At 37.9% G+C, this 72,089-nt stretch overlaps 1 protein-coding gene across 2 annotated transcripts; it reads right to left on the reverse strand.

The window, feature by feature from the left end:
* Positions 1-21,885: 21,885 nt before the first annotated feature.
* Znf330 (zinc finger protein 330) lies at positions 21,886-41,240 on the reverse strand. 2 transcript variants are annotated; one of them, XM_027926790.2, is made up of 10 exons: positions 41,079-41,240; positions 39,688-39,819; positions 37,799-37,818; positions 37,622-37,692; positions 29,460-29,539; positions 27,441-27,567; positions 26,926-27,030; positions 25,757-25,803; positions 23,990-24,107; positions 21,886-22,852 (listed from the first exon to the last, which is right to left on the reverse strand). In XM_027926790.2, exons 2-10 carry the CDS (start codon positions 39,805-39,807, stop codon positions 22,578-22,580), a joined length of 963 nt encoding a protein of 320 aa, XP_027782591.1. In that variant the 5' UTR covers positions 39,808-39,819; positions 41,079-41,240; the 3' UTR covers positions 21,886-22,577. The 2 variants fall into 2 exon arrangements, with proteins under 2 accessions (XP_027782591.1, XP_071470756.1); XM_071614655.1 differs by lacking the exon at positions 41,079-41,240 and adding an exon at positions 40,356-40,377.
* Positions 41,241-72,089: the final 30,849 nt, after the last annotated feature.

Consider the following 72,089-nt stretch of genomic DNA (forward strand, 5'->3'; position numbering starts at 1 on the left):
TTCAACAAATATTATGTGCCATGCACCTTGTTAGATAGACCCTAAGGATCATTTGATAAATGAAACAGACCCCTCTCATTGGACTTGTATTGTAAAGATGAGGACCGACAATAAATAAAAGATACATAAAGACTGAGAATTAAGTAAATGATTTGAAGGAGGGATATTATGCTGCTATTTGAAGGAATAATAGATACACTTGAACTAATATTGAAAGCTAAGAAAAACAACCTTAAGAAGACAGAAAAGAAGAGCTAAGAAGAGAGGAAAGAGCATTTCAGGAGGAGTAGACCCCCTTGGCAAGAAGCCCTCAGGGTTCAAAGGAATGTGAACTAAATAAGAAACTAAAAATAAGAATAATAAGAAGCTAAAAGGCAGAAAAAGCCTGGGCAGCATGGTCCGAGATGAGAATGGAGAACAGGTGGGGCTGGACCAAGCATCAGTTTGAGGTTGCATCCCAAGAGGAAAAATGCATGTAAGGAAAGCCAAAAGAATGAGGGATAAAGAAAGGACAGTGATGAATAAAGCCCTGGGTTTGATCCCCAGCACTTCAAAAAGAAGAGGAAGGAGGAGGAGGGAGAGGGAAGAGCAAACGCTTCATGTCTAAGAGTGAAGAGCAGGGGTGCTGCTGAGCAGTTACCTGGTGCGTTGGGCAGCCCTAGTGGTGCTCCCATCAGGGTTAAGCAGTAGGGGAGGTATTGCTTGACTTTCAGCAGTCAGTCAGCAAAGGATTTGACCTTTGTCCTGCACTTTCTTGGAATGCCAACCCAAGGCACCGTGCTCTGAAGCCAAGCAACCACCTGGGAAGACTGCATAGAGTTATTCCAGAAAGAGATCCAACCCAGGTCCCAGCCAATGGCCAGATGCGTGAGGGAGTGTGTCTTTTGAGTGATACCAGCCTAGGACTTACTCTAGTAAATGTGGAGTGGAGCAGAGAAAAACCACATCTATAAATATCCCTGTTATGGTTTAAATATTAGCTCATGTGTGAGACAATGCAAGAATGTTCAGAGGTGAAATGATTAGATTATGAGAGCTTCAGCCCAATCAGTGGATTGAACCTGATGGGATTAACTGGGTGGTAACTGAAGGCAGGTGGGGTGCTGCTGGAGGAGGTGGGCATTGGGGGCGTACCTTGTGTATATATTTTGTATCTGGCAAGTGGAGGCTTTCTTAGCTTTCTGATCATCATGTGAGCTACTTCCCTCCACTGCACCCTTCCATCATGATGTTCTGCCTCACCTCAAGCCCTGAGGAATGGAGCTGGCTGTCTGTGGACGGAGACCTCTGAAACCAGGAGCCCCCAAATAAACTTTTCCTTATTTAAAATTGATCTCAGGTTTTTAGTCACCACAGTGAAAAAAAAAATGAAAAAACTGACTAAAACAGTTCCTTTCCACATTGCAAATATATGTTCACATTATTTTAAACCACTAAAGTTTGGGGGCATTAATTTATCCATAGATAATTAGAACAGTTATAACGTGCACATGGCATAGCTACAAGATAGAAGGGTTCATCTGATCCACATCGGAATGTACATTATTGAAAAAGGGACATTTATTGTCTTGTGCCACGGATATTTACAGAGGGAAGTTTGCATTGACTGTCTTGACTAGTATAGTGGGAACTAAAATCATCAACAGAACTTAGCAATACAGAAGTAAGTCACCGGTCATCTTAGGGAGAGTGATTTTAGACATGAAATCACTGAGGAAACTAGACGTGAGAGCTGAGCATGAGGGAGTGAGAGAGAGTTACAATGGCTTCCAGTAATTTTCTTAAGAAGAAGAGGGGGTAAAGCGAGGAGCTGGACAGGGTGAAGAATCTAGTGGGGTTTCAGGGGTTGTTTTATGCATGTAAGTAGGGAAATATTGGGCTATTTAGATAATAGCGTCTAGGAATGCTGGGCTCATTGTCTCCATTCATTGAAGAACAGGACACAGAGAGAGCTATCAAGCAACAGGTTTATTGCAAAAGCAACAGAGACATCATCATCATCTCCAAAGAGAAGGGACCCCAGAGCTGGGAATCCAGTGGGAGAATTTGGGCTTGTTCTTTTAATGGTCTGTGGAATTTCCTCCCTTCCTTGTTCCTCCCCTGCCCACACTCTCCTCACTATTATTGGTTGGTGCCCACCCTGTCCACAAGTCTCTTTTAGTTTTTCCACTGGATCCCCACTTAGGAGTACAAGTACCGAAGAGTCTGTCTGATTGGGCTCCCCCCATGTGCCCACAAGCTCTTTGGCCAATCAGGAAGTTGACCTCATCAGAAGACCCTCTCCGTGCTCCTTTGCTCTGGCCCTGCCCCCAACTCCCTCCCTCACCTCTTGCCCTGGTTACCTATGCTCTTCTCTATCTCCCCTAGCAGTGGGAAGAATCCACTGAGAGGAAGTTGGTAAGTGGAGAAGAGAGAGCCCTGTCAGTCCTAGAAGTAGAGAGCAGCAAATAATCTTAGGAAAAAAAAGAGAGAACACTTTTTATTTCTAAAGGAGAGAAGAAGGGCAGATGGGTACATATGTAAATACCTTTCGTGTTAAAATATGACTTTTTCTCTGAAAAGTCAGGACAAGCTTATCAACTGAGACTGAGATTAAGAAAGTGTTCAAAATTTGAGGACTGGGGACAATGAAAGGAAAGAGTGCAGCTTCCTGCACCCATCATTCTGACAGTTTTCCTCTGTGACACAATTCTAAACCCACCCGAATTCACCTGAACGAGCTCTGAATTATTATTCCTACTGAGAGAAGAAACTTCCCCTTGGTTCACAAACATATTTCAGCTTCCAGTTCAGGAAAGCTATTGTCAAGACCTAAGCTTTCCTAAGGATCCTTTCCCCTCTTCAAAATACCCAGTATGCACATCTTTTTAATTCAAGGCAGGCAGCCTTGCCCAACCGTCAGCCAATAACGTTTGCCTGAAGTCTCTGACAGCAGGGAAACAGCCTTATGTTATTTCTGTGCCGAGCTATATTTTTATTAGATCATGAAGTCCTTGGAGAACAGGCATCAGGTCTTTTTAATTCTGTATCCCCATATTTAGTAGATTCACAAGTTTCTACTTGAAAATGTTCATTAGCTGTCTTTAAGTTATTAGCTACTTAAAATACTAAAATCCATCCCTTCCATAATTCACTGAAACATGAACAACTATTTTTCATTCCCATCGGCAATGCCAAGGAGGTAGAAGAGGTATTGATAACAGATTAACTACAAAGAATCTTCATGTTTTGTTTTCTAGTTCTGTAGTCAACGAAGGAGCAGCTGTGGGGTAGAGCAGAGGAAAACCAGGAGTCAGAAATCAGAGAGCTCCAGGTTGCAATGCTGGATATAAAATCATAACCTGTGTATTTCTTCAAAAAGCCCATTCTCCATTTCTAATTTGTAAAATGGAGAAAATCCTACATACATTCTAGGTTACCTAAGGATAATATAGACAAAAGTTAGATTAAAATATCCAGCACTTAGTAGGTTCTTAATAAATCAGAGATATTAGTATTTTTTCAACAAACATCAAATTGACAATCACTATGATTGAAGACAATGAGCAGTCTATTACTAAGGAAAGAATTCTCATCTAAATATTTAATTATATTTGCCTCAAGGGCACAACAATTGTTTAAGAAATGAGAAGTGAAAGGGAATTAGTTTCTTTAAAAGTTAAATTTATTTAAAAACATAAATAGTGGAATGATTTTGGAAGTAATTGCTAATTCTGTCACTTCTGTTCATATTCACACAGGGATAAATGAAATACTTGTTCTTTTTTGCTTTGTGTAAGTTTGATTCCAATTTATATCAGGATTCCTATTAAGGAATCATTGCTCTGAGGCATCTAGAAAAAAATAGTTTGCTATGAACCCAGCTCTGCAAATTTTGAGATAGATTCTAGGGGTCGGGGGTAGAGCTCAGTGATAGAGCCTGTGCTTAGCATGCCCAAGGCCCTGAGTTTGATCCCTGGTACTAAAAAATCAACAAAAAAGCCAGGCTCTAAGATAACCCTGGGCCATGCTATTCATTACATTCACTCTGATCTTGATAGCCTCTGACCTGCACAGGTTGGTAATGACCATGAAGATGGATGTCCAGGCCATGGTTTTGCTAAATGCACCCATCTTCTAAAACTGGACAAAAAATGAAATGTAATTTTTCTATCAGTTCTCAGTTATCTGTGGGAATTTAGGGAACAGAATAGTTTGTCCCAATTTTTGTAATACTATCTACTTGGGCTAACAATGAGCATTTTTACAAGGCTCTTTTTAAAATGGAGGATATTTTTCCCCTCTTTCTTTTGGTTAGAAACTGAAGCAATAAGCATCCCTAGCACCTAAATTGTGGTTTTTGATGCATTATTTCTAGTACAAGAAGGGATTTTTTTTTTTTTTTTTTTTTTTTTAGAATGAGGTTATTTTAGGTCTAGGGCAAGAAAAGCACTAATTAAGTCTGAAGCATCTTATCATTCCATATGACAAGGAAGTTATCAAGGAAAACTAGGATTGTATTCAAAGGACTCAGGATCCAAATTGAAGAGGTCCTCACTGACCAAGCATGGGTTAATTTGAGCTTCAATGAGAATTAGAAATAAAAGGCATTAAACTGCAACATGCTCAAATCAACAGATTCAAAATGATATTTTTTAAAAAGAAGGAAACTGCTTAGCAGGGAATCTACTGTTTAAAAAAAAACAGAAAATAACAGGAAGGAATCGAGTATTGATCATGCAGTTATTAGATGAACTATAAAAGAGGAAGAATCTCTATGGCGCTGTTCAACTAAATAAAGGAAAGTAATTGCAACTTCCAGTGAATTAATGGACTCAGGCCATATTTATCAATGGCTGCCAAAGGACAAACACCAGAAATGATGTGCTTCCTGGTGAGAGACTCACAACCACCTACAGCCTTCTCAAAGAAACCAACATAAGACCAAATAGGCCTTGGGATTCAGCTTCCAATTTCAGGACCTATACAAAACAAACAACAACAACAACAACAACAACAAAAAACTGATCTTCATGAAGAATGTGGAATCAGAAAAATCCAGACTGTATGAAACTCCATCATGTTACATGGCCTGTTACATGGTTACTCCATCTTTAAACAATGTTACATGGTTACTGCCTCTTTAAACAGATAAATATTCACTAAACAAAACAGGATGAAGGACAGCCTATAAAGGTATGTAAAAGATATATAAAAGTTTTTTTTTTTAAATGGGCAAAGCTAAAATATAGGGATAAAATATAGGGCACAAAGGGATAATAAAATTATTTTTAGAAAAACAAGTCTTACTATTAAGTCATGATAATGGTTATTTTGAGGGTGGGAGCAAGCGGTGAGTCAGGTGGAATACAAGAAACAGCTTCAAAGTGGCTGGGAAAGTTCTGCTTCTTTTTTTGTTTTTAATCTTTCATTTTATTTATTTATTTTTATGTGGTGCTAAGGATCCAACCCAGGGTCTCCCACGTGCTAGGCGAGCGCTCTCCCACTGAGCTATAACCCAAGCTCAAGTTCTGTTTCTTGAATGGATTTTGTGGTTGATTTGTGCACTGTTTTAAATGTATGTTTTATTTAATTTTTTATGTTTTTTTATGTTAAAGAATATTTTTGAATGGGTATGAATGAAAAAGAAGGAAATAGTCTCCCACTCTTGGACCATGTGTTAGATACTCTCAAAAAATATAAGTTCTGTCTCTAAAGGCTGCATATTCAATAATCTCTCAGGTTCAAAAGATATTAAGATCCAGCCTGACCCATACCGGAAGGTGAACTTCTTGAGCTGTCAAGCTATTATCAGAGATAAGGCTTAAACATGAGTTGGTGACCAAACATTCATTCTGAAAAGTGAGCATTATTTACTCACTCATGGACTTATTTATTCATCTACTTGTAAAGTTTTTAGAATGATTAGTTTGTTTTATATACCAGAGATGCAAAGATGAAAATTCAAAGAGATAGACAATTAAGTCATGAATTATAATACAATTATTTGTGTGTGTGTGTGTGTGTGTGTGTGTGTGTGTGTATATATATATATATATATATATATATATATATACACACACACACACACATTCATACATATATATATATACATGCATGAGGGTCTATAGGAGCACAAAGAGGTTATAACTAGTCCCATATAAGTAAAATAAGACATAGAAAACATTTTAGAGCTGATGATGCTTGTGTTAAATTTTTAAAACTGGGTACAAGGTAACCCAGTGACTAAAGAGGGACAGGAATTCCAGACAAGGGGAACCTCTCCTTGTATTCAGGGTAAGACGGACCTCTCCCCACGCCCCCACTCCAAAACCTCATTTTAGTATCCTCCCTTGAATAAAGTATTTTTTAATGTCTTCAACAAGCATCATGAATAATTTTTCTTTAACAAATCAAGAGAAGTGACAATTTTTAAACCCGGAAAGGTTGATGTTATTCTCAGATTTATTTTCAGATGCCTTGGAGTGATGTCTTTAACATGATCTTGAAATTGTAAAAAGGGTGAGAAAAATATTTAAAATGTATGCAGGATCCAATCAGATGACAATTAAATATCCCAGAAGGCAAAGAAAGAAAAAAAATCCATCTCTTGCAGAGAAGAAAATTGGCTGCAAATCTTGTGAGGGGTTAGCAGATTCATCAGACGTGAGAATTAGGTAATCCAGGGAAACAGATTTCAAAACCACCCCATCTGAAGGGCATTAACATCACAACTCAAGAGTCTGGACTGACAGGTGGTGGTAGCATCAAATTAAAAAATTCATCTCATATATTTACAGTATCAAATCTCCCATCCTGCCCAAACTGCTTTTTGATACATACATTCCGCTAGCTGAAAAATTGACCCTATAAATTGCTTGTGATGGTAATCCCCAAACTGTATGGATGATGTAATTATATTCTCAACCTCAAGAAAAATGTAATGAGTATCAAAAAATGAAATATAAAAAACCACGATATTAATATTTTTGCATAAAGAAAAAAACTCTGCTTATCAGTTATTTTCAACTCTAAGAGAGTTTTTCCCCTTTGATTAATTTTGTAATTCTAATAGGAAATGTACTAATTATAGTAGATTTAGACTTGAGGTTTCAAATTGAAATTCTATTAGGTTTATGAACAATACTAGAACATCTCAGAGAATGTAAGACTGACCATACGCATAAAATTAATTCTTTGAATTTGTTAGAATTGATGAGCAGTTGGCAAGGTTCTATTTGTTAGTGAGTTAAATGAAGTATTTGAAAAAGAAATCAAATATAGAAGCAATACAAAAGTATTTATGAAAAAAAATCAAATATAGTAGAGACATAAACGTAACTTTAAATATTTAAAGAAATGTGAGCACCTATTTGAACAAACATGGAAGTGATTAAAATTACTATATTAATAAATATAACAATCAGATTTGTGTACCAAATTAAAAATCACATATTAAAGAAACTAGGGTCTCTGAACAATCTTTTCTGAGCCACTGAGCCAACTATTTGGGCATCATAAATAAATTGCTTTGATAAGTGATGCTGGTCTTTGTCATAAGAGTTATAGGAGAAAGAGCAATTCAATAAGGTTCTCCTGGGGTGTGCAGATGAAGATTATCAATAGATCTTTGGAGAGCAGATTTTTTTGCAATGTTTGTTCTTTTAAAAAACATACGCTGAGTACTTGTTGTTTCCATAAGCCCTGACAATAAAGTAATAAGCAAAATGGACATGATCTGTATATTTCATTGGATAAGAGAAATGAAACCATAAAAATTAGTAAGGATTGATTGATCAAAGTGCAAAGGGCAGAATTAAAATAATGTGAGTGACAGGGGAGTTTGATGTGGTGTGTTAGTTTTTCATTACTGTGACAAACTACCAAAGAAAAGCAACTCAGAGGAGAAAAGATTTATTTGGGCTCATAGTTTCAGATGTTTCAGTTCATGGTCACTTAGTCTCTTTGATTCTGGGTCTGTGGTGAGACCCAAAACCATGGCAGGGAAGATGTAGTGGATAAAAACTGCTCACTTCATGGCAGTTAGGAAGCAGAGAGAAATAAGCTTAAGGAATCAGTATCCACACGTCAGAGAAAACATTTGGCATTTGGTTTTGAGGACTGGCTTACTTCACTTAGCATGATATTCTCCAACTCCATTCATTTACCTGCAAATGCCATGATTTTATTCTCTTTTAGTGCCAAGTAATATTCCATTGTGTGAATATGCCACATTTTCTTTATCCATTCATCTACTGAGGCACATATAGTTTGGCTCCGTAGTTTAGCTATTGTGAATTGTGCTGAAACATTGGTGAAACTAGTAGAACAAGGCAATTTTTGCAGAGAGATCTAATCTTTGGGAAATGATCTTTGGCTAATAAGCCATTCGGAACTGCTTTTGGGATTTGTATATGTTTGCACTTTCTTTTCTGTACTAGAGATTAAAATATTCTGCTTTTTAAAAAAAGCAAAGAAAGAAGCTTAATGAGTTTGAGATAAACAAAAAGGTCTTTGATTAGTGCCTTATGGGTGAGGAAGGAGCTAGAAGATAAGGTCAAAAAATGTAATCCTCCTGCCTCAGCCTTTCAAGTAGCTGGGATTACAGACTTTCACCAGGGCACCCAAATTTAGTTAATGACACTTAAATACAGCATCGAAAATAAAGAAAGCAGACCAAGTCAGCAAAGGAGACAAAGAAGGGTGGCCAATGAGGTAAGAGGAAAACTTGAAGCACATGAAATGATGGAAACCAAAGGATGAATCTTTGTGGCAAATGCTAGTAGCTACCTGTGTAAAACACTGAGGAGAGGGTCAGATAACAGGGAGTTGATCCCTGGAAGTAGGAGCATGGAGATCACTGGTCCCCTCTATGAAAGTAGTCCCCGAGTGGGTGGCCAGGTTGGGTAGTTTAGAAGCCAGATTGGCATGACAAGAATGGAGGCAACGTGACTTCATAAACTCCAAAGCCCTCTTGCTCCTTACACCAAAAGCCACACATGTCTGCTGCTCCACCGGCCATTTCTACCACCAGCTTCAAGATGCAGCCCTCCTGCTGGTCAAGGGATGCCCCTCTTCCTCCTCTCCTGAGTAGAAGGCCCTTCTCATTCTTTGCAATCATATTGACTTCTTTTATTCTTCCCTCTCTGTTAAGAACAATGCTGTCTTTAGTTTCCCTTTAACAAAAAAGAACTATATCTACAATATGGTTTGCTAATAAAGGAAAGGGCTTAATGGGTGATACTTTGTCTATTTCTAGATTTAGCTTATAGCTGAAATATAAATGAAGACCACTGTAGTCTCATACTTAGGTACTAAAAGACCTAAAGAGGATTCAGGAATTGTCTGAAAGCCAGAGAAAATAAGTGCCTTTTTAAAATGAAAATTGAGTAAATGAAAAAAAATCCCAGGATGAGGTGGAGGGGTGGTGGAGGGGGAGATCTGACTTTATCATTTAATGTATTATATGATATGCGAATGCATTTATTTGAACTACACATGATTATGTTACTACTTATTAATGGCCATCTAGCTAACACATTCTTTCTAATAATGAGTTTTCGGTTGGAATGGCTTTCTGCCAAAGCAGAAGATGACGGACCAAGTTGTTTGATCTAAAGTCAGAATATTCTCACTTCAATTTCAACAAAAATTAAGGCAACATCAGAGTCCTCTTACTGAAAATTAACTTCCGAGTCAGAAAAGTCCATTTATAATAAGGACTGGATTATGTATGCTTGTTATTCTATATAGACTCATGTGATGCATTTTAGTAAATTATATTACTTTCCTACATCATTCTCAGTTATGACTCTTTTTCACCCCACTTTTAGTGGAAGAGAGATACTGGGTGAGCATTTCAAGCCAGGAGAATTTAGAAAAGAATTTTTCTTGGGTTTTAGTCTAGATTACCAGTATCATATACTGCATTAAAGCAAAATACCCACCTGGTAAAAAAGTATAACTTTGTCTTTTTCTCTGTGTATTTAATTCATTCAGTGACAAATAGTTATCATAGGGGTACAATATTCTTGGATCCCTTAACCAAATAGCATCATTTGGCATCATATGTTTTTATTCCAATAAAAGCATATTTTTTTTAAAAATTCCTGGATTACTTTTATGTTTAAATATCAACCACATAATTTAATCATACAGGTTATGGTAATGAACACAAACTATTACCAGGAGGAAGATGCTCAATAAACATTCCTTGCATGGGAATAAATGCTGCGTTAACTTTGAAAGGTCTTCATTTTTCAAAGTTTCCAAGTAAAAAAGCTAAATTCAGCACTTCCAATGATCACTTAACCACGATAGGAAGAAAAAGATTTAATGAACAGTATTTTTGGAATGCCAAGTTGGAGGGGTGGAAACTTAGGATTTGTTAAATAAACAAACACAACACCAAAAAGACTCATATCTTACCCCCAAGAGCCTTACATTTCCCAAACACATTGATAAGCACACTGTTATGGTTATGGGCTATCTCCCAATAGCTCATGTGTGAGACAATGCAAGAAAATCCAGAGGTGAAATTATTGAATTATGAGAGTCTTAACCTAATCAGTGCTTTAATCCACTGATGAGGACTAACTGTGTGGTGACTAGGCAGGTAGGCTGTGGCTGGAGGAGGTGGCTCACTGGAGGCATGCATGAGGCATATATTTTTTCTCTGGTGATCATAGCTCTCTGCTTCCTGATTGCCACATCCTGAGAAGTTTTCCTCCATCACAGCTTTGGGCTAAGATGTTCTGCCTCACCTCAGGAACACAGCAATGGAGTCGACCCTCTGTGGACTGACATCTGAAACCATCAGCATCAAATACATTTTTTACTCCTCTAAAATTGTTCTTGTCAGGTCTTTTGGTCACAGTGACGAAAAAGCTGACTAAAACACACACATAAAACAAAAAGTGTATTTCAAAGAAGAAGGATATTCCGTCAAGTTGAAAGACAAAGAAGATCAAACATTTTCTTTAGACTCAAGTTCAAAGCTGGGTTGAGAGGCCTGGGTGGCATTGCAGACTGAAATTCAGAGGTAAAATATTTTCTTTAAACTCTCCTTTTATCCAACCAGGAGAGTATCTAGGCAAACAAAGCTTCAATAACAACTAGTTCTTTTTTTTTTTAATGTGAACTCTGCTTCTCAATTTTTTAATGTCTCTTGGAGGCTAAGAAAAATATGAATCAAGTAAATAGAGGGCCTTTCATGCTAAACTGGCATGATAAGAAGGTCCAGTATGTATGTATATATATACATACAGTGTATATATATATATGTGTGTGTGTGTGTATACACGTATTACTATACTCTCTCTAAACTTCAAACTTTAAAATAGCAATTTATGTATGTGTGTCTTCTCTGCATATTTGTGATTGTGATTCTACTGTACAACAGTTATTTTAAATTTATTTTTGCATTATAATTGCTCAAGCTATTTAAAAAGTGCGCTGCTATTTTTAGTCCAATTTTTTTTTATTCTGTGTTTAGCCCATAGGTTTTGTTCAAAAACACTTTGCCCTACTAACTAGTACTTCCCACAGATTCCCGAGCATCCTCAATTACATTTGCAGGACTTCAAAGTTTCACTATGAAAAAAAAAAAATGATAGGCCATTGCTTTCTTGGTCTTTATATTTTCTTATGTTAACTCAAGTGTGGTTTTCTCAGCATCCAGCTGGCCCTGGGAAGTTGTACTACAACGAAATTTTTCTTCTCCATCACTTAGAATGAGTTTGTTCTAAAGACTCATCCACGACTTGGTCCTCATTGGGTTTGTAGGCAACATTGAATAATGAGAACCAGGGACCAAGTTCAACAGCCACAATGGCTGCCAGGAGCAACCATTTAGCACCTTTTGTTTCAATGGCGGCCTGGCAACAGTATTTCAAAAGTAGAGTTCCACACCTCCTGTGCCAGTTGAAATTTCTTCATTAATGTAAACACTCTCAAAGTGCTAATACTGTAGGAGACAGCAAGTTTGCCTTCTACTCCCTATCTTTGAGGGATTACATGGCTTTAAATTTTTGTGCCTTACCTTATGGTTTAACTAATACATACTTCACAGTAAACTCTGAGAGCACTTAAATTTTGTTTGGAAATGATAATTGTTTTATGTAAAAGCATTTGGTTCTATAAGCACAAAACATGCTAAACTGTTGAAACTTTCATTTTAGAAATAACTCAAAATGTTGATTTTCTCTTGATGCTGTAAAAGAGGCACTTCGTAGCTTAAATCAATATAAATGTATTATCTATACTTCAACACTTCACTAGGCTACACTTGAGGTGTTGGCAGGCTTGTATTCTCTTTTGGGGACTCTAGGGAAAATTTATTTCCTGGGCTTTTCTACCTGTTTCTAGATCAAGGTTCCCTTATTTCACATTCAAAGGAATCCTTCTCAACATGACATTCCTCAGTCATCTCTTCTGCCTTTCTTCCATCTTTAAGAACCTCTGTGATTTTATTAGACCCATCCAGATAAACCCAAGTCAGCCCCACCACTTTCAAGGTTCAACCACCCTACTTTAAGGTCAGCTCGCTAGTAAACTTAATTCCATCTGCTACTTTAATTCCTCTTTACAATGTAACATTGCTCTTTCTCAGTTCCTGGGATTTAGGAGGCTGACATCTCTGGGAAGCCATTCTTCTATCTAAAACTAGAACATAATTTACCTTCAACTTCATTGAGGTATATAACTGACAGATTAAAACCCCCAACTTCATTGAGGTATATAACTGACAGATTAAAACTCCCAAGTTCATTGAGGTATATAACCGACAAATTAAAACTGTATATATTTACAGTGACAAAATATGATGTTTTGCTATGCAAATGCTTTGTAAAATGATTGATCAAGATAGATTGTAACCAGTGTCTCCTGAGCCTGTTTAAATCTTATGTACATATGACATAGCTACTAGAGGTTTTTCTTTACAATAATCTTTATGTCCTGTTGAGTAAAGACACAACTATATGCAGTCCTATTTTTTAAATGCAGTAAACAGTTTGGATAAACTGAATCAGCAATTTACAGATGACTCCTGAATTAGATGGAGAAGTAAACTAGATGACACTCATGGATTTCTTGAACTTTGTGAATGAGCTGAGAATCTACAGAATCCTGCTCTTTCCATTTAGTCCTTCCTCTCAGCTACCCTGGAGTTATAACATGCTTCACTATTTTAGTGTATAGATAGATATTGGTAAAAACAAAATTCTAAAGAGATTCATCAAAACTACAAGACTATCACAAGTTAGCCTGAAGGTTTCTCTGGACATAAAAAAAAAAAAAAGTTCGGGATAGATGGTTACCACAGTTTCTCCTGACCAATGAAAAATATACTTAATATTAAAATGTTAATAAATATAATTTTAAAACATAAATACTAAATAATCTAGAAGTAAGAATTAGTCTTAGTTTAATAATGACTGCTGATAAGATTTTTTTAAAGGCAAGATTACTAATTAGTTTATTGAGTTAAGAAGAGATATACGCTGCACTGCCAATAGATTTTTGCCATGAATTTTGGTGGATTAAAAATACTAAACAATACTAAAACAATATTTATAAATGTAGATACAAAAAAATATGTCAAATGAGAGTCATGGATAAAGGATTGGTTTCTATGTATTAACATATATCTAGACTGCAATATCCACTTCATCCAGAATGGAGTAGCAATAAAGATAACTCTCACCTGAAAAACACAAAAGCAAGTGAAAGTTATGAAATAACAATTTTTAAAACACTAAATATCAGGTAATGAAGGGAACAATGATTCTTAAGAGATGAAAAACAAATGAAGTAAGGTCTTGCAATTACTCCAACTCATCACCTTAAGAGATTTCACAATCCTTAGTTTAGGGAAAGAGGAACCACTTGCACAGAATCCTGTAGAAATCCCCAAGGTATGGAGAAGAATGGAGAGTATGGGTGAATTTGTAGCTAGGTTTTTTTTATTTTACTTTATTTTTTTTGAACTAAACTCCTTTTTTTTTTTTTGGACACAATACCTTTATTTATTTATTTTTATACGGTGCTGAGGATCTAACCCAATCCTCACACATGCAAGGCAAGCACTCTACCACTGAGCTACAACCCCAGCCCCTGTAGCTAGGCTTCTTAATGCATCATGAGGTTATGACATGAAAAAGCCAAAGCAATGATAGCTCAAAAACCTAGAGGGGAGAAAATTGTCAAAGAACATGTAAGGCTCTTATACCATATATGAAATGGTAAAGACAGACTCAAAGATAGGCTATGAGGAGCACAGGATATATAATATGGCATCAGAAAAATTCAACTAATCCAAAAGAACCAGAAAAAGAGAACATAGGGAAACAGATGAGATGGGATAACAGAAAACAATAGCAGGATGACAAATACAAATCTAACTACATGGTGATCGATCTGTATTATCCGTCGTTATTGAAACGCTCCAGTTAACAAATAGAGATTTTTAGATTGGATAAAAATGCAAGATCCAACAAGAAGCTTACTTTAAATATATAGGCACAATGGATTAAAAGTAAGAGAGTGGGGTGGAGTGTAGCTCAGTGGTAGAGCATTTGCCTTGTATGTATAAGGCCCTAAGTTCAATCTCCAGCACTGAAAAAAAAAATAGTAAAAGATTTATTTTTTTTAAAAAAGACCATAATAAAACTAATCAAAAAGTAAATGGGTGTGGCTATAATAATCAGAGAAAAGATAAATTCCAAAACAAAAATATTACTATGGATGAAGGAGATCATTTTATAACAATTAAGTTTTCTATACAACCACAAAAATGGGAAGTTATATTCCATGTATGTATGATATGTCAAAGTGCATTCTACTGTCATGTATAACTAAAAAGAACAAATAACAAAATTTTAAAAATAACTTTTCAATCAATAACATACATGCTTATGTGCCTAATAACATACCATTCGAGTGGCTAAAAGGAAAAAGGTTGCATACCAAGTGTGAGGACAAGGAGGAGTTGTCTAGAAATGTAAAATGGTACAATATTTTGAAAAACAGTTTGTCAGTTTCTTAATATGATCCAACCTTTCTACAGCTAAACAATAAGCCGAGAGAAATGAAAGCAGATGTTTATACAGAGACAGGAACATGAATGTGCATAGAGGTTTTTATTTGTAATTACCAAAGTCTGGAAACAACCCCAAAAGCCCAGGAACAAGCAAATAGATAAATGCATTGTGGATTGTCTATGCATGGCGCTCCTCAATAAAGGGGAATGAACTTCAGGAGTAAATTGCAAAACAATTAAGCTGAGTGAAAGAAGTAAAACACAAAAGACAAAGAAATGAGTGCTCACAGCATGATTCCATTCATATAAAATTCAAGGAAATACAAACTACAGACGCAGATGAATATTTGCCTGGGGTGGGGGAGTGGGTGTATAGGGAGGAGGAGGAGCTGGAGAGAGGACTCACAAAAGTTCCAGGAGTGATGTATGTTGGTTGTGGTGGTGGCTTCGTCGACATAAACTTGTGCTAAAGTTTCTTATATCAGACATTTTAAATATGTGGAGTTGTATGTCGCTTGCACTTCAATATAGCGCTTCTTCTTAAAAGGTCAAGGATTATTGTAGTGGATAGCAAAGGCTACTGTAATTGAGCTGCTGAACAGTCTAAGAATATATGTGGAGAGAGAAAAAAATCTAAAACATTGATTTCTTGGAAATGCACCACAAACAGTGTATTAAGGGCGCAGGTGCTCAGCTCAGGGAGATCAGTTGTGCCACATTAGGCTTAGATCATTACCCACCGGCACACCCTTGCACAGTATCCTGTTAGCTGACTGGCCAAGATCTGGTCTGCCATATTAGAGGTTTAAATCCACTCTTTCATACCTTGTGCCTAGAAGACTCCCAGAGAACGAGGTGCACTTATTTATTTAATTATCAAAATAGCTTTATGTTACTCTTTTTTTACAGGCTTGATAACATAGGAAAAGAAGTGTTTTAACTTTAAGTGATGAACCTGGAATTTGAAACAGTTTGATCCCAAAATTAAAAACGTATCAGAAAATACATGTAAACATAACAGTCATTTCCTCCTGAAAATGTCTGTTGCTCCTTTGAAATCAGTTTGGAACATGACTAATTGATTGTAAAGGTGCTGAGAACAGTTTTGATAATCCTCTTCCATAATTCTGCATAGATATCTTCAGAAGATTAGACATCTTGATTTTTCAGACATTCCTAAATTTAATCTCTGGAGAAGACAAGAATCATTTGAAGCCAGCAGTGCTAAGCTAAGACGGTCATATCAATTTTAAATCAAAATTATGGAAATGCTTAGAAAATTCAAATGGCTTCTAAAAAAATTTGGAAACCTCAAGTATCACTAAAAAAAATGTGTAGTCCCAGAGATTATTTATTTATTGGCTGGCTTACTTAACACATTGTAGATTTTTTTATTTGTGTGGTGTGGTTCTTTGTCCTATTTCACATGGATTTTCCTTAAATATTTCTCCAGTTATCCCAGCTCGTATTTCTTCCTTTCTGTATCCTAATTTTTTGTACTTTTCTTAAGCATACATTTAGCCTGGAATTACTAACTTCTATTTGCTTTAGACCAGTCTCTTTGAAAATACTTTATTTAATGTGTGGTCCCATAGAAGCCAGAGTGAATGAAAGAGAGATGGAGGAGAGAAACCTCACAGATGGTTTCCTGAGGGGCCAGAGTCTGTGACAAGCTCATTCTTGGTTTCACATGATGTCCTTAGACAGAACAAGGGAAGTTCCTGTGAAGGGAGAGGAAGAGGATAGATTTACCCACTTGTTCCTGGTCTTCCCTTAGTCAGGGTTTATTAATGTTCTGCACTTCTCTGCTACTCAAAAGTGGACCCAAGGCAAGTCCAGCTGCATCTCCTGCCTCAGTGGCAACTGAACAGCCCCAGGACATGTGGAGAAAAGGGCCATCGTGTTGCAAACACAAAGACAGGAGACAGGTAGCAACTGCTACTGTGGACCCTTCAGTTTACAGTGGCTGCAGCAGCGATGCTCTGCTTCCATGGTCACAGAAGCAACACAGATGTTTGCTATTAAGTCTGCTCCATTGCAGAGCAGGGAAAGCAGAGCACCCTGGCTGACCTGGGGAGCTAAGTCCAGTGCACTGCCTCCACTGTAAGAAAATTCTAGGAACTCATGGAGTAGAGCGACTTAGAGGTACGGAAAACACAGAGCGAACATTAGCTGCTATTAACACTGTACAGCCTCTTATTTTCTCTAATAAAATCCAAAAAGGACTTCATAACCCCTTTTTATCTTTAAATATTTCTTTTGTCCTATTTTTCTAGTATGTTGACAGCAGGCATGTGGGAAATGCTAGCTGAATTTTTACCTTGATTTAAGGTAAAAATGCAATTTGGTGGATGAATTGAATTATACGAGTTAGTAAATTGTGTTTAGCATATTATTTTGCCTTTGCACAGAAGTTCTGTGTCAATAATGCCTTTGCCTCTATGTACATTGTGTTTTAACTTCGATTCTTTATTAAGAATGCTTGAATGTCTGATTTATCATTGCACTCTGTCTGATTCTACAAAATATGATTAGGGCTTAATATATTAAGTTTCTTCCTTTGAATTGTTCCCATTAGGCAAATAAGTAACCAGGGTCATTCTGTGAAGTGCAGGTGTGCATGCGATATGGCCTATTCGCTTTCCGAAATGGACTAATACATTCTGCATGAGCAGAAGCTTGTAGGTGACTTACAAAAGTCACCCTCCCACACATCCATACAGTATTCCAGCAAAGAGTCTGACAAACCATGATTGAAATGAAGAGGAGGAAAATATATTTACCCCATGTTGTTAAGTGTCAGCAATTAAATCCCATGTAGTGACATTAACTAAATAGCTATTTATCGTAGTTGAGCCAAAATAGCCAAAACAGTCACCCCATTACCAGATGCATGTTCAGCTAAGGGGGTTCTCTGTAGCTGAGGCAGACCCAGAATCTGCCTCCCTGCTCTCACCTCTGCTAGTCTCAGTGGGTTACCTGGTGGCATGACCCTGACCTCATCCCCAAGGTGTCTTAACACTATGCTTTTCACAGGCTAAAGATGTTAACCATGCCCCATCCATTTACAGTCCCAAGTGGGGAAAGGAGCATCTAGAAAGCCCAAGTAAATTGCTTGGAATCCATTCAGATTCCTCGTAGTCTCCATCTTATAAAAGTAGCCCCATCTCCTTCTGGTGAAGAGTCTCACTCCATGGATATTTTTTACTTGTCTTTTGGTTCCTGGACATAGAAAAAAAAAAAAAAATCCGAGATGGCAGACACAGCTTACAATTCAACAAAGTACTTATAGTGTCCCCTGAAGAAAGTGACTCCATTGAGGACATAGACTTGAAGACATAGAATTCTGGGTATCTAGAGCCCGAAGCCATAGGGATGAAAGAAACACGTGCTCCAGAGAAACAAGGGGAGTGATGGCAGGCCCCTACCTCCACCCTTAGTTTATATGCATATTCGTTTCTTAGGGTAGCTATAACTACTTACCACAAACTAGGTGACTTAAAATAAACAAAAATTTACTTTCTCACAGTTCAGGACACTAGGAGTTCAAAATTAAGGTGTTGGCGGAGTTCGTTTCTTCTGTATGCTCTGAGGGACCATCTTTCCATGTTTCTCTCCCAGCTTCTGATGGTTGCAGTCAATTCTTGGCATTCTTGGCTTGTAGCTTACTCTACTCTTACATCATCCCCTAACAGCCTTATTCCCTGTGTGTGCTCTCCCCTTCTTATAAGGATACCAGTATTTAGACCTAAGACATTCTAACCCAGTATGAACCTCTTTTAACTATTAAATCTTCAAAGACCCTACTTGCAAATAAGATCACACTGAAGTTCCAGGTGAACATGAATTTAGGGATGACATTATTCAACCTATCACATGTGTACTTTGCCTCTCAGGAACACAGTGGAATAAAAATATCTTTGGTCCCAAGCATATGGGGGCCTGGTGTGAAATCTTGGTAGGTATTGCCTCTTAGCTCCTGCTCCAGTTGTATTCTCAGCACACCATGGCAAAAAACCTTAAGGCAGGAAGTTCCCAGGGATGTAGTACATGATATGACCAGTGGTTCCCATGGTCACAGGTCTATTGTACCTGCTTCACTTCAAGGATGATCTCTGACCCAATGCACATTGTGTAGGATCCCATGTCAGTGAATTAAATACTCCACAAGCCTTTAGGTGCCGATGCTGATTGAGGCCCCAGGTTGGGCAGGCTTAAAATGGCTATTGTTAGGTTTCCTTGTCAAGGCTTTTCAGTGTGTAGCCAAGGTCAATAAGTCCGCTTCAGAAGTTATAAACATTTGCTTGTGAGCATGTGCCTACTTATGTAATGTGTTGGCAGTGTGCTTTCTTTGTCTGCCTGTACACCTATGGAAGGACTCAGGGGGCTAAATGGAGCTGAAGCTAGAGCTGTGGACTGGCTAAGGGCTACTGCTACCTCCAAATAACAAATGTCTATTATCTCAAATCATGCCTTGCATTTTTTCCAACTGCCAGGCCTCTGAACCTTGCTTCCTTGGCCTGAGCTTCCACAAGACACTGCATAAGAAAGAAGGCAAGTCCATTCCCAGAATGTGGGTCTGTTCCATTAAATAATGAGCCACTGGTCCTTCTAGGATGACTGGTCTGATCCATCTCCTCAAAAAACAATTCCCCCATTGAAAGCTCAGCATTCTCCTCTGTTGCTGACAGAGTTGACATTCAGCTGTGATGCTAACTACATCAGCCTAGGCAAGTTGGAGACCTTGCCGACCGGGCTCAAGGGGTACAAATGCCTCTAAATGCAGATGGTTCAACTTTCTTTAGAAACCCAGGGGCCTGCATTGTGATTTTCCTTCTGTTCTGCCATCCTGCTAGGCAATATTGGTGTTTAATTCTTCTGGCTGGAGTGATGAGACATGAGGGTAGTTCTACAGTTGGAATTTTAACGAGTATCCCAAAGCTCATGTGATAAAGGCTTGTCCTCCATGGAAGCACTATTGGGAGAGGTGGAACCTTTAAGAGTAGGGCCTTGTGGGATGTCATTAAGTCAAAAAGAGAGTGACCTTGAAGGGGATAGTGAGATTCCAAGCCCTTGCTCTTTTGCTTCATGGCCACTGAGTGAGCAGTTTTGCTCTCCACACACACCCAGCATGTGGCTCCCTGGCCATAGGCCCAAAGCAACAGGGCCAACTGATCATGGACTGGAACCTCCAGAGTGGTAAGCCAAAATAAACCTTTTCTCTCATGAATATCTCAGATATTTTGCCCAATAGTGACAGAAAACTAATACAGGTAGCATTTTTCAGAGGCTTCCACATTCTCAGAGAGACCACTGGAAGCTAAAATTTGGCCAGGACTTCTTTAATTACTAATGAAAGGTATGTCGAGTTTCTGGTTATCAATGCTGGCTCAGACTCCATGTCCAACAGTCCTTGAAATGGCTTATATTCCCCTTCCCAAGTGTAAAATTACCAGAGTAAATGGCTGTAAGTCATTTGATAAAACAGTGAGGGACTCTGCAGGTAGGTCCCTTTTGGCTACCATTCCCACTGAGTTATGGTGATTAGGCCCTTGACTTAGGGGAATTAGGCATTTTGCTACTTGGTCACTATTTTTCTGATCATACATCACCATCAGCAAACTAAGCATTGTAATGGTTCTTCCCACCTAGCAGAACTGGTTTATAGAAATCTACCCTAAATGTTTTAGTGACATTAATCTTACCAGTGCAGGGCTCTGTGGCCTTGTTAAATGGCATGTCGATTGAGCCTTCTCATGCAACATAGTCATTCTTCCAGCTGGACAACCTGTCCATTCCTGCTTACCCACTTGCCTCCCCCCTTTAAATCCTTTCCTCCACCATTTGTTACAACAACCCTGGATCAGAATGAGCCATTGCTTTCTCTGTACTTCTAGAAGCCATTCTGGTAATCAATTCACAACATCTCCCAGGATCCTACCTGTGGTGTTAAACTGTAACTTACGACAGCTCCTTTCCTACAGTCCAAGGGAGCTGCCATCATACTCTCCCCTGATTTTCTATTCTGATCTTGAGCTGCTTCATATTCCTTCAGTCTTTCCAAGTATATTCTACAATTAGCCAGCAGACTCCTTTCCTCAGGTCCAGCACCTGAGTTTTGCATGATCTTATTGTGACTTAACCCTATTTTTAGGTCTGAAGTTTAATAATGGCCTGAAGATAAGGGAAGGATTGCAGGAGCACAAATTGCCTGAGTAAATAAGCCTCTGCATTGTCATCCATCTTAGAAATAGGAAATGCTTGTCCTTAACTGAAAGGTGTGGGCATTGACTAGACTCAAAGGTCCAGGGAGTAAAAATATTCAGCAACATCCATTCAAACACCATCTTCCTTGTTGGGTCTCAGGTTTTCCTAAGCAGTGCTCTGGTGTAATAGATGTCTTGGATGGGAACTACCTTAGAACTATCCAGACTGTCAGTGTTTGGCTTCGTCCTGTTTCCTTGGCCCTTCTGTTGCGAGACATGGAAAGCTTTTCTTCCAGCCAACACAGGCCCTGTGGCTTTCCCACCTGGCTTTCCATTGCCCCCCCCCCCCCCCCCCCCCGTTCATTATGTTTCTCTACAACAAAAATGGCAGAGCAACAGCCATCTGAATTTGCTCCATACATCCATAATACCAGCCAGCCAGACACTACTTTCCTTTCTACCACATCTCCAAATTCATTGTAAAACTGAACTTGTGCCAGGGATTGTCAGTTCTCCACCTACCTTCAGTGATATCGGCCACATAATTAGTCTCTGCTACATATTTTCATTAGGCAAAAACTGAAGCAGTTTATAGAAAAACACTGGAATATTTTCCAAAATAAATTGAAAAAAAAAATGAGAAGAAATAAAATATCAAAGTTCTAAAGTGAAATACTACATCCATTTATTCCAAAAAATGAAATTTCCTGGGTAAGGCATCTGTAATACTACTTCTGGTATCATAATTCTAAAAAATGGTTAGGTAGTCAGTCACCTTTGTCAATACATTTAGGTATTAAAACAGGGATTGTTCATGATATATATTGTGAAGAGAGATAAATGGGCCGAATGCTGAAACATGCATGACTACTAACAACATGAGTATTTAATGAAAATTTAGAATATAATAACACATGACTTTCATTCTGAGGACAGACATAAAGGAAAAAATACAGTAATCCATTTTACAAAACGAGACAGTGAATTTCTAAGCAGTGCTCCTTTAATAAAAACAGTAATTTAATTTCAAATAAATATATTACCATTTTATTCCTTTACCTTTATATGTATGTGATTGGCAAAAACTAAGAAATTACTAAAATCAGTAGCAATCTAATCCATGATACTTCATTTGCCTGGATCAATAAATGTCTTACATTTGAAACTCATTTCTCTCATATTAAAAGCCTGATTATCAGTTCCTATAAAAATGCTGTGCCCTACTCCTTAGTCTCGTGGGACTGGTAATAGAACAAGGTCAAGTGCTAGTACTTCTGAACACCCACATGATTCCTCATGACATGTGCTCCTGGCTCTTGTCATACACAACCACCAACAGGCAAGCAGCTCCCCTAGTTCTCTTGTTCTTCATAGTGAGCATAGCCACTGGCATAGGTCCTTCCTAAATTCAAATTAGTAAATAAATCAGATGATTCAGCATCTGAATCCTTTCCACCTTCATCTTCTTCCTCTTCGTCATCCTCTGCATCATACTCATCATCATCCTCATCACGGTAGCCTGCATCACCGTACTTGTCGGATGAAAGGTTCTTCCAATAAGCATCATAACCAGAAGCTCCATCTCCCTCTTCAACTCCAGTCTGACGGCCAAATTTCAGAGAGCGTGCTACAAAGGACAAATATGCATCTTAGTTCTGAAATCCTCTACATCTTTGTTTTTTTCAATAATGTATAAAATAATGGAACTTTACTCCTTATTACAGTCAAATAAAAAAGCAATCCCTATTTTCCTAATTTCATACAATACACAACGAGTCTACAAACACAATAAATAAAGATTACAGCTGTCATTTCATTAAATCTAGAAAAAGAAAACAAAATTAGACCACCAAAATTCTCCAGATAAGGCAAGTTAAAACTTAAAGTACCCTTCATTTAGTCAATCAAGGTTATTTCTGAATCATGTAACTCACAAAAATGTCATTAAAATTTTTCTTAAGAGCTATTTTATAATGCAGATACCCTAGAAAACTTTTCATTAATGCTTAGTAGCATACATTTTATATCACAATCAGCAAAATCATCATTCTCACCTATGCACAACTACATCTTTGATTAAGTGCTTAAAATTATGGTTCCACTCTGACATGCTTAGTAAAGTCAAACCTGTTTTTAACAAAAGGTGAGCTGCTTTACTGTCAGCATGTTAGATTAGAACTGTAAACAGTAGACTACTTTTTTATTTGTAGTGGCCTTATTTCATAAAAAATTTTCTAAAAAACCATAACAATTATTATATGGTTTATCACAAGTAAGCACTGTACCCAAATACTACACACCTAAGAATAACTTCAGAATGAATATGACTTTCAAGTAATGAAGATTTAAGAATTTATAACTTCAATTATTTAATAAGAAAGCCTTAGAAAAACAGAAAAGTTGTTCTTTTTGGTCATAAATTCTAGTATTTCCTGTTGACAATGGGGACAAATACCCAAGTGAATGTCAGTATTTTTTGATGTTAAATTGGAAAATAGTACCCATCTATTTTACAAAGCTATAAAATCCCATTTGCAAGGCTCCAAGTGAGCTTAGTGGTAGAGCAACTGCCAAGCATGTGTGAGGCCCTGAGTTCCATCCCCAGGATTGCCCCCTGTAGAAAACAAACAAAAGCAAACAAGAAAAACTTACTTGCTCAAGAAAAGACAAGGGAGAAACAGCAATTTTTAAAAATATGAGAAATAACATAAATGTTGTCTAAGCAAGGAAGCAAAACATTTCCTAAGTATCTTGAGAGTCTTACTTGACATGCTAAGATCCTTTGTTTCCTGAGTTTCATGTCCACATTTAGGGCAAGGAGGCTGTTTTCCTTTTTCCTGCTTAAACACCTTACTCCTTGTATGTTCATCACAGAAACAAGCCTATATAGGGAAAGTAAAAATGAGTAAATAAATATTTATATCACTCAATATTTCAAGGAAATTTTCTTTTTGCCTTTAAAATTTTTTTTTTTTTTTAGTTCTTTTTAGTCATATATAACATTAGGATTCCTTGTGACACAATTATATAAAAGCATGGAATGTAATTTGCTCTAATTTAGTCCTCAGTTCTCTCTTTAGGAGAATTTAGAGATAGAATTTTGTTAAAATATAAAGATTTAAGAATTTTTCTGGAACTAGTCACAGTCCTGATTACACTTTCTTAAGAAAATGGGATGGTTTTTTTGTTTTGTTTTGTTTTGGCCAGGACTTGTGAATAATGACCCAACACAAGGCAGAGACTAACTACAGAGAGTATTTGTAAGCATTTCAATATTCCCACTGTCCCTGATGACACAATGGTGAACAATCTATCCACCCTCACAGAGCAGTCTATCTGGAGATGGCGGAGAGTCATACACAACACTAAGCATTGAAAGGGAAGTGCACAGGAGGGGCACTAAACCATACACAGGATCCAGAAAGGCTTCCCAGGGGGCACGATGTCTTAGCTGAATGGGTGCCTAGGTGAATGGGGGTATAAGAGGGGAAGCAAACATGGAAAGTGTTCCAGACAAAGGAAACTGTACAGACAATGCCTAAGAGCTTGACAGCATGAACACTTTCAATAAACTGAAAGCCCTAGCAAAACTGCAGCATAGTTGGGAGAGAAAGAACAAATAGGATTAGGAAGAAGCAGAAAAACCTTTCTTTTTGTTGTTGTTGTTATTGGTGATTGAACCCAGGGCATGTTACCACTGAGCCACTGAGCTACATTCCAAGTCCTTCATCTTGTTTGTCATTTTTTTTTTTTTTTTTTTTTTTAAAGACAGAGTCTAAGTTGCTGAGAGCCTTGCTAAATTGCTGAAACTGGCCTAGAACTTGGAATCATCCTGCCTTGGCCCCCTGAGTGGCTGGTATTACATGTGCCACCATGCCCGGCCTCCCAGAAAAACATTTCTTAGAGAAAGTGAATTGGCCGCATCTGCTTAGTGATATTTGACCAAAAGAAATGCTGGAGCCAGTATAAGGAAATAGAATGCCATGATAATCCTTACTTCACCTAAAGTTTTTTAAGCAGGGGCATTTTGACAGTAATTAAAATACACTCCCAATCTTGGGGTTACAATGTTCTTCCATAAACATATGACATAAAAAACACTAAGCCAGGAACCCGGAGACTTGTGTACCAGGGGGAAAAACAGTACAAGCCAACCAGAGGACTAGTGGAAATTCTTTAGGTCCTCTCAATTTCAACTTCACAATCTCAAAAATAAAAGAATTAAATTAATTCTTATTTCACATAGAGATCATTTATAGCTAGAAAGAATCCAAGGACTGGTAGTGGTATATAGAAATTAAAAGAAAACCTATACTGAGCGTGGTGGTGCACACCTGTTATCTCAGAGATTCAAGAGGATGAGGTAGGTCAAGGCCAATTTCAGCAATTGAGTGAGGACCTAAACAACTTAGCAAGACCCTGTTTCAAAATAAGAAATAAAAAGGGCTAGGTAGTTAAGCAACCTGGGTCAATCCTCTATACCAAAAATAATAATAATAAAAAATCTAAACAGAAAAATACTTAAATATACCTTACAACGAAGACATGAATGCTGACCAAGACGATTGCATGAGACACCTGTGAGAGAGAAATTCACTTAAAATCCTGTCAATTATTCAGTTTTCTTCTTTTGTCCTTTACTGAACTACTACTGCTCTCACCTTATCACAGTTTCCTGTCTTTTGGATTCAAATGCTATAAATATACAAAAAGCTCCCAAGCCCCAAATAAAATAATTCAATTTTTATATTATACATTCTACAAAAGACAAAGATGGGTTCAAATATGCTATACACTTTGAGATGCTTTTAATCTTTGAGTTTCTACATAATATTGAGAATTTCATATATATATACACACACACACACACACACACACATACATCTATATAGTGTGTGTGTGTTGTACATATATCATCAGATCAATGACTTATCAACCACAATTTATGGGTTAATAGGAATTAGCCCCAAATTAAAAGAAGTGACTATGGGAAATTTTAGCCTTTTTCTTATTGATGGTAACTATGATTTAATGAGGGTTAAGTGCTAGGCAGTAGAGACTAATGCTTTATGTAGATTTTCATTTCAACTAACCTTTTAAGATATTATCTGTAAAAGATGACAGTATTACTAACCCAATTGTTAATACTGGTTCTTAACTGGAAAATGGATGAGAAATATATGTACAGGTTAAATATGGATGCCCTGGCACCCACTACAGACTTCAAAAGAGAATCTTCAGGGATAACGCCTGGGCACCTGTATTTCTTACAACCCTTGCAGGTACTTCCTCCACATTCTGATCCCTAACGACCACTGAAACCAACAGCAAGAAGAAAGTAGGGGTGATAACACTTGAGGACATCTAGGAATGGCAGAGGAAGGTGGACTGTGATTTTACTTAAAGGTAAACATGACATTGGGTATTCATTTACTATAAATCCTACAATGCCTGGTCAAGTCCACAAAAATGAAGAACTGACTCAATCAATATGCCACTGGCATCCCTGCTGAAAATTTCAGAACCATGTGTTTTAATATTTTACTAGGAAGAAAAAAAAAGATACATTAATTGAAGGTCATAATAAGCAAAACAAAAAAAATCTGATTGCCTTTCCATTAAGTTTAACATTTATACTCTTCAGACTCTCAGGTATAAAGAACATCTAACATTAAAAAATAAAAATAAAATAAAACTTACATTTAAATGTTTCTGCCTCTAAAACCTGGCAGCTGGCTTGATGCTCAAATTGATCATCTTCGCACAAAAAGTTATGGCAAAAAGAACAACTAAATATCCTGCCTCCTATTGGATTAAAAAAGAAAACCACAGATATGAATATAATAAACTATAATTTTTAAAATTTTATATACAAAACTGCAAAGAGATGGCAAGTGATTTCAGAGGTACACTCAAATTGCACAGCAATTTTTAACAAAAACCAACTACTTGAACTTGAACCATAAAAGTGAGCTTGCATAATGCAGTGCTCAAGGACACCACCTACTCCCCAAGACTTCCCTCCCTGATTGCTTACATAAACAATACTATTACTGTTGATATAAATCACTTTTCCAATTAAAATGATCATCAAAACAGTACTCGTAATTAGAATTTTTCAGTACCCTGAAAAAAATCTTGAAAATAGCATTCAGAATGTCTAAAAGTCAACCTTTACTTATAACCAAGCTCAATGCCTGTATCTAAGCACTCACCATGGTCCCATACACCTCGTTCACATTCAACACACTCAGCATCAGTCAGAGGGCAGGCACAGGCATGTGTACTGAGACACTTCCTACCATGGCAAACCCAAGCTTCACAGAAGTCACATATTGCACCCTGCAACCAAGGAACAAGAAAATATAATCACTGTCCTTAACCAGCTGCAATCATTGTTTAACCAATGGTAACCATCCAACTGTTCATTTAGCATTTCACTAACACTCAAAGATAGTTGGAAGCTTCAGTAAAGATTTTTACTGTTCACCCCAAGCAAAAATTAAAGAGTTCTCTGAAAAATCACTTCACCAACAACTACCTGCAATATACAAAACTCAGTTATAAGTCAAAAGAAAAAGAAGCAATGGAGAAAACTATACACCTACTCTAATATTATTAAATTAAGTAAAATTAATTCTAATTCAAATGAAGTTTGGAGTCCACATTTTAAGCTTTCTTGTCTATTTCAATTCCTATAACTAAATTGAATTTTCAAATACCATCGGTTTTGATTTAAGAAAAACCCTTTTTATCTGTATAAGTCATAAATACAATCCTATAGCTTTTCTAAAATACCTGGGAAAATATTAAACTTCAGCCATTTTCTTCTTTTTAAAGATAACTTACAAATTAAATCATTGTAACAATTCTTTGTGGAAAAAAAATTGAAGTAAAATACATCACACTAAACTAGAGGGTAAGACTCTCCAATTATATAGCAAGATAACAGAATAAGAATGTATTTTTTGGGCTGGGGTTGTGGCTCAATGGTAGAACACTTGCCTAGCATGTGTGAGGCACTGGGTTTGATTCTCAATACCACATATAAATAAAATAAGGTTCATCAACATCTTTAAAAAATATTTTAAAAAATAATGAATTTTTCAATGATACACTGACACCTACAGAATAGTAAAAGCGAGAAAGAATCTTATCTTAGAATCTTAACAGAGTAAGGTCAGATGATCTTTTCTTTATTAATGAGAAATGTGAGGCCCAAGACTAAATCCAAATCCCAGACCTGGATTACACATGACCTAAGATTTAAAGTCAGTCCTAAATCTCAATGTAATACTCTGCTATTCAAGGTTCTGTAACAAAAAAAAAAAAAAAAAAGCAAATAGTAAACAGTAAACCTGAAGAATACTTGTTGACTTGTAAAAAAAATGGCTTATCAATAGAGTTTTGCAACCCTTAAAGATATGTCTTAAATCGTCAGGGTTGTAACAAGAAAGAGAAGGCACTCTGAAATTAGATAAATTAAGATTTTCAAGAGATTATTTATAAATAACAGGGAAGGGCTTGGGGGGGGGGGGTGGATATCAAGAGATGATACAGTGACCACCTCTAACACCTAAATGGACAAATGAGGGGAAGGAGTGGTTACCAGAATCTGGAAAGAAAGCTCACAGACCAGACTACCAAGTGACAAGAAAAAAGTATGCTTCATAGTAGAAAACTATTTATTTTTGGAGAATTACCATAAAAAACTATAAATTACCATAAAATACTTCTCTTGACACAAAAACAATATCACTTTCATCAGACTACAAATTAAACTTAAAGCATAAAAGAAAAAACCGGAATACACTAACTTATATTTAAAAGGAAAAGATGTTTTATTAAAAGAGAACAAAATATACCACACAATCCACTGTTAATTAAAACAATAAATTTCCTTAAAAAATGGTATATGCAAAGAAGATATTACATAATACACATATACATTTTTTTGAAATGTAATGTTAAAAACAAAACACTTATCCTAAAATTAGTTTAGAACTTGGTCAATTATTTAAACAAAGGCTTGAACACTGGCTAAGAAAGCCTTTCAGAACAGTAAATAATATTTGTGAAGCCTGAGTAAAACCCATTAGAAAGGTACCACTGAGATATAACTGACCAAAACAAGAGACAAAGCACTGCTATTTAGAAAAAAAATAACTCTTGGTCAGAATGACTTTTTCTTATTCTCAGAAACCACCCAATGTCAGATGAAACAAGCAGCTTACCACCATAGCAAGGCCAGTACTGTATACGCCAGCATGCTTTATGACACAGTCCGAAGACTTCATCATGCACTTTGTTTTTCCTAGTACAGAAAAAAACTTGCACTATTAGGGCTACATAGTAATACATGCAAGAATTCACTAATTCTTTTGACTCAGACCAAGTCCTATGAAAATAAAAACTAAAATTGCAGGTTACACTTGGTAATTTAATGATCATTTTAACATTTTAAAATCTTATGATTTCTCAGATAAATCAAAACATTTTAAAAAGTCACACCTTAAAATGAATTTTACATTTTATAACACACATTAAAAAGTCTAGTTTGAGGGCTGGGGATGTGGCTCAAGCAGTAGCACGCTCGCCTAGCATGCGTGCAGCCCGGGTTCGATCCTCAGCACCACATACAAACAAAGATGTTGTGTCCTCCGAAAACTAAAAAATTAAAAAAAAAAAAAAAGTCTAGTTTGAAGCTTAAATCATACCCAAATGAGCACACAAACCAAGAATATAGTGTTACAACTAAAAAATCACAACACCCACAAAGGTTCTGATCTAATAGCAAATTACCAATCCAAACATTATCAGGAAATCTGCTTATCAGATACAATGCAAACATTAATGATAATATACTGATCACCCAACAAGATTCAACAAAGTGGAAAACAAGAGAAATAGAAAATGCTCAATTTTCTATCATCATGATTTCCTGGGAAACAAAGTTAGACAACAGGAAATGGGAAGAAAGAGAAACTGGAAATGAGGCAGGCAGCAGCTACCCAACTTTTAGATGTCTAACACTAAGAAGAATCAGTAAGTAGAAAATGCACCCAAGTACAGCTCTTACCCAATCCAAGCCTAGAGACACTAAAAATATGGGGAGACTTTACCTTTTAACCTTCCACAAAATATTTTTTCCTTCTACTGTCTTTTATAAAGTAATGACAAAAGGGCTGAGGCTGTGGCTCAGCGGTAGCACACTTGCCTGGCATGTGTGAAGCATGTATAAATAAATAAAGGTCTCTCAACAACTAAAATAAATAAATAGAGGCTGAGCCGCCCCCTCCCCCTGCGCCGGCATAGTAGAGGGAACTGGGACCAAACACAGAGCAGGCCCAGCGGCCTGCTGAGGGGCAGAGCCGCCCCCCACCCCCCTCGCCTGCCAGGTAGGGGAAGGGTGACCACCGACAGAAAAGGCCCAGTGGCCCGCGGCGGGACAGAGCTTCCAATCACTCCTGCAAGGTAGGCGGGCCTGCGACCCACCGGCAGAAGAGGAGCAGCGGCCTGCTGAGAGGCAGAGCCGCCCCCTCCCCCCCCCGCGCCTGCAAGGTAGTCGGAACTGAGACCACCATCAGAACAGGTCAGACCTGCAACCGAGAGACAGAACAGGCCCAGTGGCCTGAGGAAGGGTAGAGCCCCCCCCCCCCCCACGCCTGCAAAGTAGGCGGACCTGCGACCCACTGGCAGTACAGCCCCAGAGGCCTGCAGAGGGGCAGTGCCGCAGCCTGCGCCTGCAAAGTAGGCAGAACTGCGACCACCGACAGAACAAGCCTAGCGGCCCGCAGAGGGACAGAGCCGCCGCCCGCGCCTGCAAGGACGGCGGACCTGCTACCGACTGGCAGAGCAGGCCCAGCGGCCTGCCGGCGTGGTAGGCACATTGCCCCAATTGGCGGAGGGGCAGAGCCGCTGCCCGCGCCTGCGAGGGAGACTTTGCAACTATACAAGACCAATATAAATATATAGGGGGAAAATTCAATAGCACAACAGTTTCACCAAGAAGAAAGGAACGCGAACAGTATGAAGAGACAAGGAAAGAAAGGACCACAAGCATTGCAGGTCAACTCAACTTTAGAAGAGGTAATAGCTGCAGCTGATGGAATGTCAGATAAAGAATTCAGGATATACATGCTTCAGATGATCTGGAGTCTCAAGGAAGACATCAGACAGCAAAATCAGACAATGAAAGATCACTTCAACAATGAATTACATAAACAAATCCAAGAAGCAAAAGATCAACTATACAGGGAAATAGAGGTTATAAAAAACAAACAAACAGAAATCCTAGAAATGCAGGAAGCAATAAGCCAACTTAAAAACTCAATTGAGAATACTACCAGCAGAGTAGAACACTTAGAAGACAGAACATCAGACAATGAAGATAAAGTATTTCAACTTGAAAAGAACATAGACAGCTCAGCAAGACTGTTAAGAAACCATGAGCAGAACATCCAAGAAATATGGGATAACATCAAGAGACCAAATTTAAGAGTCATTGGGATACAGGAAGGAACAGAGTTTCAAACCAAAGGAATGAGCAATCTATTCAATGAAATAATTCGAGAAAACTTCCCAGACTTGAAGAATGAGATAGAACCCCAAATCCTAGAAGCCTACAGGACGCTGAATGTGCAAAATCATAAGAGACCCACACCTAGACACATTATAATGAAGATGCCCAACATACAGAATAAGGAGAGAATTTTAAAAGCTACAAGAGAAAGGAAGCAGATCACATTTAGGGGTAAGCCAATCAGGATAACAGCTGATCTTTCAACACAGACTCTGAAAGCTAGAAGATCCTGGAATAACATATTTCAAACACTGAAAGAAAATGGGTTCCAACCAAGAATTGTGTTTCCAGCGAAATTAAGCTTCGGGATGGAAGATGAAATTAAAACCTTCCACGATAAACAAAAGTTAAAAGAATTTGCAGCTAGAAAACCATCTCTTCAAAACATCCTTGGCAAAACATTACAGGAAGAGGAAATGGAAAATAACAATGAAAACCAACAGTGGGAGGTAGGACACTAAAGGGGGGAAAATAATCAAAGTGGAAAACAAACCATGTTTAGTAACATAAATAAACAAATATGGCTGGAAGAACAACCCATATCTCAATAATAACCCTAAATGTTAATGGCTTAAACTCACCAATCAAGAGACACAGGCTAGTAAAATGGATCACAAAACAAGACCCAACAATATGCTGCCTACAGGAGACGCATTTGATAGGAAAAGACATACATAGGCTGAAGGTGAAAGGTTGGGAAAAATCATATCACTCATATGGACTTCGGAAACAAGCAGGAGTATCCATACTCATATCAAATAAAATAGATTTTAAGCCAAAGTTAATCAAAAGGGATAAAGAGGGACACTACATACTGCTCAAGGGAACCATACACCAACAAGACATAACAATCATAAATATATATGCCCCAAACAATGGTGCAGCTATGTTCATCAAACAAACTCTTCTCAAGTTCAAGAGTCTAATAGACCACCATACCATAATCATGGGAGACTTCAACACACCTCTCTCACCACTGGACAGATCTTCCAAACAAAAGTTGAATAAGGAAACTATAGAACTCAATAACACAATTAATAACCTAGACTTAATTGACATATATAGAATATACCACCCAACATCAAACAGTTACACTTTTTTCTCAGCAGCACATGGATCCTTCTCAAAAATAGATCATATATTATGTCACAGGGAAACTCTTAGACAATACAAAGGAGTAGAGATAATACCATGCATCCTATCTGATCATAATGGAATGAAACTGAAAATCAACGATAAAAGAAGGAAGGAAAAAGAATATATCACTTGGAGAATGAACAATAGGTTACTGAATGATCAATGGGTTATAGAAGACATCAAGGAGGAAATTAAAAAATTCTTAGAGATTAATGAAAACACAGACACAACATATCGGAATCTATGGGACACATTGAAAGCAGTTCTAAGAGGAAAATTCATTGCTTGGAGTTCATTCCTTAAAAAAAGAAAAAAACCAACAAATAAATGATCTCATACTTCATCTCAAAATCCTAGAAAAAGAAGAGCAAAACAACAGCAAAAGAAGTAGAAGGCAAGAAATAATTAAAATCAGAGCTGAAATCAATGAAATCGAAACAAAAGAAACAATTGAAAAAGTTGACAAAACTAAAAGTTGGTTCTTTGAAAAAATAAACAAAATCGACAGACCCTTAGCCATGCTAGCGAAGAGAAGAAGAGAGAGAACTCAAATCACTAACATACGGGATGAAAGAGGCAATATCACAACAGACACTTCAGAAATACAGAAGATAATCAAAAATTATTTTGAATCCTTATACTCCAATAAATTAGAAGATAGTGAAGGCATAGATAAATTTCTTAAGTCATATGATCTGCCCAGATTGAGTCAGGAGGATATAGACAACCTAAACAGACCAATATCAATTGAGGAAATAGAAGAAACCATCAAAAGACTACCAACTAAGAAAAGCCCAGGACCGGATGGGTATACAGCAGAGTTTTACAAAACCTTTAAAGAGGAACTAATACCAATACTTTTCAAGCTACTTCGGGAAATAGAAAAAGAGGGAGAACTTCCAAATTCATTCTACGAGGCCAACATCACCCTGATACCTAAACCAGACAAAGACACTTCAAAGAAAGAAAACTACAGACCAATATCTCTAATGAACCTAGATGCAAAAATCCTCAATAAAATTCTGGCCACTCGGATACAAAGGCACATCAAAAAAATTGTGCACCATGATCAAGTAGGATTCATCCCTGGGATGCAAGGCTGGTTCAATATAAGGAAATCAATAAATGTTATTCACCACATCAATAGACTTAAAAATAAGAACCATATGATCATCTCGATAGATGCGGAAAAAGCATTCGACAAAGTACAGCATCCCTTTATGTTCAAAACTCTAGAAAAACTAGGGATAACAGGAACATACCTCAATATTGTAAAAGCAATCTATGCTAAGCCTCAGGCTAGCATCATTCTGAATGGAGAAAAATTGAAGGCATTCCCTCTAAAATCTGGAACAAGACAGGGATGCCCTCTCTCACCACTTCTGTTCAACATAGTTCTCGAAACACTGGCCAGAGCAATTAGACAGACGAAAGAAATTAAAGGCATCAAAATAGGAAAAGAAGAACTTAAATTATCACTATTTGCAGATGACATGATTCTATACCTAGCAGACCCAAAAGGGTCTACAAAGAAACTATTAGAGCTAATAAATGAATTCAGCAAAGTGGCAGGATATAAAATCAACACGCATAAATCAAAGGCATTCCTGTATATCAGCGACAAATCCTCTGAAATGGAAATGAGGACAACCACTCCATTCACAATATCTTCAAAAAAAATAAAATACTTGGGAATCAACCTAACAAAAGAGGTGAAAGACTTATACAATGAAAACTACAGAACCCTAAAGAGAGAAATAGAAGAAGATCTTAGAAGATGGAAAAATATACCCTGTTCATGGATAGGCAGAACTAACATCATCAAAATGGCGATATTACCAAAAGTTCTCTATAGGTTTAATGCAATGCCAATCAAAATCCCAACGGCATTTCTTGTAGAAATAGAGAAAGCAATCATGAAATTCATATGGAAAAATAAAAGACCCAGAATAGCAAAAACAATGCTAAGCAGGAAGTGTGAATCAGGCGGTATAGCGATACCAGACTTCAAACTATATTACAGAGCAATAGTAACAAAAACAGCATGGTACTGGTACCAAAACAGGCAGGTGGACCAATGGTACAGAATAGAGGACACAGAAACCAATCCACAAAACTACAACTATCTTATATTTGATAAAGGGGCTAAAAGCATGCAATGGAGGAAGGATAGCATCTTCAACAAATGGTGCTGGGAAAACTGGAAATCCATATGCAACAAAATGAAACTGAATCCCTTTCTCTCCATGCACAAAAGTGAATTCAAAATGGATCAAGGAGCTTGATATCAAATCAGAGACGCGCCGTCTGATAGAAGAAAAAGTTGGCTACGATCTACAGTCGGTGGGGTCGGGCTCCAAATTCCTCAATAGGACACCCATAGCACAAAAGTTAATAACTAGAATCAACAAATGGGACTTACTCAAACTAAAAAGTTTTTTCTCAGCAAAAGATACAATAAGAGAGGTAAATAGAGAGCCTACATCCTGGGAACAAATCTTTACTCCTCACACTTCAGATAGAGCCCTAATATCCAGAGTATACAAAGAGCTCAAAAAATTAGACAATAAGAGAACAAACAACCCAATCAACAAATGGGCCAAGGACCTGAACAGACACTTCTCAGAGGAGGACATACAGTCAATCAACAAGTACATGAAAAAATGCTCACCATCTCTAGCAGTCAGAGAAATGCAAATCAAAACCACCCTAAGATACCATCTCACTCCAGTTAGATTGGCAGCCATTATGAAGTCAAACAACAACAAGTGCTGACGAGGATGTGGGGAAAAGGGTACACTTGTACATTGCTGGTGGGACTGCAAATTGGTGCAGCCAATTTGGAAAGCAGTATGGAGATTTCTTGGAAAGCTGGGAATGGAGCCACCATTTGACCCAGCTATTCCCCTTCTCGGTCTATTCCCTAAAGACCTAAAAAGAGCATGCTACAGGGACACTGCTACATCGATGTTCATAGCAGCACAATTCACAATAGCTAGACTGTGGAACCAACCTAGATGCCCTTCAATGGATGAATGGATAAAAAAAATGTGGCATTTATACACAATGGAGTATTACTCTGCATTAAAAAATGACAAAATCATAGAATTTACAGGGAAATGGATGGCATTAGAGCAGATTATGCTAAGTGAAGCTAGCCAATCCCTAAAAAACAAATGTCAAATGTCTTCTTTGATATAAGGAGAGTAGCTAAGAACAGAGTAGGGTCGAAGAGCATGAGAAGAAGATTAACATTAAACAGGGATGAGAGGTGGGAGGGAAAGGGAGAGAGAAGGGAAAATGCATGGAAATGGAAGGAGACCCTCAGAGGTATACAAAAGTACATACAAGAGGAAGTGAGGGGAAGGGGAAAAATAATACAAGGGGGACAAACGAATGTCAGTAAAGGGGGCAGAGAGAGAAGAGGGGAGGGGAGGGGAGGGGAGGGGGGATAGTAGAGGATAGGAAAGACAGCAGAATACAACAGACACTAGTATGGCAATATGTAAATCAATGGATGTGTAACTGATGTGATTCTGCAATCTGTATATGGGGTAAAAATGGGAGCTCATAACCCACTTGAATCAAATTGTGAAATATGATATATCAAGAACTATGTAATGTTTTGAACAGCCAACAATAAAAAATTAAAAAAAAAAAATAAATAAATAAATAAATAAATAGAAATACCTTTATAAAGTAATGACATAAAACCAAGCAAAAGAGTATTCCAACCAGGTCAGTTTTCTTTTTCATTAAATGCAGAACTGAAGGGATGTCTTCTTTGATAGCTAGAACTACACTAAAATTTTCAGAGATGTAGCTGAAGTACTACCAACTTTCTGCAATATTATCGAACTTACACACATATAGGAGCACATCTCAAATTGTCCCAGCATCTCATGAATAAAAGGATATTGTTCAAATAAAGTTGGAGGAGTAAATCTGAAGTTAATAAAATTGATCGGGCTTCTTTATTGTGCATCTTCAGTACTTTTAACATAAATAATCAATTTTATTCTGAATAATTATTTCAGGGTAAAAGTTTCCACCAATAATTGGAAACAGTATGTGACTTAAAAACTCTTATTTCAAGCATTTGGGAATACATTTGAGGAAACTCAAAAATAACATGTAAATATCAAACAGGAAAAGAACTGATCAAAGTAAGAAACGGGTACATGTGGAATAAAATTATCCCCAATAAGTTTTAAGAAACCATAGAGACTATCAGCAGGAATCAAAATTCAAAACAGAGAAAATATGAATATTGACACGACTAAGGTTTGTATAATTAAAAATTTAAGATCATCAGACATTATATTAAGCTAGAATCTGATCTTTTAATTTTTAAAACAACTTGCTGATAAACTATTTCTAGATTTTTTCCTCCCTGTGGTGCTGGGGATTGAACCCAGGGCCCTGTTCATGGGAGCTATATTCCCAGCCCTATTTCTAGATTTTTACCTTCACTATTTTCCGACAGTATATCAAAGAGGCAAAACTAACACTTGAAGTATTTTGGTAGACCAAATAACACTTTTTAAGAAACACTTTGTTGTAATGGTAAGGCATTTACCTTAATGTAAGCAATAATAATGAACATATAGGTTTTCAAGCTGATTAACTGCCACACACATTTTGATAAAAGGTAGGCATCCGTAGTTATATACTTACCACACTGTGCACATATTGGCAACTTCTGTACAGAATTACAAAAATAGCAAAATGCTCTATTCTTCTGCCGCCTTGTCATGTAAAATAAAAAATTTTAAATATGGTAAATATTTCAGATAAAACATCAGAGGGACTCTTTTAATGTATGTAGATAGGGGGAAAAAAAAGAAAGTTTACCTCTGACACTTGTCACATTCCTATAAGATGTAAAAACATAACATTAATTTTTCTGTTGCTGAAAAGTGCAAATTTACTTACATTATAAAGAATCTCTAGTTTTCTGTGTTAAAATTTAAGTAGCACAACCCCAAATCCTCCAACTCCACCCAGGCACACAAGCGTCTATACCTAATTAGATAACAAAGACACAAAACAAAGGTATATTCTGGGCATAACACACTAGAAGAGGAAGTGGCATTATCATTAAAGAGGCTAAATACTATGCTGGTCTCTTTTTTGATTGTTTAAGAAGTTAAATACTACAGAATGGACGCAAGAAACGAAGAATGCAAAAATAATAAAGACCACAGAATATCTATATTTTAACATGGCTTTAAATGCTCACCACAGTCTGATCCTTAACCACTTTTCAGGCTTGTTCTTTTAATACTCAAGTTACCTTATTAGCCTTTCCCCAAATATGTCTTGCACTCTCCCCTCTCCGGGGCTTTACTTATTCAACACTACTCATTAAATCTCTACTTTTTGGAAGTTTGGGTTATAATTCCACCTTCTCTGTGAAATGCACCCCACCCACACACAATTTTATCACATCTAAGTCCTAAGAATTACACTGTACCTTTACTGAAACATTATCCAGATACAGTACTCATTGCATGTATTTACATATGCTATTATTGTTTTGCTCTGGAAAGGACTTTGATACTCAGAAGGGAATCCCACTGTCATACCTGTGCTATTTAATTTTGCTCCTAACTCCTATCCCCCTCACCATATATGTTAGTCCTGGGATGGGTACTGGCTCAGCACCAACCTACATACAATTTCCTGTAGTATCTATTTACTACAATAAGGAAAGAGTTCTTTCCATCTGAGCTCAACAAAATATATGATATATGCAACCTATCTGTAACTGCGAAGTTAAATAAATAAACTAAGTATGAGAAAATGGAACTAATAAGCAAAAAGAAACAAATGCAAAAAGCAACTACAAGTTGTCCTGGGTTTCATCTGTCCATGAGCCCCAGCTATATCCTTCCCCTTCATAGCTACATGAATTATTCCATCATCCATTCAATAAACTATTTTTCCAAGGTATTTAAGTTATATTTGTTTTTATAAATAAGCAAGTCCTGTCCTGAGTAGTACGCAACACAACGGAACTATAAGCTTGTGGAAACAGGAAACATGTCACTCATCTATGTATCCCCACAGTATATAAAATAGTATGGCACAAAATATTTGCTAAATTAAGTCATTAAGTCATTTCATGCATCTTTGATAAAACAAAAAAAGGGAAAAATGAATAACAGTAGGAATAGAAAAAGTAGAGAAGCATGGAAATGAGAAGAAATGAGATATCTCAAAGAAACATGATCAAATAAAGGAAAAAGGTAATGATGATATAATCCTTTGCTTTTTTACAACTTTCACCATTCAAACCAGCCTGAATTTATTAAGACTAATCCATGCAGCACAACTAATAAGGCAGCAGAACAGGAACACAAGAGATGTTGGAACGTTGTTGAGAGAAAAAATAAGTCAAATGAATTAAAATTTGCTAAGTGAAAAAGACGAAAATCCAACTACAACAAACAGAGTTATGGAACATAAGGCTAGAGCAACTGGAAAATTGTACACAGCTCCTGTTATCTATTTTTGTTCAGTATCTATCACCAACGATATCCGAGTTAATAGTCTAGGTTTTCTATGTAATATAAAATAAAATAAAAAATCACTGCTACTCAGTGTTTGTGAAAATAAGGAAACATGTCTCTAGAATAAGTTTCAGACTCATCAATAAAATAAATGGGGGAACACTATTAAAATTTCTTCAGGTATATTTCAGATAAAACATGACATAGTTTAGGGGAAAAAAGTGTTACCATTGAAGCATTACATGGGTGTTTAGCTAAATCTACAGTGCTTCTTGATGCTCTTAGCTGTTTTTCACGTTCTCGGCGGTTTTCAGCCTTCTTCCTTGCTCCAGTCTTTTTTTTAGGCATTTTCTCCTCTTTCTACACAAGAGAACAGAAAAGATATAATTGCCTAGTTACACTTACTATTTTAATAAACTCAAAAACAGTAAAATAAAGTGTTCTTATTGTTGTTAAATTTTAAACTAAACTCTTTTGGGGGGACCATGAAATAAATACTAAGCACACATTCCCCCAAAAAGTGTCTTTAAAATAAGGTCCTTAATTGTACTACCAAACAATTCTAAAATATATAAACATCAAAAGAAATTATGCTAAAAGCCAAGTAGTTTTATCGCCCACCAAAAAAAAAAAAAAAAAGTTGGTCTGATGTTAAGTAACCTGTTCCTCATTTAAAAAAAAAAAAAAAATTCAATGAAATATAGAACAAGAAATCATTTAAAAGCACATTTGAACCCAATTTAAATCACTTTTTGAACTACACAGTCAGATGACCTAAGTCTGCCAAGACATTAAGTACAATGTCTTACTTCATGATATCTAAATAAAACATCAAATCAAATGCCACCATTAACTATAAATTCAAGCCGGTCTGAAAAGATATTAAACATATGTACCACAATTTCTTTGGCAGTTGTTCTAGTTATCTTCTCTTTACAAACAGTAAACATATAACTTTAACAGGGTTCAAATTTATGTTTCAACACTACACATGTTTACCATATTTATCAAAGTAAGGCCTTCAAAACTGGCCTTCCTCACTTAGGAAAACTTCCGAACTAGTTTTCATAATGGAACATCCAATCAAAACCAAGCAGTAAGCAAAAACGGTACAGACGCTCCACTATGGGCAGACTGGCCAACAGAGTTAATGGTGGTTACTTAAATAACGTCCAAGTCACCAGGACACTTTTCATAGATATAGATAGATCTCTAAACGGCGCAGAGCCCTGCCCAGAGGTCAGAGAGTCATCACGCGGTGATCCTGAGGACGAACGTCTGCGTGCCCAGGCAGAGAGGGCTTTCGATCTCAATGACAAAACTGAGCCTCATTTTTTTCCCTCCAACTTGTTTGGGCCACTGAGGAGCGAACGCCTCGTCCCAGCCTTACACGGGTCCACGCCCTCTCCACTAACGCACTAACTTCCGGACTCCTTCGGGTCACCCAGGGAGGCCACCAGCGCGGGGTCCCCGAGGATTGGCGAGCAAGGCCTGGAGCAAGAGCACCCGGTGGGTGGAGGCGGCGTCCAGAGACGGCCGAGGCGCCACGAGGCTCGGGAACCGCCGACCGCCACCCGCGCGGGACACCCCACCGCGCACGCCCAGCCGGCTTCGCTCACCCTCGCGGGGAGGCCGGCGCTCTTCCGCGGCCGAGGGACAGGGAACGGCGTGAGGCTGGCTCGCGGCGGCAGCAAATCCAACTCGTAGACCAGGACTCAGGGGAAAAGGGCACGGAGACCCGGGAAGGCGGAGACAGCCGGCTTCGGACACTAGGGGAAAAACCGGATGTCCTCTTACGTCACAGCGTCCTTACGGGCCGCGTCGACGGAGAAGGGCCCGCCCACTTCTGTTCGCTCCGCCCTGGTCCCGCCCACTCATTCCCAAACTGGGGCCTGTAAGAGGCAAAGGGAGGCTAGGGAGAAGAGGGACATTAGGGAAGCAGAAGGCAGGGAGGGGGACAGAAGACGTCTTTAACCTTATTTTGTTTCTTTAAGAAAAAAAGGAAAATCTAGAGGGAAGGGACACACAAAGGTAGACAAGAACTCACAGAAAAAGTCTAAAAGGAAGAGAAAAACGATTTTGCTCAAACGGCAAATCCTTGCATAATTCTTTTGGAAACCTTTCTAGTTTAGAAATCTTCCACGCCCCACATCGCCCCTTTTATAGGTAGCTACACAAGCTTTGCCTTCAGAATCTTGAAGAAGTCCTAACTGACCCTCCTTGGTCTCTGATTTCCATTATGCCTTCTGGATTCCATTCCTTTAGAACAAATTCTCTCCCTGTCTCTGCTTCTGGTGTGTGCTCTGCCCCCTGTCCTTAACCCATTATGTCCCACCGTCCTACAGAGAACTGAAAACCTGGGACTTAATGGGTTGACCGAAACCTGGCTGTCCTCTCCCAGCAAAGACTTTGAACTTCACAGCCATCGGCTCCGCATTACCACCTCAGAAATGACTGCTTTCTGCCTGGCTTGCCACCTTGATTCTTCGGTGTTTTATACTCACCCCTTACTGAGGGAAGACTTTGGAATCTGAGTGTCAACTTCTGCTCTCATTCTTGATCACATTCATGTGTTAGAGGGAAGACCCATCCTCTTGGATCGTGATGTCTTCATCTGCAGTAGCCTTTACCTCCACTACGCTACACCAGTCCACTTTCCTGACTACACCTTGGGCCTTGTCAGCAGATGGAACTGTTTCAGAATTCAAAGGCATGACTACATGACCTCTCATCTTGCCAACTCCCTTACTCAATTTTTCCTCCTAATGGAGACTTGATCAAATCTCTTGGTCCCTCTTATTTTCTATTAATCAACTACCTGCTTTCTTCCATTCTTCCCTCTTTATTACTTACTCCCACTTTATTAAACACAGTTCACCACTTCGTTCAGTTTATCATGCTTTCTTTCTGATCCAACCAAGTGTAACATTCTCAGTTCTGGTGATTCAACAGCTTTCCTTTTCTGCACTGAATTTCTGAGTGTTGGGGGGAGGGGCGTGTCACACAATCATGATTTACTCTAAATTCATGGTCACCAGACTCAACAAGCCTCTCAGAACTGCCTTTTAATCCTTCTATATAATCAGCTCTAACATTTCCAATTAGCCACAATGGCTGTATCAAATTGTCTTCCTTTCCTCAGCCTTCCACCTCTTCTTTTGTCAATTTTAGAAGTTATTACCACTCCTGTTTCACAGAGAAAATAGGTTGATATGAATAACAATTAGCAAGTAACAACTTTTTTACTCCTGGCATTCTAAGCACTTTACAAGTGTAACATTAACTCCTAATTTTACTCATAAAGAAATTCAGGCAGAGAGACTATACAATTTGCCCCAAGATTAAACAACTAGTTTGGCTTGTGTTATCACCTAGCACAGAAGTTTTCTAACTTTCTAGTCTCAGGAACCCTTAAAAACTTGTAAAAACTTTTTAGGACCCTAAAAAGTTATTGTTTTGTATGGATTATATGGATCGACATTTACCATTTAAGAAATCTAAATTAATAAAATTTAAAAATATTTCCTAATTCATTAAAAATAGTACCTGTAAGCATATTACATGTTAATATGAATAATAGTTGCATGAAAAATAACTAGTTTCCCAGACAAAATAGAAGAGTGAAACTATTTTTAAGTTTTCCAACTCTATAATATAGTGCTTAAGGCAGATGGATTTCAGTTTGTCACTATAGAAAAATATCTGATGCTCCACCTTTACCGAGACATAGGTAGCCAGAGAAATTGCAAAGAATCCTCTTGGGAAAAACTGAGGTAACTATTACTCTGTATACCTTTTATAATATTTCAGTGCCTTCTTCTTGGAACCCGGACTTTTCTCTTTTGATAGATTCTAGATTCAAACTGGCTCAGACATAGAAACTAGACAAGGAATTATGACTCCTTCTTGGGGTATTCCCTTAATTTGCTGATAATGCCCTCTTTGGTTTCTTTTGATTGTACTGATTGAGCAGTATCATTATTTGCTGCCAATCTGTCTTGTTCTTGGAAACACCATATCGTATTATCCATCTCCTTAATCTTCTAAGAGAACTCCCTTGTTGCTGCACAGTTTTTGCCACTCGTGACAATATTTTTGGCAGGCCATGTTGTAACTTAACTCTAACTACTTGAACTGTAGACCTAATGACCATGAGGAGAACTTGGGCGGACTCTGAAAGAGGCACAGTTCATATCATAAAGTGGAGGTTTCTGCATGGTTTTCAAGCAGAGGGGTGGGGAGACTCTAGCCATTAATCAGAAATGGGAAACTATGTTCAGGCTCAGAGAGTTCAGGAGAAACTAGAAATTTAAGATTTTCAGGTGTTACTACCCAGCCAATTGCACTGAAGTCTTTTTCTCTCTTATCCAGCTCCCTGAGCTTGGCATAGCACACCTAGCTGTATTTCATGGTTAATCTCCTTTGGAGCCCTGCCACACTTATGATTACACATTGGGCCCACTCCTCATTTTTTTTTTCTGCTTTCCTACTTCAGGATAAAGGCCTCTTTATTTGCTATCAAATAGGCTTTCTCCAGTTTATTCTTAGATTTTAATAGCCAATTAACCACTCTCAGCTTTTCACTATTTCCGAAGGATCAATTTTACTGAATAGTCAATGCCACTGTTCCTAAGGTTACTGTTTCCCTCATATTTTTCAAATGCCTGATACGTTATACTCACTTGTTAGAGTCTGTAAACAAGTCAAAATAACACCTGGCATTTAGTCAGGGGAATGTTAGAGTTCGTAAACAAGTCTGGATGGTGCCTGGCAAAATGCCAGAGGGAGTGGTTTGAGAAGTAACAAAAGCAAGCCATTAAGTGTGGAGATTCCTGATTGGTTGACTGCTGTATCTAGTTTATGCTAATTAGATAAGCTCTGTGGAATGTATAAATACTGCTCCTGTCCTGCAATAAACGGCTCCTACTCCTGCTGTATCAACGTACACAAGTTATTCGTCACCCCCCCTGGTTAGTTTGCTGCAGCCAGCCGGACTGCGGCACTCACTACTATGTTACTTTCATTAGAACACCCTTCAGGTTCTTTACTGACAAAGTGTTAACTACAGCCCTGCGGCCTTGTTCCAAGGTCTATCAGTCTTAACACCTGTCACAGTGAGCAGGTCCTCAGTGGCAGTCAGGTGCTATGATTCCAATCATAAATTCCATCTGAGTTCCTGCTTTCTCAGACTGGTCCTGGCACACACTGGGTGGCTTAGGTTGGCTTTCCCAGGAAGCATATTCTTAGAGATAGGTCTCAGGAGTGTGTTTGGGAACGCATTTGGGAACAACATATGTGGAAAGGATGATGGAAAGATTAGACAGAGATAAGAGTTAACCTTCAAAGCACCCCAACAAAGGACTCAGGTTTGCATTTGAGATGTCCCTTCATAATTGTCTTAATTTAGGGAAATGAATGAGGTCTTTGCATACCTGTGATAGTCATTGGATGAGGACTACCAAAGGAAAAGGGTAAGACCCAGGGCTAGAATATCCCCAAAGAGGCTGACAGCTGAGTAGTGACTGCTTGCTCTACTCCCTGCACTCAGGATATAAGTTCTTCACTGCTGAAGAGATCTAGGTACAAACTACAAAGAGTGACAGCAAAATAAATATTCAGACAAAGAGGAAGAATCCTAATTAGCATTCATGATACTCCCTAAAAGAATTCCAAAGGAAGATAGAACTGTAATTTGAAGGAGGTAATACAAAAAAAGCAGAAAGTGTGTAATCAGTTCATTTGATGTAAAGAATGAATCTGAAAATTTTATACATACAAAACCATAATAATAATTTTGGTCTATGGAAACTACACATTACTTAAATACCCCATAAATCTAATGTATGTAAATTCTCCATAATCTAATTCAAATGAAATTGTAATAGATTTTTAAAATAGAATTTGATTAATGGATCCTAAAATTCATAAGAACAGCTTAAGAGCCATGAAAAGTTCAGACTGTTTTTAACAAAATTAGAAAAAATGATATTTTATTTTAAAGATCCAATAACTAAAACAATTTTGAACAGTGTCATATGTCAACAACTACATAAATGTAAGTAAATCAAAAATCCTAGACGGGCATCATGGCACATGTCTGTAATCTTAGCTAAGTGGGATGCGAAAGCAGGAGGATAGCAACTTTGAGGCCAGCCTGAGCAACTTAGTGATACTCTGTCCCAAAATAAAAGACGTTTTTAAAAGGACTGGAGGTGTAGGTCAGTGGAAGAATTCCCTTGGGTTCAATTAATTCTCAACACTGAAAACAGAAATCGTAGGTACAAACGCATGAACATTTGGAACTTGATAAGTGCTACAGGTTGCAATGAGAAGAGATATATTATTTAATAGCAGAAGCAGATACTGCTGGCTATTCATAAGGAGGGAAAAATAGAAACCTATTTCATTGCACAGATAAAAATAAATTCCTGATGAATGAAAGACCTAAATATACAAAGCAAAATTTGAAACTAGTATAAGAAACTAAATAATGATTTATGATATAGAGGAAGGAATAATTTCTTAAATAAAATACAAAAAAGAAAATAAATAGTAAATTTGACATAAAAGTTAAAACTTCAGCAGTACAGACATCAGAGATGCAAAAAAAGGCAATTTATGAGAGAGAGAGAGATATTGACACATATGTAACTGAAAAAGATTTATATACAAAATTAAAAATATATCCTTCCGTGAAAAAAACATATACAATTCAAAAAAATTTAGGCAAAAGATTGAAAGATTTTCTAGTAAAGGGAATCTAATAACACTTAAAATACCCAAATCAATACCATAATGGGATACTATTTTACATCCATTAGATTGTCCAAAATTCAAAGGCCTGCCAATTCCAATATTTGGAAAAGGCATAGAAACAAATTTTAAATAATTCTGTTGAGAGTATAAATTCTAGAGTGGCATTTGGCAATGTTGAGTAGGAGTTAATATATGCAAAACCAAAGATTCAGCAATTCCATTTTTAGGTCACTATCATATGACTTTTGTGCAGAATTATATAAAGATATCATACCACTCCTTAATACAAAAAAAATTAAGCAACCTATCCTTCATTAAAGGAAAGCAATAAATATATGCTAACTATTTAGCAATTAGAATTCATGAACTTAATCTAACCTATCCACATAAGTAGTCTCAAAACATTATGTTTAGTGAAAGAAAAATCCAACTTAAATACTATGTATTTAAAATGATAAAGAAAAAATCCAATTTCCTGAACTATTTATGACACACAACATATCAAAACATGCCTAGAAATATTATCTTCATATTTTGGTTCTCCAACAAGAGAATGACATGGGGCATTAGCTCCGCTTCTAATTGTCAGAGCAATAAAATCAAAAAGTATGTAATACCTTAATATTCAACAGAAGAGCAGAAATTAAAAAGACTAACAATATCTAGTGTTGGTGAAGATGTAGAGCAACTTGTCTGGGGGAAATCTCATCCAGTTTTATGGGGTGTAAATTGGGATTATCTCTTTGAAATTTATTATCATGTATTAAATAATACATATATGCAAATATATCCTACGAATTCATGCCTAAACTTACTAAAATATGTATAAAAGAGTGTTCATAGTGGCACTATTTGTAATAGCCCTCAAACTCAAGACAACCCTATTGAATCATGACATTCATATAACAAAATGTGATAAACCAACAGGAATGGATAGTGACAACCTCATATAACAATATGAATAAATCTCACCAAAATAATGCTTAGTAGCTCACAACAAGAAAAAAAAAGGAAAACAATCTAACCATAATTCTGTTTCAAAAATAGTCAAAATGGAGTTAAAGTTCAGGACAGTGGCTCCCTGTGGGAGGTGGTGATGGGAATGGAACAAGCAGAGTTCCTGCAGTGCTGGAAGTGCTCTCTTTATGATGGCTACTTCTAATCTATGACCATTCATCAACCTGCAAATCTGTAATTCATGTGATATACATGTAGATCTTTTTACATGGGTTTTAAAGGAATATGAATCAAAAACAGAGGCAGAAAATCTGAGAGAGTACTTAAAAGCAGCATCCATAGCAATCCTTCTCAAACATTTACTTGCTGTAACAAAGAGAAAGGGATATTTACAGGGGACCCAAGGATTACTGGACAGATCTGTTTGTTGGTAGAAGTAACTTTTGTGGCATTTTTCCCTTTTCAGCCTCTGGTAAGAAGGTAAAACTCCCTATTCAGTTGTCTTCCTGCAAAGTATTCATTGCTGTTACATAATAGGCACATTTCAAAACATATTATTTTTAGAAGCAAGAGGACTTTTTTTTAAGCACACTTGTGACACGAATGTGCTGGATCAGGCCAATGAAGGGCTCTGTACTACAGGACTCCTTTACCCATTTAAAAGCTTTTAATTTATCCTCCTTCAAGGAATTAGAGTTTAATTAGGCAAATAAAAAATACATTCCTAGTGAGAAATTCCTAATGTGGTATGTGCACACAATGAAATATTATTTAGCCTTTAAAAAGAAGGAAATCTTGTCATAACGAAACAACATGGTTGAGTCATGAGAACATTATGTTAAGTGAAATAAGCCAGCTACAGAAAGACAACTACCTTATGATTCTACTTCCATGTTAATGTCTTGCTAATTTTTCTTTTTTTTATATTGCTAGGAGATTTATCCATTATTATTACTTTCTCTTTTTTTATAGGTCAGTGGTAGATCTTGTAAAGCACTGACCTATATCCCAATACACCCTTTGTCTTCTGAATATAGATATCAAAAATAGTCAAACCCATAGGGGCAGACAGTAGAATGTAGTTTCCAAGGGCTGGGACAAAGGGGATTTGCTAATCAGGAGATAGAAAGTTTCAGTAATGCAAGGTGAGTAAGTTCTAGAGATTTGGTTGCTACATTGAGCCTGTGGATAGTAATACTGTACTGTTTACTTAAAGAGTAGATCTCATGGGCTAAGGCTGTAGGTCAGGGGCAGAGCACTTGCCTAGCATATGTGAGGAACTGGTTTTGATCCTTAGTACCACGTAAAAAATAAACAAAGGCATTCGGTCCATCTGCAACTACAAAAAAAATTAAAAACTAAAAAAGAGTAAAACTCATGTTAAGTGTTGCTTACCAGAGTAAAACTTTTTAAAAATTAACTTATTTTCTAGCTCATAAAATTACTTTCTTACCATATTCAGACACCTGTGTTATCCATCTTTTGTGCATCTCACTATCTTAAAGAGACTGATGGGAAGTAACTGTGGCTCACAAAGTGACTGCTTGATCAATTCCACCTCACTATTAAAGCATTACTATTTTCATTTAGGCTAGTAAATAATCCTTTTACAAAAGGTTTGTGTATTATGAAAAAGTGTTACACTGTTCATAACTGTCTAGCAACTTATATCTCCCTTTTACCTTTTTAGTTATCACAACTTATTATCCACTGAATCAATGTATCATAAATAAGATTTTACACATCTCATTTAACCAACTAGCTTTGGGGAAAGGGGCCGAATTTCTACGTACCAACCTATATATAATTCTTTGTAGTTTAGTAAGGTTTTCACATTCATTCTTATATTTGATACCCATAAAAATCTGCTGTAAAAATAGATCTTATCTCCAGCTTCCAAATAGAAAGTTAAAGTTTGTTGTATCCGTAGTGACAAATGATATGTGTTTGAAATTGAATTCATTACCATTCCCTACAAACAGGTGCAGCTTGGTGTCTTAACTTAGTAAACACAGGGAACTGATCCATCTGTGTAAGCCAGAAATCTGGATGTCAACTCTGCCACAGTCGGCTGGCTGGGCAAAATAACCGGGGGGTGACTAACAACTTGAGTAGATTGATACAGCAGGAGTGGAAGCCGTTTATTGTAGGACAACAGAGGTATTTATACAATCCACACAGCTTATCTTGATTTACATAAACTAGATACAGCAGTCAACCAATAAGGAATCTCCATATTTAATGGCTTGCTGGCGTTACTTCACAAACCACTCCCTCTGGCATTTTGCCAGGCGCCATCCAGACTTGTTTACAGACTCTAACACAACTCAGACACTCCCATCTCTCTAACCCATTAACCTAATCACTAAGGCTTTGTAACATGGACTCAAAATTTTCTGTCAAGTACAGTCTCTCAGTAAAATCCAGATTTCTACTCTTGGCAAGATGTCTGGAGAAACTCTGTAAGAACAGTGCACATAAAATTCTGGATGAAACAAAGCAAAAGTAAACAAAAATTTCCTCCAGTGTTTGACTCAACTTGGAGAAATGGAATGCAAGTTCAAGGAGACCAGGAGAAATGAGAAACCGGGAATCCACAGTGTGAGCAAGTTCTGCATCGGGCATTTATGTGGAACCATCTGGGAATCCCCAGTGACCTAAAGCTTGGATGCTAATGCGAAGCTTGTACACTGATGTTTTAGTCAGCTTTTATATCACTGTGATCAAAAGCCCTTACAAGAATCATTAAAGAAAGAAAAGTTTAATAGGGCTCACAATTTCAGAGGTCTCAGTCCATAGATGGCCAATTCCACTGCTCTGGGTCTGACATAAGACAGAACATCAAGACAGAAGGACATGGCAGAAAAAAGCAGACCAGTACCTGACATCTAGAAAGCACAGGGATCTCTGCTCACCATAGACAAAACATGTACCCCAAAGGCTGACCTGCAGTGACCTACCTTCTCCAGCCACACCTCACCTGCCTATCCTGACCACCCTGTTAATCCATTCGAGTGGATGAATGTGCTGATTAGGTTAAGGCTCTCATAACCCAATCATTTTGCCTCTGAACTTTCTTGCATTGTCTCACACATGAGCTTTTGAGACACACCTCATATCTAAACCATATCAGAAACAGAGGCCCTATGACCAAGATAAGAAGGAAACCCTTTAATAAAGCCAGAACATATAATAACCTCAGTGCAAAATCAAGGTTGAAACACATGTGCCACAAAGAGGAAGATATAGGGGCAATTCCCTTTATCATCTTTGTCTCTTAATGGAGTAGGAAATTTTTCTAAAAAGTACAAGGGAATTCCTAACCACAAGTCCACCTTCAAGTATTGTATAGTTTGTTTGATTTTAAGTTTTTTACAGTGAAATAAGGATAATAAATATGAAGAAGCTGAAGAGACTCACATCATTCAAAAAAATTGAGGTCCCTGGTCTGTAGTTACTAAGTCCCCTCTTCCCAGGTCTATTGAGAGTATTAAGTGTGACAATGTATGTAGGCAGGACACTTAGCATAGTGCCCAGTACGTGGAAGACCATAAATGCCAAGCTCCTTCTTCCTTCACTACCCTGGCTCTGGAGAGCTCAGACTCCTGCTCATGACTTAGCCCTGACTCACATCTCAGTCCTGCATCCCTGATCTGTGGGGCTACAGTCTTTCAGTGGTCTCCAGTGGGTCTTCTAAATTATCCAGGAAGGAATTGTTTTTGTAATATTGTGGGATAACGAAGTAAAGCATTTAAATCAGAAGGAGATCTGAGGGTTACACTGTGAAGATTCTATCAACAATGCAGAAAGCATCTGCTTTTTCCTAGTTTCCTTTCCTATTCATTTATTCCCTTCAATTTAGGAATGATCACTATTACAACCCTGCCTGAGTAAGGAACCTCATTGAGATGGAATGACTTTTTAAAAATGGATTAAAATATTGACAATAAAGATTATACAGAAAAGTCAAAGCTTCCTATTTTCTAATCCTGAAAAATCATTTACTATTAATTTTAAACACAGAGTGTGACTTTTGCCCAATACAACCATCTGGATGACCAGACTTACCAGACGTCTAACAAATATTAAGTTTAAGTTCAAATAAATAGGACTAGTGGAAACACAAGACACAGATAACTTATACTGCCTTTAAAATAGACTTACTGTGTAAAATTTGAAATGCATTAATGATTGTACTTAGAAGAAATAAGACAGCATTGCTATAAATGGAATCACATCATGTTCTCACTGAGAGTGTAAAATGTGTTGATCATGATAACCAGCTAACAACAGATAATAACTATAGGCTTAAATTATGATTTTATTTTTCCTTGAATGGTTTCAAATTTTAACTTCAAGAAGGATTTCTTGAAGGAAGCATGGGTACATCGAATCTCCAGCTATTTCTGTAATTAACCATAACGAACCAAAACATTTTAAATCACCAAACATAAAATAACTATGATTGGTTAGTGTGATTTTTTTCCTAAAGCCTGCTACTTAAAGATGATAACAAGTAAAAGTTATATAAAAATCAAGTTCCAAATATATCACGTAGTAACTACACTCAACTACATGTAACTGGAAACCTAAATAAAGATGAATTCAACAGGTAGCTTATTTTTCTCTCATGACACAGGAAATCCAGGACAGGTACAGTGGTTTAAGAACTTTGCTGCTGAAGTCTTTTGGATTCCTTTGGCCCTGCTTTCAAGGATAATTACCACCAAGCAACTTTTAGGCAGGGAAATTGAAGAAGGAGCTGGAGAGACCAAAAGGCCCCAAACTGAGTCAACCTTCATCAACAAATTTTTCTAAAACCCCAACCAAATGACTCTCGCTTCAGACAATGGTCCAGAACTGAGTCACAGGAACATGTCTTTGAAAGACTGGCAAATAAAATTGCTCAGCTGGACACATTGCAGCTCTGAATAAAAGGGTGGATGTGTTATTGATGGAAAAATGGACAGAGAATATCATGTAGGAAAAGTAGCACTCTTGGCCACATCTTGATCTTTGATATTACATAAGACAAGAAATCTGAAACTATAAAGATGGCTTTAAAAAAAAATAGTGGGTCCAAATTGTGTGTGTGTGTGTGGGGGGGGGGGAATGTTGTTTAAGAATCCCTTCCAATACAAAGGAATTTGACGTTGTGTGAAACATATTTTTAATGCGCTGGGGAACTCGTAGGAAGTAAGGAAAATCTCACTGCCAGCCCCTCCCCACAGAAGAACAGGCTGGAACTACAACCACCATGTTAAATGTAAGCTGAATCGTAAGGGACCCATGTCAGTATGATGCACAGACCTGTGACAAGGACAGCAAGCAAAATCAAGGACAGAAGCAGCCTCACACATAAGCAGACTCTGCACTAAGTCTGGGGCCAACCTTTCCACCTCAAATCGGCACCTACACTATTGAAAACACTCCTCTGAAGTCATGTTTTCTTGGGCAAGGGGTGAGGGAAGCAGACAGACTGGTTGGATGTGTAGGTGGGTGTGAAGACTAGGCACTACCCCAGTGGCAGCCAACCCACATTGCCCTGAAATGGACGCAACTCTATTATTATAAAAATCCTTCTGCTCCCTGTGGTACTGGTTTCACACACAACCTTTCAGGGATAAGAGTCTCATTAAGTAGCCAAGGCTGGCTTCAGACTTTTCATTCTCTCAAGTTGCTGGGATTACAGGTATATTCTACCATACCCAGCTAGTTTATTCTCCTACCTGTATGCACTCCCTCTCCTCCTCCTCCTCCTCCTCCTCCTCCTCCTCCCCCTCCTCCCCCTCCCCCTCCCCCTCCCCCTCCTCCCCCTCCCCCTCCCCCTCCCCCTCCTGCCTGTTAGAGTCTGTAAACAAGTCAGGATGGCGCCTGGCATTTTGCCAGAGGGAGTGGTTTGAGAAGTAACGCCAGCGAGCCATTAAGTGTGGAGATTCCTTATTGATTGACTGCTGTATCTAGTTTATGTTAATTAAGATAAGCTGTGTGGAATGTAAATATACCCCTCCTGTCCTACAATAAGGGGCTCCCACTCCTGCTGTATCAATGTATACAAGTTGCTCCTCACCTCCAGGTTATTTTGCTGCAGCCGGACTGTGGCACCTGCCCCCCCACCCCCGCCCATGTTCATTTGTCAATGGTTTCTTTTTAGCTATAAGTGACAGTTCCAGGAGCTCCATCAGAGGATCAGAAGTCAGGGTCCAATCTGGGACCCAGAAGGCAGCTCAGGTGGCCCCAGGTGGGCAGCCCTTCTTGACTGCAACTAGAAGCAAGTAAAATAGTCCCTGGAGGAAGAAAAAAAGTCAACTTAGGCTTCCAAATTGTCCACAGATTGAAATCAGCCAAGCATGAGATCATAATAAAAGAACATCAAGTACACAGAGAACGGGTCAAATGCTAAAACAACAAGACAAAAAAAAAAAAAAAAAAACTTCAAATGTGATTCATCACATTAACAGCTTAAAGACAGAAAAGTACCTCTTCATCTCAGTAGTTGCAAAAAAACATTGTACTCATGACTCCTTTATGATTCTTGACATACTCTATGATGCTAAAATTCACTTATTCACTACCATATCTAATAATTTTTCTGCACATAGTTTCAGCTTTTCCACAAACAATTATATCATCTTTGACTAGTGACCCTTTTCTTTCTGCCTTTCCCCTTCTTATGTCATATTTCCTTTGCTTGCCTGATTGATCTGAGTAGGATTTCTTTTTGATGTCTCATAGAAGTCAAGGTAGAAGCAACCTTGTCTGGTCTCCTGAAAGAGAATGCTTTCAGTGGTTTGCCATTAGAATGATGTTGGAAATTATAGGTTTTAATAGCCCCCCTTTTGAGACAGATAGGTATTAAAAGTGTTTCTATCACTAAGAGATTCAGTTTTAAGTGTGAATCAATGATAAAATCATAAATTCTTACTAAATTTAAAAAAAGGAGTAACGCAGTAGAAAAATGGAAAAAGAAGGTAAATGAGGCAATTCACAAACAAGAAAACATACATTGTGAACAGATCTGTGAAGTTTATTTTGTTTTATTTTTGGCACTGGGGATTGATTCCAGGGACACTTTACCACTAAGCTACATCCCAGCCCATTTTATTTTTTATTTTGAGACAGGCTTTCAATAAGTTGCTTAGGGCCTTGCCAATTTGCTAAGGCTGGCTTCAAACTTAAAGTCCTGTCTCAGCCCTCAGGTTTTGGGGGGATTACAGGTACACCCCACCATGCCCAGCCTGAAGTTACTTTTAGCCTCATTAATGCTCAAGTAATTTTATACCTAGTCAAATGCTCCAGAGAAATTTCTTCATTTATGTAGCAAGAAATGTATACAAAAATATTCATACCAGCATAGTAGAAAAATGGTGCATATTGCTCAATTGTTCAATAGAAAAAAATGATTAGTGAATTATTTATTTACCCAATGAAATGTAATATGGGAATGAAAATTAATGAACTGCAGCAATTTGCAAAACTGGGGACAAATTTAAGAAATAGAATAGAAATATGTTACACATATTGTTTTGCATATAAGAAATATAAAATATTTTAAATGATAAAGGTTAACTATCTGTATATTAACTACCTGTATGTGCTCCCTGCCTTGGTAGGTGTTGGGAGAGACAATTTGACAGGGTACCTCAACTGCATATTCTTGATGGAGTGCCCAGAATACAAAGCCATTTCTTAGGGTTTTATTTGGAGTGAGCAACCTTCAGAACTAAGGCAACATGTGTCACCAGAAAAAAAGCATGCTTGCTTCTACTTGCTGGGAGGGGTAAACGTCAGTAAGCCTCTCAAGTCAGTGTTCTTTGAATAGTGCAAACCTACTATGTGAATAATATCTCTGTATCATTTCTATGAGACCTGAGAATCAAAGGCCACCAGTATGACCATGCTGAGGGGCCAACCACTGTTGTACCATGAGCACTAAGGTTCTTTGTCCCTGACCCCAAGAGTCTGTGTCTACTCCCAATGTCCATAAAATAGTAACTGGCCAGCTTGGAGAACTGCAAATAGGAGCCATTCCCAGACTCTTCACTGTCCTTGACAGTAATTTGGGAGAGCAGAAAAACTTCAAAAGATCTTGACCCTGTTTAGTTACTAACTAGTTACGTTGACTGGACATTTGACAACTTTTATAAACTTCTAATTCTTTTTACTATTCTATATTTTATGAGCACAGAAAGTCAAAAAATCCTGAGGATTAACACAATGGCACTAATCCAGATAAAATGTGTCTTGCTAGGAAGAATCGAAACTCTTTTAATTTTTCACTTTCTAAATGGCTATATTTTTAAATTTTTTTTAGTTGTAGTTGGACAGAAGACCTTTGTTTTATTTATTTATTTATTTATTTTGTGGTGCTAAGAATCGAACCCGGGGCCTCACACATGCTAGGCGAGCTCTCTACCACTGAGCCACAACCCCAGCCCCCTAAATGGCTAAATCTTAAGTCATAAAGTGCTTCAGTGTATGGTGTTGCTTTCCTCTTCCTGTCCTGTTCCTTTTTCTCCTTCTGTGCTTTTCTTGCTCTTCACTGAAGAACAATGGTTAGAAGCTGAGCTCTGAGTTAGATCCCACTAAGGACAGGCATTCACATGACATCCAGAAAGCAGAACAGAGGCCAAAGCCACTGCCCTTTCTGCAGCAGAGTCTGACAAGCTCCAGCTCTAGCGGTGGACAGAATGTAGTTTTACCAGAGGCTTCCAGAAGTTCCTCAGAGGACCACTGATTTTCATGCCACCATAGTAACTGAGGTAGTGGTTTTTCCAAGGCTGCCTTCACATTCCATATTTCATGAGAAGTGATTTTCCTGACTTTTGATCCCTCAACCCTTTTGGCTTTTGGTTTTTGACTTTAAAAATGCTTAATATCTAGAATTCATCTATCTAGAATTGGGAGGAGGCAGGGTAAGATTAGCAAGGATGGTGGAATGTGATGGACATCATTATCCAAAGTACATGTATGAAGACACAAATTGGGTGTCAATCCACTTTCTATACAAACAGAGATATGAAAAATTGTGATATATATGTGTAATAAGAATTGTAATGCAAAAAATACCAAAATACAAATATAAAGACATGAATTGGCACAAACATAGTTTATATACAAAGATATGAAAAATTGTGCTCTATATGTGTAATGAGAATTGTAATGCATTCCGCTGTTGTGTATTTTAAAAAAATAAAATCAATTTGAAAAAATGAAAAAAAATAAAAATGCTTAATATGTGTTAAAGCCTTCCTGCCTGAAATACCTGCAGAGGTTTCTCTTGCTCTAACTGAATACTCCTGATAAAAGAAAGTAGAAGTTGAGGAAAAAACTACCCAAGATGTGTTTTATTTTTTCCCCTTTTGATTGTCAAAACTCTTATGGTAAAAATAGAACTGCAGACTCTGTCAGATCTAGATTCATATGTGTGAGTTTTCCATTGCCATCATGACAAGTCACTGTAAATTTAATAGCTTAAAAAAACACAAACTTTTGTAACCTCACAGCTCCTGTCAGTCAGCAGTCTGGGTGGGTGGGCTTTCTCTGCTTCAGGTTTCACAAAGACAAAATTAAGGGGTCCAAGTGATTTCCTTATTGGCGTCATGGGAAAGAAACCCCTTCCAAGCTCATTCAGGGCATTGGTTCAGTTCCGATCCTTGTGGTTGTAGGTCTGAGGTGCTCATTTTTGTGGTGTAATTCAGCAGTTGGTCTTTGCTTTCAGAGGCTGCCCAGGCTCCTTCTCCTACTTTCTGTCTGGGCCTTGCAACAACAGACTCATGAGGTTAAGCCTCCCCTGCATTTCTCATCTCTCTGATATACCCTTCTGCTGCATCTTCCTGATTGTAGCCAGGGAAATTCCTCTGCTCTTGGGTCCACCCAAATAATCCAGAATGATCTGTTTCAATTTATATTTTATTACGTCTGCAAAGTCCCACTTAACATATTCACAGGTTCCTGGGATAAAGACAATCACAGAATTGGGGAGGTCATTCTGCCTACCAGATCATCGATAAAATTTTGGATCTATTTGAATCTAATCTACCTATTATATCTTCTTCACCTGACACCCTCATTTGAAATCTTTATGACCTGCCCTTGACTGTGGCCATCTTTTTTAACCTTGGAGTTTGGTTTGGAGACAATCCTTTAAGTAGGAGAAAGAGAGGGAAAGGTGGGAGGGTCTGCGTGTGTAAGGAAAGAATGACAAGGAAGCAGACCCCAAGGGGACTTTAGGTAGGAAGTCCGGCAAGAGTGATCAGGAGTGCACAGGGAAGGATGGACTATCTGACAGAGCTATTACCAGAACGATCTCATTTTTTAAAACGAGAATACCAGAGCTACTTTGCCATTACACATGTTAATGCTCGCTAACTGGAGAGTCTCCCTTCCTACCACACACACTCACTAAAGGAACAACATTGGGAAACAGAGTAGTTTCTCAAAACGAATTTTAGCTAAAAAGCCTTTTATGAAATGGAAAGATAATTTTGGATTGCTCTCTCAGACCTAGAAATGAAGAAGTTATTCATTGGAATATAAAAACAACTCTCTTTAAACAAGCACACTCTGTGTCTAGCTGCCTAGTAGCATGAGGTTTATTTCCTCATATTTGGCACCCAGGAAGAAATATCTCTGATCATAATGCATACCTCCTTACACAAAACCAGGCACGTATTTGTGCTTTGATGTGGAATAAAAATATGCATTAGAAGAATGCCTGTGTCTTTTATCCTGCCTCTATGAGTCCATCATTTATCTCAATAATAGAAACCATTTTTCCTCTCTAATTTTATCTTTCCTGATCCTATTCTCATTCTTTTATTTCCTCTATCTTCTATGAAGCATAGTACAGGAAAAAATGAAATTTGCAGAGATAAATGATAGCTTGAAGACATCTGTTTTATTACCTCATATCCTTAAGTTTTTGTGCATTTATAAAAAATGGAGTACAAAAAAACACTTGATGAGCATTGTCTGGGAATAACCTGTGTACCTGTATTGGGCAGTTAGGGCATGACAGGTTCTACAGAAACTCAAACTAAGCTAATATAACGTCTTAATCCATGAGACAAATACGTGCCCAGTTTTGTGTAAGGGGGTATGCATTATTTTTTTAAATGGAGTGAATTTCAGTTCCACTTACTGGTGCAAACAAACACATGCATCAAATCTATCCTCCTGTTAATATTCTAGCCTTGTGTTAAATGACCTTTAGAAAGCATGTCAATATTTATTTGATATAAAATCATTTTATTTTAAGAATGTTTATCCCAAATGGGTTAATCATGCACAGAAAATGACCTGAAGGCATGCATTTATAGGAATATACCAGATGACCTTACCAACATTTCACACTCTAAAATACCTCTGGGTTTTTCTTATATGGGAATATAAGAAAAATATTTAAATATTTTAAATACTTTAAAATAGTAGCCTGAGTTGTGGTTATGGTGACACTAGAATGCTCATAATATCCCTGACCCTAAAAACTCTTGACTGAGGACCATCTCACCAAGTACAAAAAGTACCAAAGAGTATAATTATCATCTTTACATTTGTATTAAAATTTACCACTTGTTGAGAATTTTGTCTTTGTTATCTTATTTGGTAAGATGTATGTCAAGATGGGCACTGTAAGTCCCAAGAGTGCTTCCAGCCCTGCTACTGACAGTTCCCATAGTTTTTCTTCTCTCTTCACCCTCAGGGACAAAATTCATCAATTATTTAAATAGTTCGTACATATAAAACAGGGAGAAAGGAATGGAATGCAGAATTTTTGTATGTATTGTCTGCAAGTATATAGCCATATTAGTATATCAGTACATAGGTAAGGAATTTTGTCTTTTTTATATAAAAATAACCAGTCAAGGAAAGCATTGTAAGCAAGATGAGTGAACACATTGTAACTTTTTGCAAAGATCTTTCTGAATATAGTATGGAGAATGACTCCCCGCTCTCAATCCTCAGTCCAATAGATGATGACAATTTAGGTTGTCCATGGTAAGTAACTATTGAGCATCTCCTCTCTTTCCTATTCTAATGGTTCTGGCAGAAGCTCAGGTTTCTGATTATTCTCATGTGGAATATTCTAGCTGTCATCCCTACTTCTAATAGCATCTCCCTCCATCCACCCTCCAGCTACAGCAAGACTGATTTTCAAAACTGCATCCTGCTCGTATTGATTCTCTATTTCAAATGGACCACATAATTTATAGAATGTGGTTCCGAGTACTTAGCAAACCAGGATGTTTTGTGGCCTGGAGCCTAGGTCTTTGCCCACACTGCACTGCCTCCAGTTCCTGAGTGGCTGTGTGTTCCTCTGTGCTATTTTAGCTTGGATTTCTCTCCTCCCTCCTCTCACCTACTCTTCTGCTGAGTCCCATTAATCCTTTCATATTTCTTAACAGAAATGTCCCTCACTTTGAGGAGGTCTAGAGAAGAAATACAGTGCGCCCTCCATATTTGGGGTTTTTATATGCACAGACTGAACCAAACTTGAGCTGAAAATATTGGGGAAAGTATTTGTACTGAATGTGTACAAACCTTGCTTCTTGTCATTATTCCCTAAACAATACAGTATAAGAACTATTTGCTTAGCATTTATATTGTTTCAAGGTATTCTAAGTAATCTGAAGATAATTTAAAGTATACAGGAGGATGCGCACAGGGTATATTCAAATGCCATGCCATTTTATATCAAGGAATTGAATATCCATGGAGTTTGGTCTCCTTAGAGGTCCTGGAAGTAATCCCCTGTGGATACCAAAAGACAACAATTTTTACTTCATTGTATATGGGAAAGCCCTCCTATTATTTCCATAATTAAAAGCCAAGAAGTCATGAGCTAATTCATTCATTGTTCTTATATCCAAAGCCACACACTTTCTGATTCAGTGGACTTTTTCTCTAGCCACCTCAGAATCCAAATAGCATCTCCAGCAAGAGCAATGGCAAAGCAAAGCATCTCCCTTGAAGGTGGTCCCAAGTTTATTAGCAAAAAACAGGAAAAGAACTTAAATGTTGGAGGAGGGTCTGTTTAGGAGGGTCTGGAACAACCTTCCCAGGGCTGGTGCATTTTAAATCTCAAGTAAATTAAGATGAAGTGCTTCTTGCTAAAAAAAAAAAAAAAAAAAAAAAAAAAAAAAAAAACCAAAGAAGTAAGAAACAGAGACTAGATCCATTTGTTCCCAGGCAATCACACAGAAGGATGCACAGTCCACCTTTCATTATAATCACTTTTTTTTCCTATTAAAAAAAGAAACACTTCTGAACATAGATCTAACTGAGTGGTCACGTAGACAAAATGCATCTAACTAAACAAAACTGGAAATAAATCTGCCAACATTTCCCTCCCTGACCCACCCCCCAAACAAACCCCAATAAATTCTATTTTTAAGCAGGTGTCAAAATGCTTTCTTTTATTTTAAGAATTTGTTGCCACAGTATTCTCTATAGCCAATATTCCATTTTATGGTTTGCAGTTATAGAGAAAAATATTTTTTTAATTTTGTAGAGACCTGTTCTCTAAAGACTTTTGAAATTATTTTTCTATCACTTATATACTTAATAACTGTTAGAGATTTTTCTTAAGAGGAATATCAATGAAAATAATTTTCTTTTATAACTTGCACATTGGTTCTCAAAGTATTTTCATACACACTTCCAAAAGACTTTTAAGTATTTGCAGAATATTTTAAGTAAGAATATAACTTCCTCTTCCTAAAAAAAAAAACAACTAACTAATTTGGAAAATATTTCATGTTAAGTTGGTGTGACATTTTCACACAAAAGTTTCACAGGAATCTCACACCTAGTAAAACATGAAACAATATCTTTTAAAATAAGAGGATTCTGACTTAACTCTTGTTTTTAGGACAAGAATGATGCCCAATGTGTCAGTGGATTCTGGCTGTTGTTTTTAGATCAGCTCAGGAGATTTTCCTTTCTCTTTGAAACTAACCGTCCTGCTCTCCTGGCCTCACTAGATCTGGAATTTGATCTCCTAACACCAATAACATGTCACATGAGCCAAACAGGGAACATGTAAATTTTCCCTATTTTCTATTCTCTGGGCATCTTACCTATTTGGCTTCTATAACACAATACCTACTTAGACTGAGTAATTTACAAACAGGAGAAATTTATTTCACACAGTTTTGAAGGATGGGACGTCCAAGGTCAAGGCACAAGTGGTTTCGTTGTTTGGTGAGGGTCTGCTCCTCAGAGATGGCGCCTTTGCTGTATCCTCACATGTCTCAAGGGCCAAGCAAGCACCTTAAAGACCTTTCCTCAGGGCACTAATCCCATTCAGGAGGATGAAGCTCCAAAGTCCCCACCTCTTAATACCATCACATGGGGGTCTTAAGTTCCAACATGTGACTTTCGACAGACCCCAACACTCACCTGTAGCACGGGCTTTCTAAGACCAAGCTTATTATTGACAGCCATCTTCCAAACTGTAAGGAAAGAATCTTTCTGCAAAAAGAAGCCAAGCAGACAATGAGAAACAGAGAGGATGAGAGAGAGAAAGAAAATGAAAGAAATTGTTGCTGAGGTGGAGTCCCTGATCTTGGAAGTCCCCAAAGCTTTGTTTTCAAGAAGGGATGACAGCAACTCTAGTCCTATTCTCTCACTTTTGTGACAACACTAGGTGGTAAAAGCTCCAGGAAAAAAATAAATGAAAGAAAAAAAATGAAAAGGTGACCTGTCCAAATCTCCTAGTAAACACTTGAATGACTGAGCTTCTGGCAAAAACACCAGTGACACTTCCAAGAAGGAGGTTCTTCACCTCTGTGCCACCTTGAGAAGGATGCCCCTGGTCTGTATGGGACCATAATAAACAAATGCCAACCTATGAATTTATGGGATATGGCTCCCCCAGAAAATCTCACATACTATATAACTCTTCAAGTACCAGAGATGCTTCATTTTCAATCTTTTTTTGGGGGGGTGAGAACTGTGACCTCCTGCATGCTTTATAGGACTCAGGTGTCACTCTGGCCACAGCACATCCAGATGTTTGTGGTAAGAAGGACATGCACACCTGCACTCCCCTGCTTCACATTACTTGGGACTTTCAAATTATTGGGAAAGCATCACAGAGTGAGTGTCTAATTTGTGTCAGTTTGATGTGATGATCTGATCTTTTGTGTTATTTCAATTTCACATACCTTTTCCTTTCATCCTCTGGGTTCTGTGGACCAGCAAATGACCCTCCGGGTTCTGATTCTTTTGAAACAGATGATTTCTATTCAGTCCAATAAATCTGGTTTGGAGAGAATTCTCAATACTCATAGTACTAGATCTTTTAGGTGCCTACATTTTCAAACTTCTTATAGAGACAGTGGTCGGCCAGAATAGGAATCGGAGATGCCCCTATAAAACAAAGTGTCAAGATTGATTCTGACATGATTCATAGATTCTTCTTGATGAAGCCTCTGGATCTTGTGTGTATAACCTTTTAATTTTTGTGTTCATGGACTTTGTAAAAGAGCTTGTGATGAATAAAATGTCTTGTGTCTCTGAAAATTCTGTGATGGTACTGGAAGATGGAGTCCTTGGGAGGCAGTTGGGTCCTGAAGGTGGGACCCTGGTGAATGACATTAGTGCCCTTATGAAAGAGACCCTAGAGATCTCTCTCAGCACTTCCATGGTATCAGAATACAGCAAGAAGATGGTAGTCTGCAACCTAGAAGAGGACCCTCACTAAAATTCAACCAGGCTGGGACTCTGACCTCAGACTTCCTGCTCCCAGAACTGTGAGAAATGAATTTCTGTGGTTCACAAGCCCCCAGTATCCGGTATCCTTTTGTTACAGAGCTGAGGCCTTCTGGGAAACTGAGGCGTGTGAGGACCCATCCTTCAATCCCTGATTCTTGTGATAAAGTCAGAAATATTTCAGACATGTGGCTCAGAGTACCAGGAATGAGCATATTGAAGGGACAGGAAAGGGAAAAGGGGACACTCTGAAGTGAGAATGTGGGTCCTCTTAGAGAGGAGAGGGACAATGTGCCTCTCCTGCACTTCAGTTTTATTAGGGATCTGGAGAAGTTTCCACAGAATCCCACCCAGGTCCACCTCTTGACTTTTGACTGACAGCAAGATGACATCAGACTTTCAAGTACCCACTGCCATGACAATTCTGTGTCACCTTGGCTCATGCTGAGAAGTTCTAATTGGATTCTTAAGCATACATTCTTACAGATTTTATTGTTAGGAGGAGTTATCTCTGTCTCCCTGAGTTTCAGGATCTCATCACGATAGTCTCCTGGGTTTATACCATCCACATTATCTCAGTGCTGCATTTCTGCCGCAGATAACAGGTAGTTTGTTGAGGAGTGTGACATATTCCATCCACTTACGCCAGGAAGGGTTGCAGGTAAATGGCTTCTTGGAAAAGGAAGCAGGTGGGGGTTGGCACAGAGGTCCCATTTTATAGAATTATTCTCGTAACCTCATGTTCCTATCATACTCATCTGTCTGTCCCCTAACACTTTGATGGTGGCAAAAATTGATTTAGACAAAGCTTTATCAGAAATGTAGTATTCTTCAAATGCATTTTCTCTGTTCATCCTTTTATATATCAAACAGCTGACCTACACTTATGTACTTGGCAGTTTGAATATTAAGTGGGTATACATTTGCTCACCCATTATCAATACTGAGAGCTTACTGAAAATTGAATCTATTTATATTTCCTTAATTTATAATTCTGGGCAAGAGAATGGAAAGCAGAAAGTCTATCTTTTTAGACTTTCTTTTTCAATTTTAAATATATAGACTTTAAAATTCATTCTCTGTGGTATGCACTTCTGTGATTTTGACAAAAGCATAGGCATATTTGCCACCACAATCATGACGTAAAACAGTGGCATCACCTTGAAAACTTCCCTCTGGCTGCCCCTTTTTAGTCAACCCCCTGCCATCCCCAGAACCTGTAACCATTGACCTATTCTCTGTCCCTACCATTAGCTTTTCCTAGAATGTCATATAAATGAGATCACACATTATGTAGTTTGGGGTTTGACTTTCATCACTTAGCAAAATGAATTTGGGATTCATTCACATTTTGAGCACAGCAGTAGTGCTGCTACTTTAGGGAAGTATTCCACTACCTGGATGCTTCACAGTCGGCTTACTCATTCATTGGTTGAAGGACATTTGGGAAGTCCCCAGTTTGGGAGGACTTCATAAGCCATAACCATTCATGTAAAGGCTTTTATGTACATATTAGTTTTCATTCTCTTGAATCAAAAGTAGATCACTAGGTCATATGGTAAGTGCACGTTTATAAGAAACTGTCAAGTTTTTCCAAAATGGTTGTATGATTTTGCAATTCCATCACCAAAGTATGAAAGTTGCAGCTATTCTGTGTTCTTCTTAGCACTCAGTCTTGTTGTATTTTTTTTCGACAGATGTTGACCTTTCTAATGGGTGTATAACAGTGTATTGTATTTTAACTTACCTTTCTCCAAAAGATTGATGATGTTGATCATCTTTTCTTGAGTTTATTCTGTCACCCATATGTGCTCTTTGGTGAAGTGTCTATTCAAATCTTTTGTTCATTTTCTCATTTTATTGGGATCTTTCTTTCCTTATTGTTGATTTTTGAGAGAAGTTCTTTGTGTCTTCTGGATAAAAGAATCTGAGTAAGACACTGCTATTTGCAAGTATTTTCTCCCAATTTGTAACTTGTCTTTTGGTTCTCTTACTGCTATAATTTGGAACTGGAATGTCCCCTAAAGGCCCATGTGTTAAAGGTTTGGTCCCAGCTTGATGCTGTTGGTAGGTGATAGAACCTTTAATAGATGGGTTCTAGTGGGAGGATTATGGTCATTGGATGGTAACCTCAAAAGGGCTTGTGGTGATGCCCATGGCTTCTTTTTCTTTTTGCTTCCTGGATGCTAGGAGCTAAGTGGCTTTATTTCACCATCCTGTTCTCCACCATGATGTATCACTGCCTCCCGCAAGTCCAAAAGCACAACACCAATTGACCAGGGATTGGAACTTTCAAAACTGTGTGCCAAAATAAACCTTTCCTTTTTTAAAGTTGATTATCTCTGAAGGTCTTTTACAGTAACAGAAATCTGACTACTATACATAGCAATTTCTTTTGTAGATCAAAATTTTTTCAAGTTTGATAAAGTCTATTTTTTTATGGATTATACTTGTGGTGTTGTGAATGCCTACTTTTTGTTAAGCTACTTCCTTGCTCCAGTTCAGCCTTAGCTGATAACATTTATTTTGGAGTCAGAGAGGAGTGTCCTTGATATGCCCTTACCCCACACAGGGCAAGAAAACATCTATTGATGTTTTTTGTACCTTTTTAAAATCTCTGAACCCATCACCCTCTGAAGATAACATTAACTGTACTTACCAACTTTTGCTTTCTGCAAATGTTTTTCTCCAAAGCACTCACATCTTTGAAGGCAGGTGCAGGGATTCATTTTAACCAGACTGCAGCCATCGTGAATCATAATTGCCATGATTGTATCTGAGTAACCTTGGTCCCTTTTCCTTGCACGGTTTCTCAGCATATATGAATTAACAAAACCATCAGAGTGGTGTGTGGAGCTTTACAACCAGATCCTGATGCATCAGCACCAGGAATGTTCCCAACATCTTTTGATAGTAGCTTGAGATCAACCAGGTACATTTTAGCTTGGACGAATATCACCTTTGTTCTGACCACTGAATAAGTTCCCTCCTTGGGATCAACTGGTCTTCCTGTCATCCTTAGCTAGGCTTCTGTCAGTAAGTCCGCAATAGTTCCACTCTGTGCAATCCAGGATCTGTCTGCCTCTCTCTAAAGTCTGTAGTACCTACAGTGGCTGATTCTTTGATTCCAGATTTCCCCAGAATAGCAGGGATGATATGTTCAATTTCTGTGTCTACCTAATGTCCAATACATAATAAATGTATAATAAAATTTCATGAAATGAGTAAATCATACCTCTTGGGAACACTTCTGACAAACCAAGAGCACTTCTGTATGAACACACTGTGGGTAGACATAACTAAAAGACCTGTGAGTTAATCTCTCATGATCTATGGAAAGGGACAAATGAAGAAGAGTAGTTTAATAACCTATGAGAGTGTAGTGAAAACAAACAAATCAAATTGCCTTGCTAATTAAGTCAATAGATATTTAATTAAGTACTTTCTATGTGTTGGGCACTCTGCTTGATTACATCATTTCTAAATATTTGATCATTTGTCTTTATAAAATGCAGATTAAAAATGTTTAATAAGAGTAAATTTAGAGGCAAAATGTAAAACTTCTTAATTGTGGTATTCTAAAAACAGTTTATCCAATGATATAATAAATTACACATATGAAATGTTAAGAAATTTAAAATCAATGCAGCGGATATCTTTGACCTTTTATCCTCTTAGAATATGTATTGAAATATTAAGATGTTGAATTGCTAAAAGTAAAAAGGAGAAAATAGAAACACTTGAAAATAAGAAACTGTGTCTCTAACATGTCTAAAGCTAAATTTATTATAGCATGTTTCAAAACAATAACTTTATATATATATATATATATATTTAATTAAATTTTTTTTGCAAAAAACAAATGAAGGTATTCAAATTTTGGATTGCAAATGTAAAGATACTATTACTTGGAGATGAGTAGCTTTTTATGAGAAAATTTTAGTGTAACATTATCAGCAAACAAAGGGCTACAACTCAAAAAAAAAAAAAGAAATGGTACAAAAGGGTAAAATAAAAATTGTTAAAATACTTTGTGTTTGAGACAAAATTTAATTCAGCCTTGACATGAAAAGATCAGTTCATGTTAATGTTTTGATAACTGGATATTAACAAATCCAAGATAATACTGGTACATACCAGAGAGATGATGGATAATCATCATCATCTAACTCTTAGATTTCTTTCTTTTTCCTTATAATAGTACTGGTGCATGCTAAGCAGGCCATGCACCACTGAGCTATATCCACAGCCCATTTTTTTTGTCTTTGTTTTTGTTTTTCATCAGATTTTGAATTTGCTGGGCACTTTTCTGGCACTGCTGCAAGTTAAAAATGCCTACTGGAACCATCATACTTAAAAGTCATCTATTTTGAGGCCCATCCCACCAGACAAGAGTGAAATTTTACTTGTTATTTCTTGGGGTTCCTTCGAACACAAGTTTATTGCTACATTTCCAAAGCTTTATGTATTGACAAAGGATAGAGAAGGGGCACTTTGGATTAGGCTGTACTGTTCATCCAGATCACTTGGAGAAGCCCATAATCTTTGTCCAAGTGTCCCCTTTCTGCTGGCTCTTTATCACATCCAACCTGAGCTTTGCATGTGGATGTTAGTGAGGTGACTGTGACTCCGGATTCCAAGTCCACTGTGCAATCAGGCCTCTCTGGAGCCTTGTCTCATATTTGCATCTATGTCAGGGAACAAGGTTCAGGTCTCTTCTACTGGAAGAACCCTCAGATGGCAAACCTTGCCACAACTCAGTAGAATCCTTTTAAAAGTGCATAAAATCTCGTTTCTCTTGTGTTTCTTTTAAACTATTCTACCCTGTTCTAGTTTAGATATGAGGTGACCCCAAAAAACTCTGTGAGTCAATGCAAGAAATTTAGAGGTGAAATGATTGGCTTGTGAGAGCCTTAACCTAATCAGTGCATAGATTCACTTGAACAGATTAACTGGATGGTCACTGTAGGCAGGTAGGTGTGGCTGCAGGAGGTGAGTCAATGAGGATGTTTCCTTGGGGGTCTATATTTTGTCCCTGGGGAGCAGAGTTCTCCCCCGCCCTCCAGTGTCATGTCCTGAGCTGCTTTCCTCCTGCACACCTTTTTGCCATGATGTTCTGCCTCATATCAGGTCCCAAGGAGATTTGGTAAAACTGGCAGCCATCTATGGACTGAGACCTCTGAAACACTGAGCACCAAATAGACTTTTCCTCCTCTAAAATTATTCTTTCGAGACTTTGGGGTACAGCAGTTAAAAAGCTGACTAAAGCGTACCCCAATAAAATTCACTTGATCTTTCTCCCATTTTGATAACTCCTCTAATTGTTCCGTGGACTTTGGTTTTTAGCAAAGAAAGTCAAGACATTTTTGAGGATACTTCAGCTTTCCATCCTAACCAAATCCTGCAACACCCCCCCCACCACCGCCGCCGCCACCACTCCTACCAGTCACTGAAGCCCGAGGTCTGAGAGGAAGGGTCAGTTTGAATGGGGTAGGAGAGGAAGAAAAAGAGAGAGGGAGATTGGCAGGAACATTGAAATAGAAAGGGGATAAGGAGAAAACCACACAAATTAATATCTGAAAAGATTATCTAGTCATGCAGAGATCAAGGATGAGCATTACTAGCAGATGGAAAATGACCTGGAATTATTCCAGGAACAGAATTTGGAGGCCTTACAGGGACCCTTTACGTAATGCCAGCTCAGGCTTACAAGAGCAGGCTGAGTTCATTTAAAGGGGCCTACTCTACATCAGGATCCTCAGTGGAGAGAGAATTGAGTGTTCTTCCAAACAAGTATGAGCAACATCTTCTCTTTATCCTGAAAAAAAGCTGGCAATTATAATATGTAACAGACAATGTGATAGCATTCATTTTGTCAAATAGACCTAAAAAAAAGGTCTATGCTTCTTTAAAATCATACCACAATTTAACATTGTTATGGAAAACACCTGTCATTCATTAGGGAAGAATTCTATATGGTCCAGTAGAAAATATGAGAAAGATATTAGTTACTAAGTTTTAGTTATCTGTGAAAATACTGTAGACTTTATTAAAATGTAATACCTAGATAACTAAATAATATTTATATAAAGTTTTTAACTCTTTCTTATTGACTATAATATACCAGTAAAAATTAATTGGCTCCAGAGTTCTTTCAGCTATTTTTAACAACTTGGAATTTATACAAGTCTGTCTCCAGTTTCATTCATAGTAACTATGAAAATAGACAAGAACCAGAAAAAGCACTTGTGTGAGCTAGAGGTCCACCTTCCAGATTTTTCCAGCAATGACTTCAGCCAGCTTTTTGTAGGCATCTTCACACTGCGAGTGTGTAGTTTAGAGTGCACAATTTGAGGGTTTCAAATGGCATGTTCAAATGTGAGGGTGCAACTTTTGTAAAACCATGTTCTTATGAGAATCCAAAGGACAGCACTTCCTTGCTTTTTTTATAACCTACACAGATGTAGCCCTTTTTCCTCGGTGGCCATTCTAATTTATCATATTTAGCATAAAATAATCCTCCTTTCCATGTAAGTAGGAAGTTCAACAGGAGTGGGGAAATTGATGGCCAACTTGCGCTTACCTCCGAACAGGGAATTCACCAACCCTCCTCACTAAATGATCCCTTCAAGGGTCACCACCCAGGCATCTCTGCACCTGTTGGAGGATGCTCATCTCCCAGGCTCATCTCTCATTCTTGCTCCCACATCCTGCTCCTCGGTGCAACATTTAGTGGATTCCACTGCGGGAGGCTGGGCTGGGCTAGTTGCATTGTACCTGCTGCACTATGACAGGGCTGGTGTGTTTGTCACAAGAGAGAATATCTGGGAAAAAGTGGACTTAATGTCTGAGCACTTTGAAGATACAAATGTTGTCTCTCTTGCTATCTCCCCGCTAGAATCCAGAATAGAACCTGGTCCATTGTAAGTACCTCACAAATCATCACCAAAGGCATGAAGGAAGGAGCACAGTTTGAATCCTCAGCTAAAAAGCCAGGAGATGTTTTAGATTTCTGGAGAATCTGAAGCAATGAGACTGAGATCACACAGAGCGGGGCTCAGCCATGAGACACTACAGGTGGAGTGACATAAACACCATCAAAAGGGAAGCAAAGACATCAGCTATAACCAAAACCAAACAAATGTGTCAATCATTCACTTAATTGCTCAACAAACATATTGAAGGTGTTACTATATGCCAGGTGCTATTGTAGTTGCTAAACTAGAGTATCAAAAAAAATTGGCTGAACCCCTACTCTAGCAGCTTACTTTGCATAACCTGTAAGGTAGACAATGAATAAGATACATGCATAAAATATATAGTATAACAGATAAGGAGAAATCTTAAGAAAAAAAATTAAAAGTAGGAAAGGGTGCCAAAAAATTGTGGGAGTAAGAGAAAGTGGAATGTTGGGAATACTACATAAAGTTGCCAAAGCAGATCTTATAAAGAAGTTATATTCTGAGTAAAAATTTGAAGAATGTGAGAAGTGATCCTTGCAACTACCTAGCAAAAGAAGCTTCAGAGAGAGAAAATGGCACATGTAAAGGCCCTAAGGTGAATGGTTGCCTGGTGTTTCAAAGGAACAACAAGGGGTCAAGCATAGCTATTCCAAAGGAAATGAAGAGTAAAAAAGAAGATTAGTGAGGTCAGAGAGCATTAGGTCAGAAAGGAAATGGGCAGTTATACTACAACAGTGTGTAAAGTTGTAGCATGACTTTGGCTTTTGCTCTGTGTGTGATGGAAAGTGTCCAATAAATAAATGGGCCACACTCTGAACCTTCCCTTTTCTGCCCACCTTGGAATCATCTCGTGGCTGATTCTGTCTATGCTCAGGCTGACTAACTCCATCTTGCCTGTGGTGCTCAGAGACACCGTTCCCAATGCTGCTGTCTAAACCACTTGCCGCCACTATCAACCCCAGACCTTCTCTCCCACCAGCTGTTTTCCTTCAAAACATTTGTCACAGAATAGCATTATATATTGATTCGCATAATTTCTGTCTGCCTCCCTAAAACGTGCCCTCCAGGAAGCAGATCCTGTTCCATTCTATTCCAAGCTGACCATTCAGTGTAGATAAAGCAATCCCACTCAATCCCATGCTTTCCTCCCAGGCTTCTGTGAACCTGACTCTCTCTCCACATAGGCTGAGGCATCCCACTACCTGCTGGAACTGGGGAGAAGGTATTAAGATTATTACACTAGGTATGGAGAGAAAATTAAATAAATTTCCATTTTCTTATATTCCAAAGAGAGTTTTTTTTTTTTTTTTAAATAAGGCCATAGGATCAAAGAGTATCCACTTAGTTCTCCAGGAAACAAGAACCTCAAGGAACCTAGAGGAGTCAGATCACTGCTTCCCTAAGAAGGGAAGTAGTGATGATGTTGGGTAAATTTTCTTACTAGAAAAGGTAGAAAGAGCCCAGTTAATTCTCCATCTGGTGTATAGAGGTCTGGAGATGGGGAGTAGGAGCAGGCACAGGTAGGGGAGTCTACAAAGCTAGTGAGCACCCAGATGAGGGAAAGGCAGAAGGCAAAACAAATAGGTCCTGATCAAGATGAGTAGAAAGAGATCAGGATGCACCAGGTGTAGGCTTCAGGAGTCCACATCTGTGGAATGCCCAGTTCATGAGTCCTCGATGGGCACAAAGATCTAGCTCCTTCCCTACTGGAAAGGGGGAAAGTGTCCCTAAATAAAAGTAAACATATCCTAAGTTTAGGGAGGCTTTATTACGCACAATTGTAATTGGGAATAATATTTTTGAAGTGTCTTCCAGTTGTTGACGTACTTATCAGCCTGCCTGTCATTTTCTACCACTTTCCAGCCTCCAATATGGCTAAGGAATTGGGAGTCCATGGCCTCCCTTCCTGGCCCAGAACTACTCAGGGAATTCCTGGGAGAACAGAAAGGAGAAATGAAATGACCATTTGCTTTTATTGCACTAAGGGATTGTAGTAAGAGAAGAGACTTAAGAAGGGTAGTCAGGGGAGGACTTGTGTTTGTCAAAATCTGTCTTCTTCAAGCTTTGCTCTAGGTTGGGGGTATGTGACAGGTAAGTCAGTGGGAGCACTGAGGTTAGGGAGCATTGCCCACTCTTCACATCCAGGATTCTGGGAGGAGATTGCCATGCATCCTTGTGGCAATTTAGAGTGGGTTTGGGGGTCAGACCTTGAGGAAAGCATATTGTGGTCAGAGAGAA

This window comes from Marmota flaviventris, chromosome 7 (assembly GCF_047511675.1).
Source record: "Marmota flaviventris isolate mMarFla1 chromosome 7, mMarFla1.hap1, whole genome shotgun sequence".
Taxonomy (NCBI): domain Eukaryota; kingdom Metazoa; phylum Chordata; class Mammalia; order Rodentia; family Sciuridae; genus Marmota; species Marmota flaviventris.

Excerpts from the sequence above, each read along its gene's own strand:
- Znf330 (XM_027926790.2), bottom strand. The coding sequence starts at position 39,807 with ATGCCTAAAAAAAAGACTGGAGCAAGGAAGAAGGCTGAAAACCGCCGA. Across the intron at positions 37,693-37,798 it reads GAATGTGACAAGTGTCAGAG|GCGGCAGAAGAATAGAGCAT; the intron begins GTAAACTTTCTT and ends TTACATGACAAG. Across the intron at positions 29,540-37,621 it reads GCCAATATGTGCACAGTGTG|GAAAAACAAAGTGCATGATG; the intron begins GTAAGTATATAA and ends TTTCTGTACTAG.